The sequence below is a fragment of the Bombina bombina genome, chromosome 4 (genome assembly GCF_027579735.1).
Source record: "Bombina bombina isolate aBomBom1 chromosome 4, aBomBom1.pri, whole genome shotgun sequence".
NCBI lineage: Eukaryota > Metazoa > Chordata > Amphibia > Anura > Bombinatoridae > Bombina > Bombina bombina.
The window spans coordinates 1044517001-1044589089 of NC_069502.1; the positions used below are offsets into that span (position 1 = coordinate 1044517001).

General features: G+C 37.1%; 1 protein-coding gene across 1 annotated transcript; it reads right to left on the reverse strand.

The window, feature by feature from the left end:
• Positions 1 to 34256: 34256 nt before the first annotated feature.
• On the reverse strand, positions 34257 to 56793 carry BMP2 (bone morphogenetic protein 2). The gene is made up of 3 exons (XM_053709335.1): positions 56385 to 56793; positions 55249 to 55613; positions 34257 to 35101 (listed from the first exon to the last, which is right to left on the reverse strand). The coding sequence occupies exons 2-3, from the start codon at positions 55604 to 55606 to the stop codon at positions 34257 to 34259; spliced, it is 1203 nt and encodes a 400-aa protein (XP_053565310.1). The 5' UTR covers positions 55607 to 55613; positions 56385 to 56793.
• Between the last annotated feature and the right edge of the window lie 15296 nt (positions 56794 to 72089).

The following is a 72089-nucleotide window of genomic DNA, read 5'->3' on the forward strand; positions in this document are numbered from 1 at the left end:
TATTGAGAGTTGCAGTGGCGTTAAATTATGCTCTACGCTCCCTTTTTGGAGCCTAACGCACTGAAAACCCAGCCATTCTGTGAACTCTAAATACCAGCGGTATTTAAAAGGTGCGGGAGAAAAAAAGCATGCGTAGCTAACGCACCCCTTTGGCCGCCAAACTCTAAATCTAGCCGTTATAAAATAATCATAATTCACATAAAACCATAAACATGCATATATCAAATGGCCAAAAGCTAAAATAAAAAAAAAATACTATATGTATAAAAATCTAATGTAAAACCACCACAGTGAAAAGGAAAAAGAGAAAATGTTGGTGTCTAACGAGACTGTGTTAATCTTCTAATATATTGAATAAAATCTCTGTGATTATATAAATAAAACACAAAAATCAAAACATATACACAAAAAATTCCCAATAACGAATGAGTGAGAATCCCATGCCAATCTAGGTGGAATCTTCAAATCAAAAATATGTGTACCTAAAAGTAAATTACAAACATAGCACTAATTGTATGTGTTCCTAAAAAAAAATACAACAATGTTTGTATTTTTCTTATAGTTACACGTATTTACGATTTGAAGATTCCACCTATATTGTCATGGGGTTCTCACTCATTCATTTGAAATTTTTGGGATATAAATGTATTTTTGTTTATATAAATCACAAAACTTTATTCAAGGGGGGCAGAGCTAGCCATTGTATTGAGAGGATGCATATTCTGAGAGCTCCTGCTTATAGATGATAATTGGAGCTAAATAGTAGTGTATTTTTTCTTCAAATTATTAACTAAACCTTCTGGGATCCTATTTGATACTGGTCCGATACTAGGATCTGAAAAGGATTGAGTCCTAAACTGAGAATTGGATTTTCTGCACCTCGATTAAAACCAAGTGGAAGGCTTTGCTATAGATGAGGCCTGGAAGCTGCTCTACATTTTTCTAAAAAGAGTATATTGTTGACTTTATAGACTAAGCCATGCATCTTCATCCTACATCAACTATGGAGGGCACCCTTGCAACCATCTCTGCTCTATTCGAAGATTTTGTATTATCACTGCAACAACAGGTAGACTGTGTACTTCAGGAGGCCAGACTTGGGGAGCCCGCTCGGCAACTGCTGACACAGAGCCAGAGTGCTGCCTTGTTACAGTTGAGTTCCCCGGCCCGGTTAGCAGCTTTGTCGATGGACCTCCTTTTGCCTACCGGTGGAGTGACCTGGCTACACTAAAAAGTCTCCTGCAGAAGGATGGGGAAATTAGATATGTGGATGGTGCTCAGCCTACCATGTTCCGGAGCAACTGGCCTACAGAGCAATTATGGGTAGAACTATCGTCTGGCTCTATATGCAGAGACGCACAGCGGCCTACCAGTGTAAGGTTATTGGGCTCAGATTCGGGAGAGTGTCCCATACACCAGCCTGATGATGGGCTATTTCCAGTGAGACAAGACCCTTTGATCGGAGAGTCTTGGAGTGGTTATCCTCAGCGACTCCTAAGGGCTATAGACATACAACCTAGATTTGGCATCGGATAAGGCCTCTTAAAACATTTCCCATCCCTGGGTAGTTGCATGTTGGGACTGTGTGCTACCAGGCATTACATGAGGTTTGGCTGGACTACAAGGAAACTTTGCGTTTAATAGTTATTAGCTGTTTTAGTTTGCGATACTCCCTAAATGAGACATTACCCTATTTGTTTAAGGCTCCTACAATTTGGATATCGTTTCTACAGTTATTTTGGTTAGTATACAGATTGCTCTACCATAAGACTTAGAGATATTATTGCCATCTTGTATATACAGGGAGTGCAAAATTATTAGGCAAGTTGTATTTTTGAGGATTAATTGTATTATTGAACAACAACCATGTTCTCAATGAACCCAAAAAACTCATTAATATCAAAGCTGAATAGTTTTGGAAGTAGTTTTTAGTTTGTTTTTAGTTATAGCTATTTTAGGGGGATATCTGTGTGTGCAGGTGACTATTACTGTGCATAATTATTAGGCAACTTAACAAAAAACAAATATATACCCATTTCAATTATTTATTTTTACCAGTGAAACCAATATAACATCTGAACATTCACAAATATACATTTCTGACATTCAAAAACAAAACAAAAACAAATCAGTGACCAATATAGCCACCTTTCTTTGCAAGGACACTCAAAAGCCTGCCATCCATGGATTCTGTCAGTGTTTTGATCTGTTCACCATCAACATTGCGTGCAGCAGCAACCACAGCCTCCCAGACACTGTTCAGAGAGGTGTACTGTTTTCCCTCCTTGTAAATCTCACATTTGATGATGGACCACAGGTTCTCAATGGGGTTCAGATCAGGTGAACAAGGAGGCCATGTCATTAGATTTTCTTCTTTTATACCCTTTCTTGCCAGCCACGTTGTGGAGTACTTGGACGCGTGTGATAGAGCATTGTCCTGCATGAAAATCAGGTTTTTCTTGAAGGATGCAGACTTCTTCCTGTACCACTGCTTGAAGAAGGTGTCTTCCAGAAACTGGCAGTAGGACTGGGAGTTGAGCTTGACTCCATCCTCAACCCGAAAAGGCCCCACAAGCTCATCTTAGATGATACCAGCCCAAACCAGTACTCCACCTCCACCTTGCTGGCGTCTGAGTCGGACTGGAGCTCTCTGCCCTTTACCAATCCAGCCACAGGCCCATCCATCTGGCCCATCAAGACTCACTCTCATTTCATCAGTCCATAAAACCTTAGAAAAATCAGTCTTGAGATATTTCTTGGCCCAGTCTTGACGTTTCAGCTTGTGTGTCTTGTTCAGTGGTGGTCGTCTTTCAGCCTTTCTTACCTTGGCCATGTCTCTGAGTATTGCACACCTTGTGCTTTTGGGCACTCCAGTGATGTTGCAGCTCTGAAATATGGCCAAACTGGTGGCAAGTGGCATCTTGGCAGCTGCACGCTTGACTTTTCTCAGTTCATGGGCTTTTTTTTTTATGCCTTGGTTTTTCCACACGCTTCTTGCGACCCTGTTGACTATTTTGAATGAAACGCTTGATTGTTCGATGATCACGCTTCAGAAGCTTTGCAATTTTAAGAGTGCTGCATCCCTCTGCAAGATATCTCACTATTTTTGACTTTTCTGAGCCTGTCAAGTCCTTCTTTTGACCCATTTTGCCAAAGGAAAGGAAGTTGCCTAATAATTATGCACACCTGATATAGGGTGTTGATGTCATTAGACCACACCCCTTCTCATTACAGAGATGCACATCACCTAATATGCTTAATTGGTAGTAGGCTTTCGAGCCTATACAGCTTAGAGTAAGACAACATGCATAAAGAGGATGATGTGGTCAAAATACTCATTTGCCTAATAATTCTGCACTCCCTGTATATATTACTTCTTGTTAGATGCGTGATAGGGTGTACCTGATATTTCTGATAGCACTTGCTTTGGGACTTAGTTCTGACATACTATACAAGACATTCCAAGGAAGTGTATAATGTCTATAATGTATATTTATATCTGTATTTCATGACACCTAATTGTTAAATGTGAATTTTGTTACCTAGGACCTTTTATTTACAGTCCTATTGATAGATTACTATTGTTGAGACCGAATTGTAGGTTAGTATACATTGCTATAGTACTTTTTAGTCTTTAGTTATACTGGTATATTTCAAATATATATTTGTCAACCCCTATCCTTTTTATGCTAATCATATTCTTTTTAACTGTATTGCTACTAGTAATCCTCCCAGAGAGAAATGTGAGTATGATGTTCCAGTCCAGCTTTAGCTGCAAGTTATTGACTAGTAGATCTCAATGTTTAACACTACTTATTATGTGAAAGTTGTTACTAGACCTTATAGCTCATATTGTACCAAGCTGTGGTTCACTATTGCATCTAGCTAATAGAATACATTCAGCAGTATTCACTTATAACCCAGCTTGGATCTATATATATTGGTCATTTTCAATATGGCCATTATTAGATTGCCCCCCCCCTGCTAATATAGCTTACTGGTTAAGCCCAGGGGCACAGACCCCATGTGAATCCACTAATTTTGTTCATTTGCGTTCCTTATAAGTATGTTATTAATATACCCCCCTTACCCTTTAAATTGAGGTATTGGTTCTATAAGATTTAAAGATGATTTCATATGGGCAGACGTTATGTTCATTTACTCATACGCAACTTGTGCTTTTATGTTTTGTAACAAACTATTTGTATATTTGACAAACATCACAGTTTTTATATATATTTCTCAATGTCACGGCTTGTTTGTAAGTCCTATTTTCAACCTCAATAAAAAAAAAAAACAATTTTTTTCAATATATTGAATGATTAACACACTTTGTCATGTTGGGCACCATATTTTTTTCTTTCTTACTGTAATGATATACGTTAGACTTTTATATACAGTATATATATATATATATATATATATATTGTATCTTATTTTTATCTTCTGCCCATTTGATACACGCACATATATAATTATGTTTACAGTTTTATGTGAAAATGATTATTGTATATTAAAACTATTATATCTACAATATTCTATTCACGTTTATAGCTACCATATTTTATTCACACTTTAGCCTTTTTTTAGGCGCTCCCACTACAGCTAGCTCCCCTATTATATAGATAACAAAGACTATAATAGTAATAGTCTAGCATATATGGTCAAGGAGGGGAGTGGTGCTTTGCAGCGGTCAAACACAACACTTGGCGGGGGACAGGCCCTCTGGAAAGGTTGCACAAGTAGCACTCTAAGCCTGGACTTGTGAAGGGAGAAAAATAATGACGAACAATAAAATATAACCTTTATTTCAATGTATTAAAATAGGGACCCAGTGTGTGAATTAAAAACAACTGAAGACTGGTTGACACTATTCCTGTAATTGAGCGGATAATGCCTTTGAGATATATTATATATCAGCAGGAATTCCATCAGTGCGGTTGAATATACTGTAATTACTGGCCTCCAAATTAAGTTACTCTATATAGTACAAGATTGTCAATATTGCTAGGGAGTGGACAGGGGAAATACTGATTCTTGTTTTAACTTCTCATATAATCTGGGATAGAGTTATCAAAAAATAATACTCTCTGTGTAGGTTGATATAGTGTGTAGTGCTTATGTCACGCCGCGCCTCTCTAGCCGTTGCTAGGGGCGCGGCGTCTCCTTCCTTGCTCGTTGCTTAGGGCTGTGTCGGGTCTGAATATGATTGGCACTGACGTCATTGCCGCACGCTCCTCTCCCTCTCTAATGCCGGTCTCACGCTGTGGCGCTAATCTTGCGCCTATTTAAATGTCTCTAGTGCGATCTATCACTGCCCAAGTATAGGTGTTACTTTGTGTGCTCCTGGGTGAGATAGATCATACTATATTTGCTGGACTGATTATTGCTGCTGAAACTCTGCCAGTCTGACTACTCTGCCTCTTAATCCCTATAATTGCTGGATTGATTATTGCTGCTGAAACTGCCTGTCTGACTACTCTGCCTCTTAACCCCTATAATTGCTGGATTGATTATTGCTGTTGAACTCTGCCTGCTTGACTACTCTGCCTCTTAACCCCTAATTTATGGATTGATATACTGTTGCTGAACCCTGCCTGTCTGCTCTGCTTATTAACCCCTGTTATTCTGGATTTCCTCTTTGTTGCCGAACCCTGCCTGCCTGACCATTCTGGTGGTGTGCCCTTGGACTGCTTTTCTGTTGCCAAATGCTTCCTGCCTGACCATTCTACTGGTTTGCCCTTGGACCGCTCTGCCGTTGTCGCTGGGGACTGCCCTGCCTGTGGTGAGTGCCACCTTCCTCATCTTACTAACTTTCTCTGCTCTGGGATATTCCCTATCTTTCCGGCTTGACGCCGGGATAACAAGACTACTGACCCAGTTCGGTCTGATAGAGGAATATCCCACGAGCATTACAGCTTAGACGTGTGATGGTAAATTCAATCCCTTACCACATCTACTGAATATTAAAGGATTACTTTCTGTTATAATTTTTAAGCTAAACAACTAACATATTAAAGTTAATAAACATTAATTAAAACCTACTGACCTATATTTTCTCCAAAACGAAGTTTCATAACGTTCTAAAAGTTATATCTTTTATTCGCCGATGATGTCACGTTATCCTGCCCACTATTTTCAGCACTGCGTGTTCAAAATACTTAGACCAATAACTTTGTGTTTAAAGTGCCATTTTGAAACCTAGGTATTGTAAACGGATTGGTATAGAGCAAAGGATACCCACGGAGTGGGTTTGGAAAACAATTAAATTTGCAGACAAGATTTCTGATATACTGTAGAGATATGTTAATGAAATGCTATTGATAAAAAGCGTATTTGGGGTAGTTAGGTAGTAACAGGCATAGAAAATATTTACTTACAGTGGCCGTTAGGTTTGGGGTAGAGATTGTGAGGCCTATTTATCAAAGGTCTGTCAGACCTGGTCCGACAGACATCGCTGAATGCAGAGAGCAATACGCTCTCCGTATTCAGCATTGCACCAGCAGCTCTTGTGAGCTGTTGGTGCAACGCCACCCCCTGCAGACTCACGGCCAATCGGCCACCAGCAGGGGGTGTCACTAAACCCGATCATATTTGATCGGGTTGAATTGTGGTGATCTCTGTATCCGCCTCATCAGAGCAGGCGGACAGGTTTTGGAGCAGCGGTCTTTAGACCGCTGCTCCATAACTTGCGTTTCTGGTGAGTCTGAAGACTCGCCAGAAACACGGGCCCTCAAGCTCCATTCGGAGCTTGATAAATGGGCCTCTTTGTCTGGTTCATTGGTTTGATTGAGCAAATATCACTCTGGTAATAGAATAATGCACACGTGAGTTATTCCCCACACACAGTCTTTATATCCATATTATTCACTCAAACGATTGTATTCCAGGTAAAGGGTTATATCCTACTGAAATTTGGCCACTCAAATACAGTTGTGTATAATAGGCGTACCTAAAATCTTATAGGGTAATAACCCTTGCTTAACAATAGTGACTGTAGTGATCTGTCTGAAGTTTGTTACGGTAATTAATAATTTCTTATCTGAAGCAAAGTGTATGAAAAGATTACTCTGTAACATGTAATAAGTCTCACTATAGGTCTAACTTACCGCTCAGGATATTGATATCTTAATTGCAACTAATATTAGTTGATATGGTCACTTTCTGGTATTGTGCTGAGCCAAAAACTTCTAGTTTGGTTGTAGAGTAGCATCAAGTGTATATACGTTAATGACAGTGTTACAATGTATAATGAATCATGCTGCATAATTGTGACTGAGCTAGAAGTAATATGTTGCGTGAAAATTGGGTTGCTAGTACTAGATGCGCTATTAAACCAATTATCGCAACCGTTATAATAGCTTTCTGTGGCAGCAAAGTGATCTGATTTGGTACCGTATTGTACTCTACAGTTTGTAGTGTATCTCTGGCTAATACTGCCCCTGTTAAGAGTACATATATTGTGTAGATCGTCTGTTACCACATTTATTATTGTATATTTGAGCGCATATAGGAACAAGAATAATGTTAACACGTATTATGCACGATAGTGATTATGATGGGCAGCAAGTGCCGTATTACCACGATTGTTATTATATCATCTATAGTGTATCTAGATTTAAGTACAGTGTTGAACTGCAATACATTGCTTAGAGGCCTGTATTAAGTCTCATTATCTGATTGAACTAGTTTGTTATATTTTAATCTTTGTTCATGCGGAGTAAGTGCACAATGCAACAATTTTGTATTGTGCTAGAACTGCTTATGCAGCCACTTACAATATTGTTTTAAAGTAACACTAAGTATACATAAATTCTAAACAGTGCTGCATTATGAGATATGCCCTACTATGTGGCTACGTCTTAGTTTGGGCTAATGTTCTCTACATAAGATTTAATGTTCGTAGGAATATATACTTATAACGCATTTTACATAGTCGTTTAAAATAATGATCAATAGCAGTGTAGTGCTCAGATTTGTAGTGTTTTACTTTGCAGAATGTAATATCTCTCTAAATGGTCAAGCCTCAGTGAGACACCTTACATAGTAGCATATATTAAATCTAGCTACAGGCCAAAGTTTTGGTTCCGAGTAAAGAAATGTAATCGCAGTTCGATAACTAAAAGTTTGGTGCTGGAACAATTTTCACAGCAAACTATAATGCATTCACTAGAGTGTATGCTTCTTAGTTAATACATTATTTATTAGGTTAAAGTGTAAATCTTTCTCATGTTTGGTAACGCTGGAAGAATTTTCACCGCTGTTGAAAGTATCATTATCCAGAGACTCTATACATGATTACAAAAGAGTGTAACTCTGTCAAAGTACATATAAAGTTTAGAGCCGTATTGCAGCCAGTAACAAACTATTATATAATGTGTCGCTGTAAGTGGCTCTGTTAGGGCTGTTAGTAGTCTATCAGTAATATCGTGAATAAGCAGTGCAGTCCTGATTTGCATTAATTACTCCCCATGGGTATAGCTTATGTAGGTTAAAGGAGCTGAACAGGCAGAGAATTAAGTAAATTACCACTACCATGGTCAACAGGTCTAGAGGTTAATCGTAAAAAAAAAACGGAGCTCCCATAAGCTCCTACACCCTGACGCGTTTTGCCCAAATAGGGCTTATTCAAAGGCGGCAAGCCACCAGATGTGTGGGTTTAAGTGAGGCACCTGCACAAAGTCGCCATTATCATTCTCCATGGTGATTGGATAGGCCTCCTGTCAATCACTTTGTGACTGCTCCAATAGAGGCAGCGTGTTTACCCGTATAGGGTAAATACTGATCTACAATTTTGGATGAATAAGGAACAAATTCCTCTAAGAGTAAATAGTACTAGGTGATTTGATAAAATGCATATATACCAAATCGTCTTATTCTTGGAGAGAATAGATGTATCATCTGATGTGAGCATATAAATAAATCTATGATCCTGATGTTTCTCTAACTGATAATATTACATAAGATAAGAGGAGGATATTCTTATCATTGTATAGAGGGTTTGATCTTGGCAAAAGAGAATATATATATATATATATATATATATATATATATATTGGCCTCTTGGGGTTTTTCTCTGTGTATTGCCCTATATATTTAAATATTCTGATTGTAACTAAGTGAATTACATTGGTATATTTATACCGTCTCTCCACGGATACATGTTGAGTGGTTTGCATATTGTGTTCTAGACACGTTTTATCATGATATATTCCTTGTTTATAGGTTTCCTAATAAATACGGGTCCCAAGTCTGCTCAGTGATATGGTCTATAATAACATCCAACGGGGTTATTGGATTATTATTTACCAGTGTGTCTGAAGTGTACATAAACACCCCACTATGAAGGGAAGGAAAAGTAGGAGAATAAAGAATTGTGTAACAATCCCCAAATTGAAAACGTTTGTTAAGAAGTGATAATGCACGATTCTACATATATGTATTATGAATGTGCAATGTGTGTTTTAATGGTCCATGGTTCCCAAGTGATTGCTAGAAATTACCTTTAATCTACATTGCAATATCTCAGTGTGTTGCAGATGTGAACCACATAGTATTTCTATGGCCAGTGTGAGCCAAATCTAAAATGAGTGCTGAGTGAGTGTGCAATGTGATCAATACAAATGTGAACTACAAACTAAAATGTGCAGAACATAATTGTGAAAATCATATAGTGATGTGTGGTGACACGAAGGCAGACATGGTTTTAAGGTCTTCCCTTACGGTATTATAGAATAATTGTGCTGTGAAGGAGACAAAGGACAACAGAGTAGGGGTATCAACTCTATGAGGGACTTCCTAAGTCAATGTTAGGTTGAATTTTATTGTGATCTTACAGATAAACATAAAAGTTGTTATTCTCATTCAACCCATGGGGTTGTACTGTAATTATTAAATATATCCATTTGCTCTCTGTTTTTAATAGAACTCTTTCTAAATTGCCTCCTCTAATTCCAAGGCTCACTTTCTCTATGCACTGGCATGATAGTTCCTCTGTGTTGGAACTGTGATACCGTAAGAAGTGATAAGCAAAACTGGTTAGAGTTTTCCCACCTTGTTTATCTTTTTGTGCGTTTCTTATGTTACGTAGATGTTCTATTACTCTAACCCTCAATTTGCGTGTCGTCATACCGACATAGATTTTCTCACATTTACATTTTAGAGCATATATGACTCCCTCTCTTTGACAGCTAAAATATTTGCTGATGAAGTGTCTGGTATTAAATCTATCAGTTATGTTGTCTGATTTGATGATACATTTGCATGTACTGCAGTTGCCACATTTGTGCAAACCTAGGGCTACTGAGGTTTTAGTTTTATGCCTTTGAAGGTGGCTACTTGTTACCATGTGCTTGATGTTGCGTTACGTCTGTACGCAATAGGTTTTTCTCCTACTGTGTCTTTAAGAGTTGGATCAGACATCAAAATATGCCAATATTTGTTAACAATCTGACTTACCCTAGTGCTTTGAGCATTGTGGGTAATTATTAGTCTGGGAATATTGCCAGGAGATTGGAATTTTTTTCTGTAGTAGTTCTTGTCTGTTTGTTTGTTTGGAGAGCCCTCCGTTTGGCTTTTTTATTTATCCTTTTGCTGTATCCCCTCTCAGTTAATTTAATTTCTAATTCCTTTGCTCCTAGATGGAAAGAAGCTAAATTGGAGCAATTCCTCCTGACCCTCAAAAATTCTCCTGTCGGTAGACTTTTCATGGTACTTGGAGCATGAGCGCTGGAATTGGGGAGTAGACTGTTGGTGGCGGTAGCTTTCCTAAAAAGATCTGTATTAATATTTCCTTTCTGATCAATTTTGATGGTTAAGTCAAGGAAATTGATCTGATGTTGATCTGCTTTATGGGTAAGTTTGATATTAATATTGTTACTGTTTAGCATTGTTATAAACTGCTGTCGTTCCTGATATGGGACTTCCCATACAAAGAAAATATCATCTATGTAGGGAAGCCACATAGGGATGTTATCAGCATATTTCTGGTTACTATCAGTAAAAACAAACTCTGCCTCCCACCAGCCGAGAAAGAGATTGGATATGTGGGGGCACATGCCATCCCCATAGCTGTTCCTCTAGTTGGGAGGTAATATCTATTAACAAATAGGAAATAATTGTATTGTAAAACAATTTTTAAATAGTTTAATTATAAATTCGTCATGATCCTTGTTTTCTTCAGATTTCTGGTCTAGGAAGTATTGAACCGCCTTAAATTCCATGTATATTATTAATTGAGGTATAAAGAGATTCTACGTCCCTTGTTACTAGTCAAGTATTTTTAGCAGTGTGAACATTATTAAGTCTTTGAAAGACCTCCAGCGCATCTTGTATGTAAGAGGGTAATTCTTGAACAAATCTCCTCAGTCGAAAGTCTAAATAATGACTGGCTTGTTATGTTAGGCATCCTATTCCCAATACGACAGGTCTACCTGGAGGTGTCTCTATTTTTGTGCACTTTAGGGATAAGATAAAATGTCAGAGTCTTTGGGTGGTTAACTTGCAGGAACTTCTTTTCTTTAGTCATAAGGATATTATTGTTGCCTGCTTCTGTTATTATATGGAATATACATTTTTAAATATCCTGCAGTGGGATTGCCCGGTAGTTTTGTATAGCAGTTCTATCTAACAATTGCTTGTTCGCCTCTTTCAGATACATTTCTAGGGGCAAAATAACAATGTTTTCACCCTTAACGGCATTCCTAATTACCATCTCTTCCCATTTGCTCATATCGTTAAGTGCCTGTCTTTCATTAAATGTTAGATTGGAGGATGTAGGTAGTGAGTGTAGAGATTTAATTTCTATACACACCATCTCATTAAACATTTTTATTTGTGGACAATTGATTCTTTTCGGTACATATGTGAACTTATTGTGCACCTTGTCTCTGTTGATCTGAGTCTCCTAGGAGACTATTGAGTTCTTGTATCACATCTAGTTCTTCCTCATTCCATCCCCAGTCTATTAGTGGTTCCATAAATAGTTTTTTGAAATACAATTTTCGTATAAAGAGCTACATATCTTTTACGGTTTCATATTTGTCTATGTTGTCAGAAGGGCAGAAAGATAGGTCTTTGGATAGAACAGCAATCTGCTCTTTGGATAATTCCAATTTGGAAAGATTAATAACTCTTAATGACTGCTCCAAATTAGGTAGAATAGGCTCGGTGCTCGTGGAGGATGTCACCAGTTCCTCCGATTGCTGTTCTGTGTGCGATTGCGCCCTCGTGTTGGTCTTTTGTTTTGACCTCCCTCCTCTCCTGGTGTATCTGTGTTTTCTCCTTGGTCTAAAAAATCCTTGCGTTTGTTTCTGCTTGATGCTCTCGATGCCTGTGTGGTATTCAACATACTTGGTGTTTCGATTTGTACTGGCTCACTGTCTTCCCCATCAGTATCAGAAACATCATTTTGGATTACATTGACCTTGTTATTAGTGCTTGGATTTTTATCAAAAGTTTATTATTCACAAAGTCTGTAATATCCCGGTTGAGTTTGCCTTGTTTGGTCATTTTTAATTCCAGTTCATATTTGTCCAGTTTTTTTTTTGGTATGTTTTATATAATTTTTCAAACTCAGAGTCATTTTTAAATTTCTTTAGATTCTCAGATCTTTAATTTTATTCTCCAGGTGGTCATATTCAAAGCTGTCATGTTTCATAAGAATTTTCATGAGTTTCACTGAGCACTCAATTTGTTGTCTGCCATCCACATTACAGGAGTGGACAACTGGGAAGCGGATTTCCTGAGCAGACAGACATTTCATCCCGTGGAGTGGGCTCTCCATCAAGAGGTGTTCTCCAGGTTAACCACCCTCAAATGGGGGGGGGTGCAGGAGTTTGATCTGATGGCATATCGGCAGAACACCAAGCTTCCAAGGTACGATTCAAGGTCAAGAGATCCTCAGACCACTCTGATAGATGCTCTCGCGGTTTCTTGGGATTTCGGTCTAACAAACCCGTTTCCTCTGTTTGCGTTCCTTCCATGAGTTATTGCTCGTATCAAACAAGAGAGAGCATTGGTAATTCATATAGCTCCTGCATGGCCTCGCAGGATCTAGTATGCAGACCCAGTAAAGATGTCATCTTTATCAGGTAAGCATACATTTTATTTTTACCTCCTCCCATTCTGTTGTAAGATTATAATCTTTAAACTCGAACGCTGGGAAGAGTTGTAATCTTAAGCCCCTAGGTATTAATTGTTTCTCAATATACTTTTCCAAAAAATGCCTGTTCCACCAGACCTTATCCTGTTTATACATAGGATTATGTACCTCTTTTAGAATAGAATCTAGGGATGAGTAATTTACCGAACTAGATGAGGTATTGTTACCATCAAATATATCATTCAAATCTGCTGTTCTTTTTTGTAGTCGGGCTTGTCTGTCCTTGTCCCATTGACTATCCATGGTAAATGGGTCCGTGTGGTCTACTGTACAGAACTTCTGATCCTTCAGAAATAGACTATTCATACACACCAGAGTACAGTGGCACCACTACGGCTATCTCCCCTATTATATAGATAACAAAGACTATAATAGTAATAGTCTAGTATATATGGTCAAGAAGGGGAGGGGTGCTATGCAGCGGTCAAACGCAACACTTGGCTAGGGACAGGCCCTCTGGAAAGGCTGCACAAGTAGCACTCTAAGCCTGGACTTGTGAAGGGAGAAAAATAATGACGAACAATAAAATATAACCTTATTTCAATATATTAAAATAGGGACCCAGTGTGTGAATTAAAAGAAACTGAAGACCAGTTGACACTATTCCTGTAATTGAGCGGATAATGCCTTTGAGATATATTATATATCAGCAAGAATTCCAACAGTACTTTTGAATATAAGTACTGGCCTCCAAATTCAGTTACTCTATATAGTACAAGATTGTCAATATTGCTAGGGAGTGGACAGGGGAAACATTGATTCTTGTTTTTACTTCCCATATAATCTTGGATAGAGTTATCAAAAAATAATACTCTCTGTGTAGGTTGACATAGCGTGTAGTGCTTAGACATGTGATGGTAAATTCAATCCCTTACCACATCTATTGAATAATAAGTATCAATATGGTCTACTATTATCCATGGGATAAACCTAGATTTGAGGTAGAGATTGTGTCTGGTTCATTGGTTTGATTGAGCAAATATCACTTTGGTAATAGAATAATGCGCATGTGAGTTATTCCCCACACATATTCTTTATATCCATATTATTCACTCAAACAATTGTATTCCAGGATTAATTGTTCCGACCTAGCTACTTTCCATCTAAGAGCAAAGGAATTAGAAATTAGATTAACTGAGAGGGGATACAGCAAAAGGATAATTAAAAACGCCAAATGGAGGGCTCTCCAAACAAATAGACAAGAACTACTACAAAAAAAAATTCAAATCTCCTGGCAATATTCCCAGACTAATAATTACCCACAATGCTCAAAGCACTAGGGTAAGTCAGATTGTTAACAAATATTGGCATATTTTGATATCTGATCCAACTCTTAAAGACACAGTAGGAGAAAAACCTATTGCGTACAGACGTACACGCAACATCAAGGACATGGTAACAAGGAGCCACCTTCAAAAGGCATAAAACTAAAACCTCATTAGCCCCAGGATCGCACAAATGTGGCAACTACAGTACATGCAAATAGATCATCAAATCTGACAACATAACTGATAGATTTAATACAAGGCACTTCATCAGCAAATATATTAGCTGTCAAAGAGAGGGAGTCATATATGCTCTAAAATGAAAATGTGAGAAAATCTGTCGGTATGACGACACGCAAATTGAGGGTTAGAGTAATGGAACATCTACGTAACATAAGAAACGCACAAAAAGATAAACAAGGTGGGAAAACTCTAACCAGTGTTGCCTATCACTTCTTACGGTATCACAGTTCCAACACAGAGGAGCTATCATGCCAGGGCATGGAGAAAGTGAGCCTTGGAATTAGAGGAGGCGATTTAGAAAGCGTTCTATTAAAAACAGAGAGCAGATGGATATTTTTATTAAATACAGTACAACCCCATGGGTTGAACGAGAATAACAGCTTTTATGTCCATGTGTAAGATCACAATAAAATTGAACCTAACATTGGCTTAGGAAGTCCCTGATAGAGTTGATACCCCTACTCTGTTGTCCTTTGTCTCCTTCACAGCACAATTATTCTATAATACCGTATGGGAAGACCTTAAAACCATGTCTGCCTTCGTGTCACCACACATCACTATATGATTTTTACAATTATGTTCTGCACATTTTAGTTTGTAGTTCACATTTGTATTGATCACATTGCACAATCACTCAATTTAGATTTGACCCACACTGGCCATAGAAATACTGTGTGTTCACATCTGCAACACACTGAGACATTGCAATGCAGATTAAAAAGGTAATTTCTAGCAATCACTTCTGAACCATGGACCATTAAATCACACATTGCACATTAATAATACATATATGTAGAATCGTGCATTATCACTTCTTAACAAACGTTTTCAATTTGGGGATTGTTACACAATTCTTTATTCTCCTACTTTTCCTTCCCTTCATAGTGGGGTGTTTATGCACACTTCAGACACACTGGTAAATAATAATCCAATAACCCCTTTGGATGTTATTATACACCATATCACTGAGCAGACTTGTGACCCGTATTTATTACGAACCCTATAAACAGGGAATATATCATAATAAAACATGTGTCTAGAACACACTGTGCAAACCACTCAACATGTATCCGTGGAGAGACGGTATAAATATACCAATGTAATTCACTTAGTTACAATCACAATATTTAAATATATAGGGCATTGCAAGGAAAAAAACCTCAAGAGGCCAATATATATATATATATATTTTCTCTTTTGCCAAGATCAAACTCTCTATACAATGATAAGAATATCCTCCTCTTATCTTATGTAATATTATCAGTTAGAGAAACATCAGGATCACAGATTTATTTATATGCTCACATCAGATGATACATCTATTCTCTCCAAGAATAAGACGATTTGTTATACAGGGAGTGCAGAATTATTAGGCAAATGAGTATTTTGACCACATCATCCTCTTTATGCATGTTGTCTTACTCCAAGCTGTATAGGCTCGAAAGCCTACTACCAATTAAGCATATTAGGTGATGTGCATCTCTATAATGAGAAGGGGTGTGGTCTAATGACATCAACACCCTATATCAGGTGTGCATAATTATTAGGCAACTTCCTTTCCTTTGGCAAAATGGGTCAAAAGAAGGACTTGACAGGCTCAGAAAAGTCAAAAATAGTGAGATATCTTGCAGAGGGATGCAGCACTCTTAAAATTGCAAAGCTTCTGAAGCGTGATCATCGAACAATCAAGCGTTTCATTCAAAATAGTCAACAGGGTCGCAAGAAGCGTGTGGAAAAACCAAGGCGCAAAATAACTGCCCATGAACTGAGAAAAGTCAAGCGTGCAGCTGCCAAGATGCCACTTGCCACCAGTTTGGCCATATTTCAGAGCTGCAACATCACTGGAGTGCCCAAAAGCACAAGGTGTGCAATACTCAGAGACATGGCCAAGGTAAGAAAGGCTGAAAGACAACCACCACTGAACAAGACATACAAGCTGAAACGTCAAGACTGGGCCAAGAAATATCTCAAGACTGATTTTTCTAAGGTTTTATGGACTGATGAAATGAGAGTGAGTCTTGATGGGCCAGATGGATGGGCCCGTGGCTGGATTGGTAAAGGGCAGAGAGCTCCAGTCCGACTCAGACGCCAGCAAGGTGGAGGTGGAGTACTGGTTTGGGCTGGTATCATCAAAGATGAGCTTGTGGGGCCTTTTCGGGTTGAGGATGGAGTCAAGCTCAACTCCCAGTCCCTACTGCCAGTTTCTGGAAGACACCTTCTTCAAGCAGTGGTACAGGAAGAAGTCTGCATCCTTCAAGAAAAACATGATTTTCATGCAGGACAATGCTCCATCACACGCGTCCAAGTACTCCACAGCGTGGCTGGCAAGAAAGGGTATAAAAGAAGAAAATCTAATGACATGGCCTCCTTGTTCACCTGATCTGAACCCCATTGAGAACCTGTGGTCCATCATCAAATGTGAGATTTACAAAGAGGGAAAACAGTACACCTCTCTGAACAGTGTCTGGGAGGCTGTGGTTGCTGCTGCACGCAATGTTGATGGTGAACAGATCAAAACACTGACAGAATCCATGGATGGCAGGCTTTTGAGTGTCCTTGCAAAGAAAGGTGGCTATATTGGTCACTGATTTGTTTTTGTTTTGTTTTTGAATGTCAGAAATGTATATTTGTGAATGTTGAGATGTTATATTGGTTTCACTGGTAAAAATAAATAATTGAAATGGGTACATATTTGTTTTTTGTTAAGTTGCCTAATAATTATGCACAGTAATAGTCACCTGCACACACAGATATCCCCCTAGAATAACTATAACTAAAAACAAACTAAAAACTACTTCCAAAACTATTCAGCTTTGATATTAATGAGTTTTTTGGGTTCATTGAGAACATGGTTGTTGTTCAATAATAAAATTAATCCTCAAAAATACAACTTGCCTAATAATTCTGCACTCCCTGTATATACATATTATCAACTCACCTAGTACTATTTACTCTAAGAGGAATTTGTTCTTTATTCGTCCAAAATTGTAGATCAATATTTACCCTTCACGGGTTTACCCTCTGCCTCAATTGGAGCAATCACAAAGTGATTGACAGGAGGCCTATCCAATCACCATGGAGAATACTAATGGTGACTCGGCACATGTGCCTCACTTAAACCCACACATCTGGAGGCTCGCCACTTTTGAAAAAGCCTTATTTGTGCGAAACGCGTCAGGGTGTAGGAGCTTATGGGAGCTCCATTTTTTTTACGATTAATCTCTAGACCTGTTGACCGCGGTAGCTGTAATTTACTTAATTCTCCTCCGGTTCAGATACTCTAACCTACATAAGGTAAACCCATGGGGAATAATTAATGCAAATCAGGACTGCACTGCTTATTCACGATATTACTGATAGAGTACTAATAGCCCTAACCGAGTCATTCACAGCAGCACACTATATACTACTTTGTTACTGGCTGCAATACGGCTCTAAACTTAATCTGTACTTTGACAGAGTTACACTCTTTTGTAATCATGTATAGAGTCTCTGGATAATGATACTTTCAACAGCTGTGAAAATTCTTCCAGCGTTACAGATATTGATAAGCAGCAAACCTGAGAAAGACGTACACTTTAACCTAATAAATAACGTATTAACTTAGAAGCATACAATCTAGTGAATGCATTATAGGTTGCTGTGAAAATTGTTCCAGCACCAAACTTTGATTTATAGTTATCAAACTGTGATTAAATTTCTTTACTCTGAACCAAAACTTTGGCCAGTAGCTAGATCTACTATATGCTACTATGTAAGGTGTCTCACTGAGGCTTGACCATTTAGAGAGATATTACATGCTGTGAAGTAAACACTAAAATAATGATCAATAGTAGTGTAGTGCTCAAATTTGTAAACGACTATGTAAAATGCTTTATCAGTATATATCCCTACGAGCATTAAATCTTATGTAGAGAACATTAGCCCAAACTAAGACGTAGCCACATAGTAGGGCATATTTCATACTGCAGCACCGTTTAGAATTTATGTATACTTAGTGTTACTTTAAAACAATATTGTAAGTGGCTGCATTGTTGCATTGTGCACTTACTCCGCATGTACAAAGAATAAAAATATAACGAACTAAAGTTCAATCAGATAATGAGACTTAATACAGGCCTCTAAGCAATGTATGGCAGTTCAACACTGTATTTAAATTTAGATACACTATAGATGATATAACAATCGTGGTAATACGGCACTTGCTGTCCATCATAACCACTATCGTGCATAATATGCGTTAACATTTTTGTTCCTATATGCGCTCAAATATACAACAATAATAAATGTGGTAGCAGACGATCTACACAATATATGTACTCTTAAGAAGGGTAGTATTAGCTAGAGATACACTACAAACTGTAGAGTACAATACGGTACCAAATCAGATCACTTTGCTGCCACAGAAAGCTATTATAACGGTTGTGATAATTGGTTTAATAGTGCATATACTACTAGCAACACAACTTGCATGCAACATATAAGTTCTAGCTCAGTCATAATTATGCAGCATGATTCATTATACATTGTAACACGGTCATGAACGTATATACACTTGCTGCTACTCTACAACCAAACTAGAAGTTTTTGGCTCAGCACAATACCAGAAAGTGACCATATTAACTAATATTAATATTACTTCACAGAAGCATTAGGTCTTTAGATCAGCAACAACTTGCTAATTCCCTTAAACCACTCCTCTCATCCTTCTCCTCCTTTTCCTGCCCTGAACAATCTATCTGCCACTATAATTCCACCCTTATATCCGTCCTTGACAATCTCACCCCTCTTACCACTGCTCGGAAATCACACACTCATCCCCAGCCCTGGCATACTCCTCTGACACGGTACCTACGCAGATGTTCCCGTACTGCTGAACGGCATTGGAGAAAATCACGGAGTTCAGCTGATTTTCTTCATTACAAATTCATCTTGAACTCCTACTACTCTGCCCTTAATCTCCACAAGCAACACTACTTCTCTACTCTTATCTCTAATCTTTCTTCAAACCCAAAACGTCTGTTCTCCACTTTCAATACTCTCCTCCGCCCTCCCCCACTTCCTAATACAACTTCTCTGTCAGCTCAAGACTTTGCCAGTCATTTCATTAACAAAATTGACTCAATCAGACATGAAATCAGCTCTCAACATAATTCCATTCTCTCCCCCCCTCAAATACTCTCACTCAACCACAACCCTCATAACCTTAAACTTAGTTCATTCTCCCCTGTTACTGAGGAAGAAGTTTCGGGACTTATACTGTGCTCTCACCTCACTACCTGTCCCCTTGACCCTATCCCCTCACAGCTGCTCCCCTCTCTCTCTGCTACCCTTACCCCTATACTAACACATATTTTCAACCTCTCCCTCAGCACTGGTACATTTCCCTCATCGATGAAACATGTACTGGTCACACCTATCCTCAAAACACCTTCCCTTGATCCTACCTCCCCATCCAACTACCGCCCTATTTCCCTCCTCCCTCTTGCTTCAATGCTTCTTGAAAAACTAGTATATGCATGCCTATCCCATTTCCTTACGTTAAACTCCCTTCTTGACCCACTGCAATTTGGATTTCATCCCCATCACTCCACAGAGACAGCTATTGTTAAGGTCACCAACGACCTACTTACAGCTAAATCAAAAGGCCACTTCTCTCTGCTTATCCTCCTTGATCTGTCCACAGCCTTTGACACTGTCGACCACCCTCTTTTGCTCCAAACCCTCCAGTCCTTCGGCATCTGTGACACAGCCCTTTTGTGGCTCTCTTCCTACCAATCAAACCGTACCTTCAGTGTAGCCTTCTCTGGGGCCTCTTCTGCCCAGTCACCACTTTCTGTCGGAGTACCGCAAGGCTCTGTCCTCGGTCCCCTTCTCTTCTCAATCTATACGTCATCTTTAGGTTCCCTAATTAAGTCCCACGGTTTCCAATATCATTTGTATGCCGATGACACCCAAATCTACTTCTCTGCACCAGACCTTGCTAACCCGTGTCACTAACTGTCTTTCTCACATCTCTTCCTGAATGTCCTTTCACTACCTCAAGCTAAATCTCTCGAAAACTGAGCTCCTCATTTTCCCCCTTCCTCCAAAATCTCCACCCCCAATACCCCTCTATAACTGTTGACAACTCCATCATTACAGATATGTGTGCAAGGAGATTTGCAACACACAAAAAGAAAAGACTGCAGGTTACTGGATCGTGTAATAACTGTACCCACTGTAGGTAAGGGTCAGACACATAAAGAATAAGTAAATATAAGAATCAAAATCATCCAATCATACTCATTTGTACTAAATAACTTTATTAGTGAAAAAATATTGAAAGTCCGACTGGACTCATACACATGCACACACACACATACAATTAAAACTAGCTGGAACTCAGATAATATTATTGGTATATCAAATAGCACTCACGCGTTCAAATTATAGTAACTAACAGGGAATCTTAACTATTTATAGTATTACAATATTGAACCCTGTTAGTGTATAATAGATTATAGACAGCAAGAAAAAATAATTGCTGTATTAGTTAGTCCTCCTTAAAGGCAAGTCTACACTAAGTTAGATAGGCAAAAACACTATATAATCTGAGGTGCTGGGTATTAGTGCACAAATTAGCCAACCCAAGCACGGCCTTAAATATCTGCGTGTTTGAGTCCTAAACTGAGTGAGAGTTGCACTATAATTGTTGGATACTATTGCTAATAATAGTTAAAGTGGTCAGTATATAGGCCCCATAGATATAAAGTATAAGCCTTGATTTAAGAGACAAAATATGGTGAGTGCCTCTTATTGAACCACAGTATAGCTGTTTGCTGTGTGTGACCTGATATTCAGGGTGAGTATATTGGAATAAATTAGCATAAACCGATATTGTTTGCTACAAACTAACAAGCCTTGTCGCAATTTAAACACATCCAATAGTAGTGCTTAATCAGCTAGTTTGAATGCTGTGCAGTTAGCCTGCTTAATAACGTAAGTTTATAAATTTATGAAATAAATTAGCATAAGCCGATACTGTTTGCTACAAACTAACAAGCGTTTCCGCAATTTTAACACATCACATAGTAGTGCTTTATCAGCTAGTTTGAGTGCTGTGCAGTTAGTCTGCTTAATACCGTAAGTTTATGAGTTTTAGAAATCTGACCCCTATTATCGTCAGGAGAATTACCACAGAAATACTTAGAAATTTCCCATTACAAACAGCCACCAAGTTAAATCGTCTACAATCAACATAAATGAGGACTAAACTACCAAAAGGTCTCTTCTATAGCGGAGACCTGATTACTTTTAACTGTCTATAGATATTATGGTTGTATCAAGAGTGCTATGACTGAGTCAGCAAATTAAAAATTAGGGGTTCAATAACCCCGTGTTCGTGCCCCTGACGCGCGTTTCACATTACGCTTCCTCAGAGGGGTACGCGCCGGCCGGACAGAGCGGGTTATGTTGGAGTCAAAAACCCGCCTACGTGTTTTGATTGGTTCACCAGAATAACGCTATGTGACTTCTCATTGGTCAATCCTTGCAGTGTGACACATGGAAGTTCAAAACAGCGCATTTGCTTGGAGAGCTGATAAGTTATCATTTACGAGCTGAATTTTTCAGAAAATTATTTAAAAGGGCAAGAGTTAATGTATCTATCAGATACATAGTCACGCATCAAGAACGAGATATAAAATGTTAAGTGCGCTTTATTCATTACATCGATATGTATTACTTGTGAATGATGTCTTTGTGGGTGATCCATTATATTAGTAGAATGCTGCTGGTCGTTACCTAGATATAGTATCTAAGTCATCTATATCAACTTGGTTTTACATTATACCCTAGATAGATCTATGAAACTTTATTTATATCGATACTAGGATAGACAACCAATAAGAATTCTAACAAAATAAGATATTGGGTATCACTCATTAGTAGTCCAATATTTCAAACAACATATCACTGTTCTATGGTCACACTGAGAGTTCACAGTTTGAGAGAATTTTCAATACAGTGCCGTATTTTAAATACTATACATAATAGATGTACTGAGATTGAATGTTCATCAAATATACAGGATAAATAAATCCACAAAAAAATAAATAAGATTAAAAGGGCTAGATAGTGTAAGTGTAATACAGTGTTGTGAGGAGATGTGAACAAAAGACACACATAAATAATAAAAAGATGTGATGCTCACAGAAAGTGTGAGAGAAGAGGGGAGTGTGCGTGGGCGTGTGAATTCCACACAAAGTATATTGAATCATGTGTTCCAATAATATGTAGAAGTGAAAAGTCTTTCTACACTGTGTACGGTAGAAAAAATTAATTAATAATTGTGTATAAAGTTAATGGGTGAGGTAGCTAATTAGCTGAAAAGTGATATTATATGTATAAACAATTTATACCAAAGTGTAGTAACATATATTGAACGCTCATAAGGATTAGTAAAGAGCTAATGTGTACATGGACTGTGTTTTTATTAACTTAATATTAAAGTGGTGTATGAAGGGAAGATTTTTTAGAAATAAAACTTATTATAAATAAACATTGTAATTGTTGAATTCATTTAATCCGTGTGGATGTACAGTATTGAGTAGATGTATCCAACGGCATTCTGCTTTTAATAAAGAGTTTTCTAAATTGCCTCCTCTAATACCAAGGGAGACTTTCTGCAGAACAGAAAATTTTAAATGGCTGCTTGATCCTTGATGTTTAAGTAAAAAATGTTTTGCTACACTTGTAATCTTTTTGCCTTTTTGTAGGTCTTTTTCTGCGTTCTTGATATTGTTTTTATGTTCCAGAATTCTGACCCTTGCCTCTCTGGTCGTCATGCCTACATAAGCTTTCTCACATTCGCAATAGATGATATAAATGACTCCCAGGGATCTGCATGTGAAGTGGTGTTTAAGTTTTTGGCTTTTCCCATATTTGTCCTGAATTTCTTTAATTTTTCTGACATGAGGACAGACAGAACATGTGCCACATGGGTACATGCCAGGGTCAGTGTCACTTTTTTTCGGAGTGTGTATATAATGACTCTGTACAAGTTGGTCTTTTAGGTTTCTTGGTCTCTTATAGCCTATTTGTACTCTCGCTCCTAATGTATCTTTAAGCTCAGGGTCACTGGTGAGGATATGCCAGTTCTCATTGAGTATCTTGATCACGCTCTGCATCTGCGGATTGTATGTAGTGATCAATCTAGGAATGGTGGTGGAATTGTCTTTAATTTTAGGACACAATAAGGTGTCTCTGGATGTTTTCAGAGCTTTGAATTTCGCATGTTTGATGGCCCTATTGCTGTAGCCTCTTTGTAATAGCCTGGTTGTAAGAAGTTTACTCTCATTTTCATATATAGAGACATCAGAGCAATTTCTCCTCAACCGTAAGAATTCCCCATATGGAATTGCTTTTAAAGTGCATCCTGGATGTGCACTTGTCCTGTGCAATAATGAATTTGTAGCAGTTTCTTTCCTAAAGACCTTAGTTGCAATGGTGCCATCAGTATTTTTTGTAATTGTTAGATCTAGGAAATCAATTTTACACAGATCGGCTTGGTATGTCAATTTGATGTTAAATTTGTTTTGATTGAGAACTAAGAAGAACTCATCAAGATGTTCACGTGTGCCTTCCCAAACAAATAGCACATCATCGATGTATCTTATCCATAAAGGTATATGGTCTGTGTATTTCTCCATGCCTTCAGAAAAAACAATTTTTTGTTCCCAGTGCCCTAGGAACAAGTTGGCGTATGTTGGGGCACAAGAAGTGCCCATGGCAGTTCCTTGTGTTTGTAGGTAGAAGCTATCTTTAAATGTAAAGATATTATGAGTCAGGACATACTTCAAAAGGAGTAAAATAAACTCATTATGTTCTTTGTTATCCGATTCATTGGTGGAAAGAAAGTATTTAACTGCCTGTATGCCATCATTATGTCTGATACTGGTATATAATAACTCTACATCTGCGGTGATGAGCCAGGTATCACTGTTCAGATGTAAGTTTTGCATAATTTTTAAGACCTCCATAGTATCGCGGACATATGAGGGCATAGCAGTCAGGTATTCCCTTAATCTCTGATCTATATATCTGCTAGCTGCCTCAGTTAGGTTATTATTGCCCGATACTATGGGTCTTCCTGGTGGTTTGGTAAGGTTTTTGTGAACCTTCGGCAGAAAGTATATAGTCGCTAGAGTAGGGTTCTTTTGTATCAGGAATTTTTTTTCAGTTTTAGTGATGGTTCCATTCTCCCATGTCCTAACTATGAGTTTATTATATTGTTCCATATAGTCAGATTGAGGATTGAGTAGTAGTTTTTTATAACAATCTTTATTAGATAACTGTCTCATGGCTTCATCAACATAGTCATCTTTAGGCCACAACACTATGTTTCCGCCCTTGTCTGACAGCTTAATGACTACATCAGTCCATGTTTGAATATCATTCAATGCCCTTTTTTCAGGGAGAGTGAGGTTATTATTTACATCAAAAATAGGCAAAGTTTCAATTTTTTGACATACAATCTGCGAGAAAACACTGACTTGAGGTGAAATTGATGCAGGTGGTGTATATGTAGATTTCGGTTTTAACCCTTTCTTCCATTGGGTAGCATGGGTTTCAGTATCAGATTCACTTAAGAGATCTTCCAGGTCTTGCAGAGAGTCTAATTCCTCCTTAGATAGAGAGGGATCATTTTTATTTGAGTACATCTTTTTTAGTAACAGCTTTCGTGAAAATAGGTGTATGTCTTTAATTAGCTCAAACTTGTTTAGAGTATTGGTGGGACAGAAAGTTAATCCCTTAGAGAGAACACTCTCATGGTTAATATTCAGAGAGTGTTTGCTCAGATTGATTACTCTCATGAGTTGGTCCTGATTGTGGTGAATGGACACATCTCTTTCTTCCTCTCTGATTGTCTTTGGGGGCCTGTGATTTTCCTTTTGTTTGCCCTTGTTGGTTTGTTTGCTGTTGTCGAATTTAATGTTTGTTGTTGTCGGTGACTTAATGCTAAAAAAGACACTTCTCTATTGGTATTAGATGTACTCGGTAAAGGATTAGCTTGTGTTGCTGGTACTGGGAACTCTCTTGTCATAGGCTCCGTTTCATCTCTATTGCTTTCATTATCAGAGATGTCAGTTTCTGTTTCTGTACCACTGTTGTTTTCTCTTATTTGAGTTCTATTGTACCTATTTCTGTTAGATGTCTGATATCTCCACCTATAAATTCTTTGTTGTTGAAAATCATCTATATCTCTCTGCAGTTTTTGTTTTTTGGTTTGAATTAGTTCATTCTCAAGTTTGTCTAATTCTTTTTGGTATGTCTGATACGTTTCAACAAAATCGAATTTTTCTTCAAATTTTTTAAGAAGTTCTTTATGTTCTTTAATCTCTGCATCTAATTTATTAAGTTCCAAGGTGTCATGTTTTATTAATATTTGAATTAATTTAAGTGAACATTCTGTCAGTGTTCCTTCCCATTCTTTTATTAAACTTTCATTGTTTAGGGTAAAGGCTGGGAACATTTTGATCCTTAAGCCTCTCGGTATGATGCCTCGCTCTGCATACTTCTCAAAGAAGTGCCAATTCCACCATCTTTTGGTTTGTTTGTATAATGTTTGATGTAAGTTACATAGCGTGTTATTCAGTTCATCTTTGGTTATTGAAGTATCATCAATGTTTTTTTTATCGAAAAATTGGTTAAGTTCTTTAAGTCTTTTTTGTTGTCTGAGTGCTAAATCTTGTTGTAAATTCATTTTATTAGTTAGTTCCCTCAAAGAAAAACTAGGATAACCTAGTAAATGTAATCGTTTAACTGAGGATGGCGAGGGAAAGGAAGTGGGTTGTAATTCTTATATCCAAGGACTGAATCACTTTGTATAATACTTATAGTCCCAGAATCCCAGAACCTATTGCAATAATATACATAGAAATGTACAGATATGTGTGCAAGGAGATTTGCAACACACAAAAAGAAAAGACTCGGGGTCACATTTGACTCAGATCTTTCCTTCACTCCTCACATTCAGTCCTTGGCAACAGCCTGCCACTTCCACCTTAAAAACATCTCTAAAATTAGACACTTCCTTACACAAGACACAACTAAGATTTTAATCCACTCTCTCATTCTTTCCCACCTTGATTACTGCAACTCTGTCCTCTCTGGTCTCCCCACCTGTCGCCTAGCTCCTTTACAATCCATAATGAATGCCTCTGCCAGACTCATCTTCCTTACACGTCGCTCTTCATCTGCTGCGCCTCTCTGCCAATCCCTTCACTGGCTTCCTCTTGCCTCTAGGATCAAACACAAAACTCTCACTCTTACATACAAAGCCCTCAACTGCACTGCTCCCCCCTACATCTCAGACCTTGTCTCCAGATACTCTCCCTCCCGTCCCCTTCGCTCTACTCATGACCTCCTACTCTCCTCCTCTCTTGTCACCTCATCACACTCCCGTTTACAGGACTTCTCCAGACTGGCTCCCATCTTGTGGAACTCTCTGCCTCGCTCCACAAGACTCTTTTCTAGTTTTAAAAGCTTCAAGTGCTCCCTAAAGACTCTACTGTTCAGGGACGCATACAACCTACGCTAACCTTTTCTAATACCAGTTCCTCTCCTCCACTGCAATCCCCAGAACCCCCTTAGCATGTAAGCCTAAAAGTCCAGCTGTTTGTAGATCACCTTCTTAAGAGCTGACTACAACAGTGCAACTCTTGGCAGGGCCCTCTACTCTATAATTGTTTTGTTGTACTCACCCTTTGTTTATAGAGCTGTGGAATCTGTTGGCGCTCTACAAATAACCAATAATAATAATATTAGTTGTAATTAAGATCAAAACATCCTGAGCGGAAAGTTAGACCTATAGTGAGACTTATTACAGGTTACAGAGCAATCTAATAATACACTTTGCTTCAGACAAGAAATTAATTGCCGTAACAAACTTCAGACAGATGGCTACAGTCACTATTGTTAAAGGGACAGTCAACCCAAAAATTACTGTAACTTATTTAGATTAGTTAAATAATGATCTTTACAGTAAACTGTAGCAAAATTTTCATGTAAATAAACTTTGGCAGAAAATAAACTTACTAGATCTCATCTGGCAGTTTGGAAATGGCCGCCTGACCCCTCCTTCTCTGACGTCTCCCAAAAGCTTGCACTAACAGGATCCTTTCCTGCCTTCTCGTCCCCGCGCGCTCCTGCAATTTCAGCTCTCTAGCAGCTGTTCATACCCGGCACTCACTGCCTCTCATCCATGCTGTGCGCTGTGTGTTACAGAGAATGAGAGGCAGTGAGTGCCGGGCAGGCGGCGATGTGATGGTCTGTGCCCGAGATTAGAGAGAAATAATATCCAACCAGGAGCTGACTGGGCACTAGTATAAAATAGACCTTACCAAGCAATTGTTATTATATTTTGTATTTTTTATCAGATACCTAAATCCACATTCAACTTTATCTCAATTTATGTGGCTTGTGCCCCTGATTGTACAGCTGTGGTCCGTTACAGAAATACACCCTCCCTGCATTTGAGTGTCTGATGACCCCTAATAACCTGATTGCTCCCCAAAAAAGTAGGCACTTAGGCAGAAATAAATTTGCGCCCTTGCAGGTCTTAGAACATTTATCTAATGCGAGTGTGATTGCACAGTACTGGGACACCGGGCGCAAATTTATTTCTGCCTAAGTGCCTACTTTTTTGGGGAGCAATTAGGTTATAAGGGGTCATCAGACCAGGTGGCACATTGTCTTGTGTTTATCACTATACATGAGCTCAGCACACGCTACCTTGCCCACTGTCCTTTGTACCAGAGCCTGTCACAACACAGACGCAGCACCCTGCACACTGTCCTGTACACCGCTTATAACCCGATTGCTCCCTATCATGACATATGTAGTGGTTACGTAAAAAAAAGTAGGCACTTACCGGGTGCAAATTTATTTCTGCCTAAGTGCCTACTTTTTTTGGGAGCAATCAGGTTATAAGCGGTCATCAGACACTCAAATGCAGGGAGGGTGTATTTCTGTAACGGACCGCAGCTGTAAAATCAGGGGCACAAGCTCGATGCGGCTGTGTAGCAGTGGCTGCAGTGGGACAAGGTAAAGGGGTGATGTGTAGTGAAACACCCTGGTGCACAAGACAGTGTGTAAGGTGGTGTGTGCTGAACTCATGTTATAGACGCATGACAATGTGTACAATGTGTAAGGGTGCCATGCTCTTGTATATCAATAGATACGGTGCACATGACAGTGTGCCAGCCAGTGGGCAAGGTGTAGGGGTGCTGTGCACATGATCAGCAATAGACAATATACACAGACAGTGTGCAATGTACCGGGATGCCATGCTCTTGTTTATCAATAGACACGGTGTACAGGACAGTGTGCAGGGTGCTGCGTCTATGTGTTGTGACAGGCTCTAGTACAAAGGACAGTGGGCAAGGTGTAGGGGTGCTGTGCACATGATCAGCAATAGACACTATACACAGACAGTGTGCAATGTACAAGGATACCATGCTCTTGTTTATCAATAGACACGGTGTACAGGACAGTGTGCTGCGTCTATGTGTTGTGACAGGCTCTGGTACAAAGGACAGTGGGCAAGGTAGCGTGTGCTGAGCTCATGTATAGTGATAAACACGAGACAATGTGCCACCTGGTCTGATGACCCCTTATAACCTGATTGCTCCCCAAAAAAGTAGGCACTTAGGCAGAAATAAATTTGCGCCCGGTGTCCCAGTACTGTGCGATCACACTCGCATTAGATAAATGTTCTAAGACCTGCAAGGGCGCAAATTTATTTCTGCCTAAGTGCCTACTTTTTGGGGAACAATCAGGTTATTAGGGGTCATCAGACACTCAAATGCAGGGAGGGTGTATTTCTGTAACGGACCGCAGCTGTAAAATCAGGGGCACAAGCCACATAAGTTGAATGTGGATTTAGGTATCTGATAAAAAACAGAAAATATAATAACAATTGCTTGGTAAGGTCTATTTTATACTAGTGCCCAGTCAGCTCCTGGTTGGATATTATTTCTCTATAATCTCGGGCACAGACCATCACATCGCCGCCTGCCCGGCACTCACTGCCTCTCATTCTCTGTAACACACAGCGCACAGCATGGATGAGAGGCAGTGAGTGCCGGGTATGAACAGCTGCTAGAGAGCTGAAATTGCAGGAGTGCGCAGGGACGAGAAGGCAGGAAAGGATCCTGTTAGTGCAAGCTTTTGGGAGACATCAGAGAAGGAGGGGTCAGGCGGCCATTTCCAAACTGCCAGATGAGATCTAGTAAGTTTATTTTCTGCCAAAGTTTATTTACATGAAAATTTGTCTGCAGTTTACTGTAAAGATCATTATTTAACTAATCTAAATAAGTTACAGTAATTTTTGGGTTGACTGTCCCTTTAAGCAAGGGTTATTACCCCATAAGATTTTAGGTACGCCTATTAAACACAACAGTATTTGAGTGGCCAAACCTCAGTAGGATATAACCCTTTACCTGGAATACAATCATTTGAGTGAATAATATGGATATAAAGAATGTGTGGGGAATAACTCACGTGTGCATTATTCTATTACCAGAGTGATATTTGCTCAATCAAACCAATGAACCAGACACAATCTCAACTCCAAACCTAGGTTTATCCCATGGATAATAGTAGACCATACTGATACTTAATATTCATTTTATTCAATAGGTGTGGTAAGGGATGGAATTTACCATCAAACATCTAAGCACTACACACTATATCAACCTACACAGAGAGTATTATTTTTTGATAACTCTATCCAAGATAATATGAGAAGTTAAAACAAGAATCAGTGTTTCCCCTGTCCACTCCCTAGCATTGACAATCTTGTACTATATAGAGTAACTGAATTTGGAGGCCAGTACTTATATTTAACCGCACTGTTGGAATTCCTGCTGATATATAATATATCTCAAAGGCATTATCCGCTCAATTACAGGAATAGTGTCAACCGGTCTTCAGTTGTTTTTCATTCACACACTGGGTCCCTATTTTAATATATTGAAATAAAGGTTATATTTTATTGTTCGTCATTTTTCTCCCTTAACAAGTGCAGGCTTAGAGTGCTACCTTTGCAGCCTTTCCAGAGGGCCTGTCCTTCGACAAGTGTTGCTCCCATAAATATATATGCATTGATTGACATGAAGTTGGCCTATATATATATATATATATATATATATATATATATACATACACATATATATATATATATATATATATATATATATATATATATATATATATATATATATATACACATACATACACATATATATATATATATATACACATATATATACATATATACATATATACATACACAAAACGTCATGTTTTTTTTTTTAATGGAATAGTTAAAATAAAAGTTACATTTTATACTCAAATCCAGTGAGTGCTGTCATATTGGGTATTTTGTATGCACCATTTTTTACTTAGCACCCTGGTACTGGCTACTTAAGTTGGATTATAGGAGTAAACATCCCATAGTGGGACTAATTATATACAGGTGGCCCTCGGTTTAAAACAGTTCAATTTACACTGTTTCAGAATAACAACCTTTTTTCCAGTCATGTGACTGCTATTGAAAAGCATTGAGAAGCAGTGCATTTATTAAAATATCCAGTAGGTGGAGCTGTCCGCTTGTGTTGCAGCAAAGCCAAACAAGCTGAAATTAATCAGTTTAACCAGACCTGAGCTATCGAGCAGATTTCAAAGGAACAAGATTTTCCCGTCTATAAATCAGTCCGGATTGGAATGCATAGAAAGAACTGTAAGCAGAAAAATGCAAGTAAAGTCTGTATTGTGTAATTATTTTATTAGGTTTATAATGCTGTTTAGCAAATATTTTTGTTCATTTAACTTAGTTTAATTATATATTCTGTGTTGTATGATTATTTTATTAGGTTTATAATGCTGTTTAGCATTTAAAGTCTTCATTTCAAAGCTTTAAAAATAATGTATTAGCTGTTACTTATGACAAATTTGAAAGAGGCCTGGAACCTAACTCCCTCATTTCCCATTGACTTACATTATAAACTGGGTTTCAATTTACAACAGTTTTGATTTACAACCATTACTTCTGGAACCTAACCCCGGCGTAAACTGAGGGCTATATATATATATATATATATATATATATATATATATATATATATATATATATATATATATATATATATATATATATATATATTAGTCTCACTATGTGATGTTAACTCCTATAATCCAACTTAAAGGGACATGAAACCCAAACATTTTCTTCTTTGATTGAGATAGAGAATACAATTTTAAACAACTTTCTAATTTACCTTTTTTTTTAATCTAATTTGTTTTATTCTCTTGGTATTATTTGTTGAAGTGAGCCAATAACAATCATTATATATCGGCAGCAACCAATCCACAGCTACAACCTAGGTTCTTTGCTGCTCCTGAGCTTACCTAGATAAACCTTTCAGCAAAGGATAACAAGAAAAGGAAGCAAATGAAATAATAGAAGTAAATTGTAAAGTTGTTTAAAATTGTATTCTCTATCTAAATCATGAAAGAAACATTTTGGGTTTCATGTCTCTTTAAAGTAGCCAGTACCAGGGTTTTAAGTAAAAAATGGTGTATACAAAATCCTCAATACGACAGCACTCACCGGATTTGAGAATAAAATATAAATTTTATTTTTAAATAATTCCATTAACCCCTTAATGACCACAATGTACCCTGTATGTCACTGGTCGTTAAGGGCTTTTTCAGAACATAATAGCACAAGTCTAGCAAGAACACGCTATTAATGCCCTCCCTCCAGCAGGCTTTGTGGAATAGAGCAGTCTCAATGCTGGTGGAAAGGCTGTGCTATAAAACAATCAAGTCCCAAAAAAAGGCCAGCGACATACAGGGTACGTCGCTGGTCCTTAAGGGGTTAAAAATCACACACACACACAAATACATAATGTCCTTCTAAGCTGATTTTTTTTCTTTTGTTTACATAAAAGCACACTAGTTTTACATGTAAAAATACAACTGTCAACTGATGCTTGCCTGCGCACAGCTCATCACTGGTGAAAGACTGCTCTCACATATCCATTGGTGGAAGGAAACATGACCCACAAGCACAAGAACAAAAGTTAAGCCTATTTTTTAAATTCCCCAGTGAAGGAAAAAAAAAAAATCACTCTAAAAATAAAAATAGCTATTTTAAAAACAAAACAAAAAAAAACACATCAAACATCTTGTATTTGTGTAAAAATAGTTGTTGGGCTCCCTATGGGGTGTGAAATAAGCACTATGTAATCTGCAAAAAAAATAGGTGGTTAAGGAAACCATTTTTAAAACCTAGATTACACATTTTGTAACTAGATTCTTATAAGATGCCTAGAATACTCATTGAACATCATAAAGAATAATACATATATATAAGAAATTTATATTGGCATTTTTTTATTCTGCTTAGGTAGCTTATTGACTATAAATGTATGTGACCGACACATCAAAAAATTTATCAGAAATAGAAGTCAGAGCTCCACCTTTTATTGATGTTTAAATACAAAACCCTGAACTGCTGCTATCTGTAACAAATAACATGAGGTCTGCATAGATGACAGTGGGAAATCTGGATAGCACAGATATTTTCAATTAGAAAACAAAAATACACAACACCAGCATTTAAAATTAGGGACCTCTGAAATTATATGTTAATTATTGTTCATTTTAAAGGTATAAAATAACTTAAAATAAATATTTAAAACAAATTCCGTTGTGTAAAGGACAATTAAAACATAAAAGCTTACCTTTATCAATGTTATTTTGGACAGTACATTGTCTATTCTCTAAGAGTTTATTTTTTAATTTCCCGATCAATATAAAATATATATATATATATATATATATATATAAATAAATATCATCTCCACAATTAAAATTACTGACTGGCCCAATTGGGTTTGTGGCATCTAGTGGAGAATGGCAGCATTTTCATATATGTTGGCAATTATTATTTATCCACTTACTACAAAAATTCTTACACTGCCCAGTCAGCACTGCATATTGCTCATTATGACAATAACAAGCATCAACTTTCCTATGCATTTATACAAAACACCTTTAACAGTAGCAATGCTAAAATTAAAATACTTTGAATTTTATAACTTATGTATATGGTTTCAAATTAAATATACAAACTGTATCTGCTTCAAACAACTTCTTTACACATTCTATATTTCTCTTTTGATTACATATAAATACAAAACAGCTATTTTAATTCTAAAAAAAGTGGTTATAATGGTAAATAAATACAAAATAAGAATCTGAACTTTATACTTCATGTGCTGGGTATAAAACCCTTAAAAATGTACAACTAAAATGAATTCACCGATTAAAATATTTGCCATCCAATCTTCTTGTACACATAAATATATATTTTTCAAAATAGCCATTTTATTTATATTTTTAAATTGCATAAATAAGTCTTTCTTGGCAAATATTGGTATATATATATATATATATATATATATATATATATATATATATATATATATATATATATATATATATATATATATATATATTTATTTATGATGGTACTAACGGCACCCGCACCCCTCCACAGCCATGTCCTGGTAATTTTTTAGTACAACTTTTTCATTCTCATCAAGGTAGAGCATAGAGATTGCACTTAATTCTGTTGGAACACAGCAAGCTTTAGGGATGTTGGAATTAACGGAATTGACCAAAGTTTGCACAATGGCATGATTTGTAGAGTTTAAATGATCTGCCAATGGAAAAGGACACTCTCCTTGGCAGTAAAAGGCATGATATCCAGGTGGAGCTACAATCCAATTATTCCACCCAACATCATTGAAGTCTACATATAACGGATGTCTCCTGCAACTGGATTTGAGACGTTTCCTCTGTCTGTGCCTTGCTTGTCTTTTTGTTCTTTTATGAAGTGGATGTCCTTTTCCATCATGGCCATATGTTACTAATAATGGCCTTATCTGTGACCAGTTGTCTTTATCAGGTGTTAGAGACCTGCTAATCCTCACATGCCTTTTAGGGACACTGTTGTCATGGTCTAAGTGAGTCACTTCTACTATTAATCCATGATTAGGCTGTTTATGTGCAATCCACCTAATAATAGCTGGTGTAACATCAAAACTTTCCCATCTTGTTTCATTATGGTGAATTAGTCTGGTGTCCAAGAGTCTTGCAGCAGGATTTCTAGAAAGAATAGATTCTGGTTTGACAATGTCATAAATATTAATACGATGAAGTTTGCTATTGTCACTTTCAAAGGACTCTTGGATCTGCTCTCGAAATATCCGAAGTTCAGCTGAAGTAATAAGCTCCTCACTGGGAATAGAAGTCAAATTAAAGTAAAAACGTTGTATTGTTTTCTTATCAGAATCTGGAAGTTCTTGCATTGTTTCTAAGTTAGGAGAAAAAAAAAAAAGTAAAATTAGCAAATTAAATAAATACTATCCTCTTAAAAAGTTTAAATAAAAAAAAAAAAAAAAAAAAAAAAAAACGACAATACATTTACTCATATGATGATGATGTCATAGCAATATATATTTTAACCAAATCCTTATGCTACCCATTGGAGTACACAGCTATAAAACAAACTCTGATTCCTTTATTGAGCAGAAAATGTACTGGTAATTTAAAAGTATGCAAAAAATAGTTGAACTCTCCAGTTATTGGAATACTAAGGTAAAATGTGAACCTATTTAAACCAAAATGAGCTAATTCTTCATATTAAATCCTTGTTGCAGAAATTATCATTAAATTATGCAATTAATTTGTTCTTTGGATAGCTTAAATTACATTAGTGTTACAATTTAACTATCACTAATTTTGGAGAAAACTTGTACTTATTGCCCTATAACTCGCAAAAAAAAGCAAAGAACATGCAAACATGCAATATTTATAAACTCAGGACAACATTTAGAATGGCTGTTTTTTAGTGGTTCTAGATGCATAAGAGATTTTGGGGATCAAAGTTAGAAAAAAAGTGTGTTTTTCAATTTTTTCCATCATATTTTATAAAAAACTTTTTCAGAGTAAATGATGTGATATGATGAAAATAATGGTATCTTTACCATTTACCAAGTCCATTTAACGGTGAGAAAACAGTATATAAATGTGTGGAAAAATTACAGCTAAAAAAAAGTTAGAAAAAAAAAAAAAAAAAAGACTGAAGAACCTGCACACATTCTGTATTTAACTGGATGTATGAGAGTAAGAGTAAGTTTAACATCCTTGATGGCCTTTTAAAGTTATACACCCTCTTGCTAAAGAATAAATGGCAAGTATTAAAATGATCTAATTCTTTCTGGAATAGTCCATAGGAGGCACTGTGACATTTAAACAGTCATTTTATTACAGAGTCTAGTTTTACTGATTCAATGGAAATGTAATTAAATATTGAAATAGAAATTACAAGGACTTCACAAAAAAAGCATGAATACTAATAACATTTATTTAAATAGAAGTTTAAAGTTTTCATTTAAAAACATAAATAATGCTTACCTGATAATTTCATTTCCAGAGGGGAGGAGAGTCCACGGCTTCATTCATTACGGTTGGGAATTAAGAACCTGGCCACCAGGAGGAGGCAAAGACACCCCAGTCAAAGGCTTAAATACCTCCCCCACTTCCCTCATCCCCCAGTCATTCTGCTGAGGCAACTAGGAACAGTAGGAGAAATATCAGGGTATAAATGGTGCCAGAAGAGTTTTAAATTTAGGTCCGCCCACCAGAGATATAGGCGGGAGCCGTGGACTCTCCTCCCCTCGATGGAAATTAAATTATCAGGTAAGCATAATTTATGTTTTCCATCTAAAGGGGAGGAAAGTCCACAGCTTCATTTATTACTGTTGGGAACGTACACCCAAGCTCTAGAGGACACTGAATGAAACTGGGAGGGTAAAAAGGCAGACCCTAATCAGAGGGCACCACAGCCTGCAAAACCTCTCTCCCAAAAACAACTTCCGCAAAAGCAAAAACTTCATATTTGTAAAACTTGGTAAAAAAGTGTGTGTGTGTGTGTGTGTGTGTGTGTAAGGAGGACCAGGTAGCCACCTTACAAATTTGCTCCATAGAGGCCTCATTCTTGAAGGCCCAAGACAAAGCCACAGCTCTAGTTGAATGAGCCGTGATCCTCTGAGGAAGCTTATGTCCCGCTGTCTCATAAGCCAAGTGAATCATACTCATCAACCAAAAAGACAAAGAAGTAGCAGAGGCCGTTTGTCCCTTGCGCTTCCCATAATACACCAAATAAAGAGATGTAGACAGTCTGAAATCCTTGGTAGCCTGAAGATAAAACTTCAAGGCATGAACCACATCCAGGTTATGAAGTAACATCCTCTTTGAAGAAGGGGGGTTAGGACACAAAGAAGGAACAATTATTTCCTGATTGATGTTACGGTTTGACACCACCTTGGGGAGAAACCCCAATCCAGTGCGCAGTACAGCCTTATCCACATGAAACACCAGATAAGGAGGGTCACATTGCAAGGCAGCTAGCTCAGATACTCTGCGTGCCGATGCAATAGCCAATAGGAAGAAAACCTTCCAGGACAGAACCTTAAATGTCTATGGAATGCATAGTTTCAAACGGAACCCTCTGCAAAACCTTAAGGACTAAGTTTAAGCTCCAAGACTGAGCCGACTGCCTAAAGACAGGTCTGATTCTAGACAGAGCCTGAACAAAAGATTGTATGTCAGGGAGCTCAGCGAGTCTCCTATGCAACAAGATTGATAATGTTGAAATCTGTTCCTTTAAAAGGCAAGACTCTTCTCCAAGTCATCCTGGAGACAGGACAGAATCCTGGATACCTTCACATTATTCTAAGGATATCCATGTTTCTCACACCAGGACAAGCAAGTCCTCCACATATTATGGTATATGCGACGAGTGACTGGCTTCCTTGCCTGAATTAGAGTATCAATCACAATTTCAGAAAAGCCTCTTGGCTAAGACTAGGCGTTCAATCTCCACGCAGTCAGCCTCAGAGAATCTAGATTTTGATGTTGAAAGGGGCCCAGTGATAGCAGATCTCTGTGACGGGGTAACCTCCACGGCAGAGAGGATGACATCCCGACCAGATCCACAAACCATGTCCTCCGCAATCAGAATGGCCGAGGCCTACTCCTGTTTGATGCATGCCACTATGCGAGGTAGAAGTAGTAACGGAGGGAAAAAAAAAAAAAATGTAAGCTAGGCTGAATCCCCAAGGAACCACTAAGGCATCTATCAGCTCTGCCTGGGGATCCCAGGACCTCGACCCATAACAAGGTAGTTAGCAATTGAGTCTGGACGCCATGAGATCTAGCTCCGGCGTTCCCCATCTGTGACAAATCTCCGGAAACACTTCGGGGTGAAGAGACCATTCCCCGGATGAAAGGACTGTCTGCTGAGAAAGTCCGCTTGCCAGTTGTCCACACCCGGAATGTGAATCGCTGAGAGCGAGCAGTCGTGGGACTCCGTCCACTCCAGAATCCGAGTCACCTCCCTCATCGAGAGGGAGCTCCTCATATCCCCATGATGGTTGATGTAAGCTACAGAGGTAATGTTGGTCTGGAATCTGATGAAACTGACTGACCCCAGAGAAGGCCAAGCCTTCAGAGCATTGTAGATTGCTCGTAGTTCTAAGAAATTGATCAGAAGGAGAGACTCCTCCCTGGACCACTTTCCTTGTGCCATCCTAGCACCCCAAACAGCTCCCCATCCTGACAGACTGGCGTCCGTGGTCACAATAAGGATGTCCCCATGGACAGTTGCACCAGACGAATCCACCAAGAGAGGTAGTTCCGAGTCCGAGCATCCAGGGATATCAGCTGTGATAGATCTGAATGATCGCCGTTCCACTGTCTCAGCATGCACAATTGAAGAGGAGATCTGAGGTGGAACCTGGCGAATGGGATGACATCTATGCTTGACACCATGAGACCTATCACCTCCATACATTGAGCCACTGATGGGCTTGAGGGGGACTGAAGGGCAAGACAGGTGGACGCAAGCTTCCAGCGCTGCTGATCCGTGAGAAATATCTTCATGGACATAGAGTCTATTATCGTGCCCAGGAACTCCACCCTGTTGCTGGGAACCAGGAAACTCTTTCCTGAGTTGATCTTCCAACTGTGAGATTGGAGCAGAAAAAGAAGAGCCCTCGAATGATCCTCTGCGAGGCTGAGTGCCGGGCCTGAACCAGGATGTTGTCCAGGTAAGTCGCCCCTGGATCTGGTCACTGCAAGCAGAGCCCCCAGAACCTTCATGAAGACTCTTGGGGCCGTCGCCAGACCAAAAGGAGAGGCCACAAACTGGAAGTGTTGGTCCAGAAATGCAAATCTTAGGAACCTGAAATGGTCTCTGTGGATTGGCACATGAAGGGAAGCATCCTTTAAGTCTATAGTCATCATGAACTGTCCCTCTTGAACTAGGGGCAGAATAGATCTGATTGTTTCCATTTTGAATGATGAAACACTCAGAAATTTGCTTAAACATTTTAGGTCCAGAATCGGGCGGAACGTGCCCTCCTTCTTTGGAACCACAAAAATGTTGGAATAGTACCCTAGACCCCTTTCGGCTAGGGGTAATGGTACGATAACCCCAAGAGAGGCGAGATCTCTCACACACTCTAGAAAGGCCCGTCTCTTCTCCAGTCTTGAAGACAGGTTTGACAGGAGGAATCTGCCCTAGGGCGGATGGGATCTGAACCCTATCCTGTAACCCTGGGAGACAACTTCTAGCACCCAAGGGTCCTGAATATCCTGCAACCATGTGTCTGAGAATAGAGATAATCTCCCCCCTACATGATCTGGAGACCAGTCAGGGGCCGCTCCTTCATGCCGATTTCGTCTTGGCGGGCTTCTTGCTCTGCTTGAACTTATTCCAAGATTGAGCCGGCTTCCAAGATCCCTTTGACTGGTCCGCTTTCACCGAGGGTTGCTGGCGCTGGGCCTTGTCCGCACGAAAGGTAGATTCCTTAGGCTTAGCCTTCTTATCCTGCGGTAGGAAAGCTCCCTTGCCTCCCGTAACTGTAGATATAATCGAATCCAACCCTGGACCGAACAGGATCTTTGCTTGAAAAGGCAGGGACAACAGCCTCATTTTAGAGGTCATGTCCGCAGACCAAGATTTTAGCCACAGAGCCCTGCACACTTAAACAAAAAAACCTGACACCTTGGCATTCAGGCGAATAATTTGCATATTGGCATCACAGATGAAAGAATTGGTGACCTTCAGCGCCTTAATCTTCTCCTGTATCTCGTCGGTGAAGGTCTCCCCTTCGACCATTTCACACAGGGATTTACACCAATATGTCGCAGCTCCAACGACCACTGCAGGCTAGAAAACAAACCCTGTGTGATGAAACATCTTTCTTAACATGTTTTCCAGCTTTTTATCCATGGGCTTTTTAAACGACAAACTATCGTTGAGGGGAATAGTCGTCCGCTTCGCGGAAATGTCCCCATCCACCTTAGGGATGGTCCCCCACAGCTCAAGCTGAGAGTCCGGAACGGGGGAACAGCTTTTTAAAAGACAAAGGGGAAAAGGATTACCCTAATAGCTCCCATTCATTCTTAAAAATATTTGCCATCTTAACGGGAACCGGGAAAGACTGAGGCACTACTCTGTCCTCGTATACCTTTTCAAGCTTAGGAATCACAGGTTCCTCCAGTATCTTAGGTTCCAGAACCTCCAGAGTAGCAAGCACCTGCTGTAGCAGAAAGAGCAGATTCTCCATCCTAAACCTATAACCAGGCTCCTCCGCCGCCAGAGGTTTAGATGACACTGACTCTGACCCAAAAGGGGGCTCCTCCAAAGAGTTGGAATGGGCCTCATCATCGTATAGAGCCTCTGGATCAGCCATCGGCATGGACAAACCCTGGGCCAGGCAACTATGATAAACCCTACGCTTGCCAATTCCAGTTGGTCCGCAAAATCCGACGGCCAACGAATCTCTCCCGAAGGAGTAATGGTTGGACCCCGGGGTACTGCATGTGCAATCGGAGATGAATGTAGGGAACGCACCTCCCGAAACAAAGAACCCTTAGAGGTGGACAGCTCAGTAGTACTAGACATCCGTTTACATTTAGATGTTGTAACTTTATCAAGGCATGTGGAACATAGTTGAGCAGGCTTATCTACCAGAACCTCCTCACAATAAACACAGGAATGAGACTTTGTTAAGGAAGGAGAGCCCTTCAACGCGTCAGAGCCCTCCATTGCTTGCGTATTTGGGTCGACTTACTTTATTTATAAAAAAGGCACCTTTATACCACCAATGGCCGGGGCACTCACCACCTCCTAGGACCCAGACTATAGAAAACGCTACGTCTCCTGTGCCACAAATCAACAGAGAGGATAGATAGCCACACCCAGTCACATGGAATCCCTGGCAAGACGGCCCCTGCACTATTGAAAAATGCGCCAAAAAATGGCCGTGCAAAATTTCCGCAAGTAACCTAAAAGTTCCACACATTGCCAGAGCCTCATCTCGCACATAACGCAGCAATGACACAATAAACAATATAATGTATAACCCCCCCCGTTCAATAATCCCCCTTCCAGGAATATTAACCCTTGATTCTGTAAAGATAAAAAGGCGCCACACTGTAAGCCTGTCTTCTATGTTATCATTATTAATAAAAAATGAAACTATCTGACCAGAATCTATGCCGTGGAACAGGAACAAGGCCCTTCAAGTGTGACAGGTTAGTAGTGACATGGACTTGAGTGAAGAAAGCGGATTGCTTATGGAGCTGTTAACATGAGTTGGGATGGTTTCACAGAAAGACTCTCCCTGCATCTCCGGACTCTAACTTTCACCCAGGCTCTCACTGAGAGGCTGACAGGACTACTTAAAGCTTCAGTCCCAATGTGAAGAGTACTACCCTCCATAAGAGACTATCTTCAATCTTCTGACACTTCTCTGCCAACCTCATGAGACAAAAGGCAAAGAATGACTGAGGGATAAGGGAAGTGGGGGAGGTATTTAAGCCTTTGGCTGGGGTGTATTTGCCTCCTCCTGGTGGCCAGGTTCTTAATTCCCAACAGTAATGAATGAAGCCGTTGATTTTCCTCCCCTTTAGATGTAAAAAGGGACATGAAACACTGTGATTACAATATAAAATGTTTAAATTATGTGTAATAAACAAAAATAACACTGATTGCAATATAAAATGTTTAATTATGTGTAACAAACAAAACTGCAAAATATTTTTATTATTTATTTTGTCCCATTTTTCTGTAATTGAACTCGGAAAATGGTATGTTTTCCAAATCCTGTGGGAATTGGAAGTGTGTATTCCCAATTTTAGAAGTCTAACCTTGTTTAAGTCCACGCAGTAATTGCCGTTATACTCTAGGCAAATATATAGAAAAACTAATTTACATCACTTTTAAATTCTTGACTATATAATTGACAGACATTTGTACTGAAGGAACATTAAAAGGGACATTAAACACTTTGAGATGGTAATATAAAATAATAAATTGTATATAATAAAACAACTCTGCAATATACTTTCATTATTTATTTTGTCCACTTTGCCTGTAATTCCATTCTGAAATTGTGAGCTTTTCAGTTCCTGTTAGAAATGGAAGTGCAGAACACTGTTAAATCCAGTACAACCATTGGCTGCACACTCTAGTGACCTATTTATAACTGTCCCTAATTGGCCACAGCAGAGAAGGTAACACAAGTTACAACATGGCAGCTCCCAGTGTTTTATAGACACTAAAACTTTACACTTATTTTGTCACTTTTTAAACAACTAATGAAACTTTAAAAAATACATATATATGTTATTCATGGACTAATCTTTTCTTTGAATGCATCATTCTATCTAGCATGTATTTAGTGTTTAATGTCCCTTTAAGGACAAAACTGCATAAAAGAAAACATCAACACAATAAATTTAGATTATTTATAAAATAGAAATATTTAAAAAAAAGACACAACTTCTGTATGTTTTCAAAATGCTCCAAATAACCTCTTTCAAAGCAAAGATTATACGCCCATAAATGTATTTTTTGGCTCTAGGAATAAAACGATTTAATATTACTTTTAAGTTATGTCTCTGTAAGCTTCTGACTCCAAAGTGGTGTGAGCTGGAATGAATCATACATTGAGACTGTACTATTTTACTAAAGAATTAACTTCCATACCTAAAGTAACAGAAACCACATTTAAAAAAAAAAAAATGGAGTACTTTTTATCAATGATCTCGCCCGTCAACAAGAAGGCCCTTATTCTACAGAACAATTATGGTCTTGGGGAAACATAACTTTGTGACAATTTCTCAGTCAAAGTCACAGTCGGGACCCTAACTCACAAAGCCATATTAAATCACGTAGACATGGGGCCCTCTGTACAAATTCAAGTAGTTTATTTTGAATATATATTTCGGTTGGCCAACTGATTATTGACAATTTTAAAGTTTCCTCTCTGTAACCAAAAAGGAAACAAATGCAAACGTTATATGTACATTTATGTACATCTTTTTTGGTAATATACACTTATTTTTTTTCTTTCTAACAGAACTCATAGCTAACACCATTATAAATAAAAACATTACAAATGTAATACAAGTTTTTAAAAAGCAGAATATAAACAACCTGGGATACATAAAATACTTAGCCAATAACACTGAAACCACTACATAAAAGTTTCCTAAATACCTAACTGTTAAGCATAACAGTAATACAAACAGCCTTAGGAAGTTGAGGACCTGGTGCCTCTGGTAAGACTTTAAAAGACATCCTGTAGACTACTTATAACTAAAAGCAGAAAAGTCTGCAAAATGTTGCAATGCAATTCAGCCCCCTCCTGATAGTTCCCCTAATTATTTGTTTATTTAATTTCTGGAGATAAGTGAGGTCGCAGGGAGTACAGAGGTAGTTCTCTTTTTTATTATCTGAGCCTAAACTAATTTAAATAAACATTTTTACAGCACAAACTGAGAAACAATTCCTATCAGAACCCAAATTAACAGAAATTTTAAAAGCAAGAAAATCTGTAATTCTGCTTGCGATTATTAGTAATTCAAGCTATTATCTCACCCAAAATACACTTATATTATGTGAGTCTCTATGTTCCAAGTTCTGTTTCAGCAAACACACTAACCATATTTTCAATAACTGTTTAACTTGAGTGAACACTGTGCTAAACATTGCATATCTATGTAAACAATGTACTTAAAGCTTCAATAATCCAAATGCAATGAACCATGTAACACTCTCCTAATGGCTAAGTGACATTTGCAAGATGTCAGTCACTATCCAAACTTCCATGTATAAAATGAGATAGTTTTAAAATAAAGACAGAAGCTAAAAGGGAAATTTAATATGAAAGATAACTAAACAGATTATATATTTGTAAGTAAAACTGCCTGCAAATAAATATTTGTTATCCAGTTATGAGCACTGGCTAATTACAGCAAACCAGACAACTCAAACAACCAAGGAGGTTCTGTCAGCATGAAAACAGATTTAGGGGAGAAATCTATAAATATTATCAATAATAATAATAATAATAATAATAATAATAATAATAATAATATATAAAAAATTCCAATGCAAAAATATGCAAACAACAACTTCCAATTTAAAACAGCAGAAAATCTAATAAGTTAAAGGGGTATGAAACCCACATTTTTTCTTTGCTTTCTTGGTATCTTTATTTGAAAAGCAAGAATTTTATTTATTTTGGAAAGCAAGAATGTAAGCTGAGGAGCCGGCCCATTTTTGGGTATTCCCAACTCTCTACATAGGCTTCCTAAGTAAGGGCTGGACTTCAGAGTGTCATATGACACACACACTGATTGAATGTTCATTGGAATTGTGTGCTGGCATAACAATTGTAATAGAAGCATTACTATAGGCATGGATTTAACCCTTTTCACTTACAGATAAAAAAAAAAAAAAAAAAAAAAAAAAAAAAAAAAAAAGGTACACATTTTTTTAAAAGGGAAAGATTACATAGATGTCATTTGATTAAATAAAATTCACCATCACTTTCATAGAAATCATTGCTGTATGTATTATTCATCTATTTAAATGGATTTTACCTTTTATTTTATTTATTTGTTACTACATTTCTTCTTCCTGCCACAGCCCTACATGGAGGAGGCGGCCTTTGCAGGAAGTTTTAGCTTAGCCTTAGGTTTTGAAAATCCTCTGCTCTTAAAACACTGGGGGACTGAGGCTACACTGAGGATTTGCTAAATGTGCTAGAGTTGCTGGGGTGGGGGGGGGGGGGGTTACACTTTTTTTTCTTTTTATATTTACTTTGATTTAACATTTTTTATTAAAGCAGCACTGTTTAATATCCATTTAAAGGAACAGTAGACACTTTGTAATTACAAGAATTGTCTGCAGTCTTCCAATAAACATACTTGGTGAGCATGAAAAATGCATTATCACCTGGTTTGTTACATTTGTTATTTTATAGCCAAACGTCACTCACCACTTGCCTTTTTTGAAGGGACCAATCCATATATGTTACTGGAGTAGACACAGATAGCTGCAGACATTATGTTACAAAAGCTTTTCATGGGCTGTATCACTGGCATCTTACAAAAAGTACAGCTACAAATGCTTGTAAAATGGTTATATTTGTATTTAGGCATTTGACAATGCAGCTCTAATAGCTGAAACATTAAAGGGACGGTCTACACCAGAATTGTTATTGTTTAAAAAAAGATAGATAGTCCCTTTATTACTCATTCCCCAGTTTTGCATAACCAACAGTTATATTAATATACTTTTTTCCTCTGTGATTACCTTGTATCTATGCCTCTGCAGACTGCCCTCTTATTTCAGTTCTTTTCTCAAACAAGCATTTTATCCAATCAGTGCTAACTCCTAGGTAACTGAACAGGCGTGAGCATAATGTTATCTATATGGCACACAAACTAATGCCCTCTAGTTGTGAAAAAAAAAGTCAAAATGCATTCAGATAAGAGGTGGCCTTTAAGGGCTGAGAAATTAGCATATGAGCCTACCTAGATTTAGCTTTCAACTAAGAATACCAAGAGAACAAATCAAAATTGGTGATAAAAGTCAATTGGAAAGTTGTTTAAAATGACATGCCCTGAATCATGAAAGTTTATTTTTGACTAGAGTTGATCCTAGGTATATTTAACAGTGGGCACTTCATGTGCATATCAGTAGTGAAATAACATTCAGGTGTAGGAAAAACACAGGGTACTTACAATGTTGTACATTAGCAAGAGTACAAGATGGCAGCAAATTTGATAGATGTAGAAACTTTTTTTTAAATGGTATTTGAATCATGAATAAAAAAAAATGGGTTTCATGTCCTTTTAAAAGCAAAAGGTTAAATTTTTCATCATTGAGGATATGTTTAGAAACTGAAATTCTTCAAAATTAATTGATAAAAGAAAAGTAACGGGGTCAACATCTAACTCTTCTCTCATAAGTTCATAAAACAAGCATTAGGCTAGTCAATAAAAAAAAAAATTCTACCTCTTTCGAATATAGCTCAGTTTTGGCAGCCTAAAAGTTCACTGACCACGTTTAGGAAAAACTTAAAGGGACAGTATACTATAAAATTGTTTTTCCCTTAATGTGTTTCCAATTACTTTTTTTACCAGCTGCAGAGTATAAAATGTATGAGATTTGCTTTTTTAAGGCTTATTTTTGTATATGAATTAGCTGATTTTGTGTTTTGAAGTCACAACCTAATAAAATGGGTTGAGCTTGTAGGTATAATCAGATCTCATTACTTTATCACATTGTGTACATATACATGCTACTTTATCTTATATCTGCCCATAAACCAATCACCAATACTTGGAGAAAACAATGGAAAATTAACATTATATTACCTTATCTCTTCTATACCCCACTGGGAGTGTAATTTCTTCTACTGGCTGTGTTAACACAGCTTGGCCTAGTGGCCATGGGTGGGGATATCACAGGATAAATATACTATTTCAAATGCCAATATAAGGTTAATAGAAATACCTGTAAACAATTTAATACACTCCAGCAGGTAAAGTGGATCATTAGGAACAAATTAAAGGGGAGAAAATGTGAGTAAACTGTTTCTTTAACTCAACCGATAATGAAATGTTCCCATCCTCAGGCTTTTATCACGCACACGGAACTGATGAAATACTACACTAACCATACACATTCTACCTTGAGTACCGATTGGCTAAAATGCAAATCTGTCAAAAGAACTGAGCTAAGGGGGCAGAGTGCAAAGGCTTAGATACAAGATAATCACAGAGGTAAGTCTATTAATATAACAGTGTTAGTTATGTAATACTGAGGAACGGGTAATAAAGGGATTATCTTTTTAAACAACATTTTTCAAGTAGACTGTCCCTTTACGGTGACATGCATGCAAGTATGTCCTTGGTCCCCTTCTCTTCTCAATCTACACGTCCTCATTAGGTTCCTTAATAAAGTCCCGCGGGTTTCACTATCATTTGAATGCCGATGCTACCCAAATCTACCGTCTCTGCACCAGAACTACCTCATACCTTGCCAACCCGTGTCACTAACTGTCTCTCTCATATCTCATCTTGGATGTCCTCTCACAACCTCAAGCTAAATCTCTCCAAAACTGAGCTCCTTATTTTCCACCCTTCTTCCAAAATCTCCACCCCCCATGTCTCTAGGACTGTTGATAACTCCATCATTACCCCAACCTCACATGCCCAATGTCTTGGGGTCACAGATCTTTCTTTCACTCCTCACATTCAGTCCTTGGCTAAAGCCTGCCGCTTCCACCTTAAAAAAAAAATATCAGACATTTCCTTACACAAGACACATTTAAGATTTTAATCCACTCTCTCATCCTTTCCCGCCTTGACTACTGCAACTCCATCCTCTCTGGTCTCCCTAGCTGCTGCCTAGCTCCTTTACAATCCATAACGAATGCCTCTGCCAGGCTCATCTTCTTTACACATTGCTCTTCAACTGCCGTACCTCTCAACCAATCCCTTCACTGGCTTCCTCTTGCCTCCAGGATTAGACACAAAATTCTCACTCTGACACACAAAGCCCTCAATTGCATTGCTCCCACTACATCTCAGACCCTGTCTCCAGAAACTCTCCCTCCTGACACTTTTGCTCCGCTCATGATCTCCTGCTCTCCTCCTCTCATTCCCATTTACAAGACTTCTCCAGACTGGCTCTCATCTTATGGAACTCTGACTATAATAGTGCAACTCTTGGCAGGACCCTCTACCCATTTGATCCCTGTAATTGTTTTTTTATATACCACTTATGTTCATAGTGCTGCAGAACCTGTTAGCGCTCTACAAATACCTGATAATAAAAGTAAGGATTACAACCAAAATCTTTGCATATATTATAAATACACATAATTTGTAAATAAATCATAGAAATGTTCTAGAAAAATACAAGTAACAGAACGGTTACTGTTTAACTACATATCCAAAATCAACATTGCAGAATACTTAAATATCATTTAAAAAAAATAAAAAATAAAAATAATATAGCTTGTCACTGGGGCTGTACCCACAAAGGTACACCCGATGCACCCTTTAACATGGGTACATATAGGTACCCTTGCAGATTGTACCTATCAAAAGGCAAAGATGTACCTTTGGTAACTAGATTGGACTTTAATGCTATGGTACCATTATGTACCCTTAAAAATTGTGCTATTTTGGCCTTTTAAGGGTACTGCCCCAGTGACATGCCCTTTGTACCTCATGATGGCTAATTTGTATCCAACATAGCATATTACAAATGTTGTCCCATCAAATTTATTATATTACAATGAAAAACGCATTCACCTGCTGTGTTCTTGTTCAGACAGTATTACATTAACCACACTGCAGTTTGAAAAAGTAATCAAATGCCAGGTCCTAAGACTGTTACAGGAATTCCTGAAAGAACCAGGTAAAACAACCAATTCCAAAAAGGAGATACTCAAAATTATTTGATTTCACTCTGTACTAGATCCTAACAACACACTAACTTAGGGCGACGCATGTTACATAAAACAAATATATAGAAAACAACATAATAAAATATATATTTATGAAACATATGAACTAATGCCCTCTAGTGGTAAAAAAAAATGTCAAAATGCATTTAGATTAGAGGCGGCCTTCAAGGTCTACGAAATTAGCATATGAACCTACTAGGTTTAGCTTTCAACTAAGAATACCAAGAGAACAAAGCAAATTTGGTGATAAATGTAAATTTGTTTAAAATTGCATGCCCTATTTGAATCATGAAAGTTTTTTTGCAATTGACTGTCCCTTTAAGTATTTTTTGTTGCTTTGCCCACCTCTTGCCTATAACCAACAACCATTGAACATTAATTATTTTGCTGTACATGTATGTTGAATTCATTTTGGGTGACTGCCAGTTATGAGTTTATTGAATAATTGAGGTGCACAAATTATAGGAACTTGCAGGGTTTGGCAGCCTTGAACCACCCACCCCCTCAAACTTTTGTTCACACAAGTGATTGTACATTTTTGGGCGGGGGGGGATTAAATGGTACAGACATGGACCCTTTGACAGTTGGAAACATATTTGTACCTTATTTACCAATAAATGGTACATATTAGTTCCTTAAAAGGGACAGTCAAGTCAAGAAAAAAAAACAAAAAAACACAACTCATGTTTCAAATAGGGCATGTAACTTTAAACAACTTTCCAATTTACTTTTATCACCAGTTTTTCTTTGTTCTCTTGGTATTCTTAGTTGAAAGCTAAACCTAGGAGGTTCATATGCTAATTTCTTAGACCTTGAAGGCTGCCTCTAATCTAAATGCATTTTGACAGTTTTTTTTAACCACTAGAGGGCATTCGTTCACGCGTTTCATATAGATAACATTGAGCTCATGCACGTGAGTTTACCATGGAGACAGCTCTGATTGGCTAAAATGCAAGTCTGTCAAAAGAACTGAAATAAGGGGGCAGTCTACTGAGGCTTAGATACAAGGTAATTACAGAGGTAAAACATTTATAATTATAACTGTGTTGGTTATGCAAAACTGTGGAATTGGTAATTAAGGGATTATCTATCTTTTAAAACAACAAAAATTCTGGTGTTGACTGTCCTTTTAAGGTGTAATTATGATTCATTGAGGGTACAACAACAGCAGTTGTACCCTAAGGAGTCCACGTCTGGTTTCCCCCCCATTACTCTTAGGGAGACCCAAGAGTAATTTGCATAAATATCAGAAGAGAGAGAGACACACTCTTGAGATAGAACAAAAGCTAGAATAACTTCCATGCCTGTTCATTTCCATTGCAGGGTTTTTTTTTTGTTTTGGTTTTTTTTTTGGGGGGGGCATTTTTTATTTTGATAGGGCTATTAGATTAGGTGTAATTAGTTTAAATATCTTGTAATTTGTTTTTTATTTTGTGTAATTTAGTGTTTGTTTTTTTTTGTAATTTAGGTATTTGTATTTAATTTAGGTAGTTTATTTAATTGTAGTGTAAAGTTAGGTGTTAGTGTAAGACAGGTTATGTTTTATTTTACAGGTAAATGTGTATTTATTTTAGCTAGGTAGTTAGTAAATAGTTAATAACTATTTAGTAACTATTCTACCTAGTTAAAATAAATACAAACTTGCCTGTAAAATAAAAATAAACCCTAAGCTAGATACAATGTAACTATTAGTTATATTGTAGCTAGCTTAGGGTTTATTTTACAGGTAAGCATTTAGTTTTAAATAGGAATAATTTAGTTATTAATAGTAGGTTTTCTTTAGATTTATTTTAATTATATTTAAGTTAGTGGGCGTTAGGGTTAGACTTAGGTTTAGGGGTTAATAACTTTAGTATAGTGGCGGCGACGTTGGGGGCGGCAGATTAGGGGTTAATAACATTAAACTAGTGTCTGCGAGGCAGGAGTAGGCAGTTTAGGGGTTAATATGCTTATTCTAGTGGCGGCAATGTCGGGAGCGGAAGATTAGCGGGTAATAATTTTATTTTAGTGTTTGCGATGCGGGAGGGCCTCGGTTTAGGGGTTAATAGGTAGTTTATGGGTGTTAGTGTACTTTTTAACACTTTAGTTATGAGTTTAATGCTACAGCTTTGTAGTGTAAAACTCATAACTACTGACTTTAGAATGCGTTACGAATCTTGCAGGATAGGCTGTACCGCTCACTTTTTGGCCTCCAAAAAAAAAAGCTTGTAATATCGGCGCTATGGAAGTCCCATTGAAAAAATACTTTACGAAAATTGTGTAAGTTAATTTGCAGTACGGCCAAAAAAGTGTGCGGGACAGCTGTACCTACAAGCCTCGTAATAGCAGCGGTAGTGAAACAGCAGCGTTATGAGCCTTAACATTGCTTTTTTACTCATAACGCAAAATTCGTAATCTAGCCGATAGTGTGCTAAAAGAGTGTGCACCTTGAGTTGCACTAAAAATGAACAGGCATGGAAGTTATTCTAGCCTTTGTTCTGTCTCAGCTGAGTGTGTTTCGCACATCCATCCATCCAAGTTGTATAGTGTGTGCACTCTCACCAGCCAACTTCACCTTGCCAGGGTGCTGTAGCCAGGTATATAAGGAATTAATGAAAAAGCACTTACTGGACTTTGGACATCAGTGATAAAACGTTTATTGTGACGTTTCGGGACTACAAAAACGTCCTTTCCTCTGACAGAGGAAGGGACGTTTATGGTCCCGAAACATCACATTTTATCACTGATGTCCAAAGTTAAGAGATATAGATAGATAGATAGATAGATACACTATACGTTACTAGTCAAGGTAGAAATTTTAGTAATCCAGAGAGAAGAGTTACCAAACCACTCAGGGTTACAAATAAGGGGGGGGGGGTGAAATGTACATACAAATGTACTCATTCACTGCAATTTCTTGCTCATCCAAAACTAGTACAAATCTCTATATAGTATGTATAGCCTAATCAGGTTGTTTTAAGTACAACTATTACGCAAGAGATATAACTATTATGAAGGATTATTTGGATGTTGAAAATTAGCTGATACAGCAAATAAAAATAATTTATTGCAATGTTAGAAAATATGTAAACAGTTATGAAACTGCAAAAATGATGTTTATACACAGAAAATCATACACTAGTTCATTCTAGTCTGTCCAAGATTAAGGGTAGGATTTACACCTAATAAAAGCTGCATGTATGAAACGGTTCCTGACCATCTTTATATAATAATCATTTCATCTGTTTTCAAAAATGCACATGAGCCAAGTGGACAGCTGTTGAAAGTTTATTATCAGCCCGTTTCTAGAGATTTGTCTTATATCCACAGTGAGACAATCCAAGATTTAATAGAAGACAAGAAAGCTATTGTAAATACAATACAATTACTAGTTCTGCTGATATCTCACGGGGATTAGATAAGGATTAAAAAATTTTTTTTTACAAACAACCTCAGATCAACTTAAATTAGGGGATTTCCATGGTGTTTAGCATTAAAAAAATTAAATCTATCTGTGGGAATTGTTCTTTTGGACTCAGTTTGGCAATCTCACAAGGGCAGAGAGAGTGAAGACATAATTCAGAATAATAAATATAAATGGAAAGGTGAAGAATCCTTAATTAGCCTTGAAAAGCTTCACTGCTCAGTAAGATGCAAGTGACTATCACTCACTCTCACCAGTAGCACATGAAATTCAACCCCACTACAGCAGCACTAAAAAATTAACATAAACAAATTCACCTCAGAGACAATAATGACATTACAATGCAGCTCTAAAGGTGTATAATTTACACAGAATACACTGCATTGTGTGCAACTCTCTATAGTAACCTATCTACTGCTTCATGCACTATTTCAGTGTACATTTAACTGAACCAACAGCTTAGGACCACTAATGAATATTCACAAATAATATGATGACAATTTCTTAATAAAGAGCATCCAAAATACATGTTTAAAAGGGACAGTCAAGTCTCAAAAAAAAAAAACCCTTTCATGTTTCAGATAGAGCATGTAATTTTAAACAACTTTCCAATTGACTTTTATCACCAATTTTGCTTTGTTCTCTAGGTATTCTTAGTTGAAAGCTAAACCTAGGAGGTTCATATGCTAATTTCTTAGACCTTGAAGACCGGCTCTAATCTAAATGCATTTTGATAGTTTTGCACCACTAGAGGGCATTAGTTCACGTGTTTCCTATAGATAACATTGACCTCACGCACGTGAATTTACCATGGAGTCAGCTCTGATTGGTAAAAAATGCAAGTCTGTCAAAAGAACTGTAGTAAGTGGGCAGTCTGCTGAGGCTTAGATTTAAGGTAATTACAGAGGTAAAAACGTGTATAATTATAACTGCGTTATGCAAAACTGGGGAATTGGTAATTAAGGGATTATCTATTTTTTAAAACAACAAAAATTCTTGTGTTGATTGTCCCTTTAAAGTCAAATAGCTAAGATCCCAAAAATAAAATAAACTAAATTATTTGGGATAAATAGCTGTAAAATTTAAAAAAGGGACAATCCAAAATTGTTATTGTTTAAAAAGATAGATAACGCTTTTATACTACCCGTTCCCCAGCTTTGCACAACCAACATTGTAATATTAATATACTTTATAACATTTAAACCTCTAAAATTTCAGCCTGTTTTTAAGCCACTATAGACATCCTCTTATCACATGCTTTTTATTTGCTTTTTCACAATGGGAGACAGTTTATGTAGACCACATTTATAACACTGTGCTCACGCCCGTTGAGTTATTTAAGAGTCAGAACAACATAGCACTACTTGGCTAAAATGCAAGTCAATAGATAATAAATAAAAAGTCATGTGATCAGGGGGCTGTCAGAAGAAGCTTAGATATAAAATAAATCAGAGGTAAAAAGTATATTAATATAACTGATGGTTATGCAAAAGTGGGTAATAAAGGGATTATCTATCTTTTAAAACAATAAAAATCCTGGTGCAGACTGTCCCTTGAAGCTTACTGACATCCAACATAAAATGTCTCTTGTGCATTTGTTGCCAAACAGAAAATTAGCACGTTAGATAGCATTGAGCAACCAAATGTATGCAGCATCTTTGGCAGCCAAGGTGTTAATGCTGTAACACATAAGTGTTGCCTATTAGAGTACTCTTACAATGTAATACAAAATAACTTCTGAACAGAGATATTTGTATCATTTATTGTTACTTATTACAGTGTGCTCCTATGTTGTAATCACAGGATCATTTGGATTATAAATTCTTGCAAAGCAAGTGATTATCTGTTTAGCTGTAATATGGTCTGTACTGATAAGAGAGCTTAAATGGTGTAATACAAAGGGTCTCTTTCCTTTCATATACTGATGATGTAATTTAGGGGGTCTGCTTCTTCAATGATAAGCTAATAATGTAATACCAGTGGCATATTTCACTGACCAAGATTGGTGCTTTGTATAGGGTATCCTGATGATGTAATACAGAGAGTTGCTATATGTATGCATGTTTCTTATCATACAATACCCTAGTGATGTAATACAGGGGAAATACTTAATTGATGAATTGTTGCTTATTATATGGTACCCAGATGATCTATTACACTTAGCTGCTATATTGATGCAGTGGATGTTTATTAAAGGGTACCCTAATGATGTAATACAGAGATCTACACTGTATCGTATTATAAAGTACCCAGATGATGTAATATGGGGCCTCTGTTTAATTGATACACTGTTGTTCATTATCAAGCATCTTGATCATGTAATACAGGGGGTCTCTGCTTTAAGTGATGGTCAACTTTACATCTTTTAAAGTCAGGTCTGGAATCTAAGCGAGATTTTAGAGGGACTTTAATTGATCACTTCTAATAAAGATGCGCTGTAACTTACTATTTAATCTAGCTGTGAAAAACATATTTCTTTTAAGGTAACGGTTTGAAATGTTCTCCAATCAGCGCTCTAGCTACAAAGAAAAAAAAAAGTACCATGCGCCTAGCGCGCTGATTGGAGAACATTTAAAACCGTTAGCTAACAATAAAATATAAATTTTGAAGTGGGCAGCCAAAATGCTGTGTATTAAAATGGCACGGCTAGACTAAAAAGTAAGTTACAGCTCATCTTTATTAGAAGTGATTCATTAAATTAAAATCCATCTAAAATATTGCTTAGATTCTGGACCTGATTTTAAAACATGTAAAGTTTACCATCACTTTAACTGGTTAACTGCTGCTTAGTAGCCTGGTGATGCAATAGAGGGGGCTGCAATGGGTACCCTGTTCATATAATAGAGAGGGCAACTTCACTGCTGCTTGTTATAAGGTGCTCTGCAGATGAAATAGTATGGGCTGCACTGCTGCTTATTATAGGGTAACCTGGTAATCTAATACAGGGTGCAGCACTGGTGCTTATTATTTGGTGCCCAGCTGATTGTATAATATGGGGGCTGCTTAATTGTTGGTTATTACAGGGTGCGATGAAATATAGGGACTCTGTTTAATACATTTCTAGTATGCTTCTGTGGTTTATACAGAGAGCACGGTTCTCATTACACAGCGCACACTGATGTAATACAGAGGGGCTGCTGCTTGCCTGGTGCACTATTACTTATTTTTCCCTAAGGCCGGAGTGCTGCAGACATAAGAACCCACACTCACCTTCATGATGGAAGCTCCTGACCGTGTTAGCCCGGCTGGCTGAGCGCTCACTCCGGTAGTCCATGAGGGGCTGATCCTGGTCCTCATCCAGCTGGCTGGAGTGTAGGCGGTACAGTTCCACCATGTATTGGGGGATCACCGCGTTTTTGCCGGGAGTCGGTCGCCTCTTTAAGCCAAACATATTGAGCAAGCGAAGCTCGAACTCGTTGAGTATACCGTGGGCTTGCTGCGGAGACGCCCGGCCGGACTCTGAGAACTTCCTCCGCCCCACCTCCGGGATCAGCCCGGCGCAGCCACTCAATAGGACCTGGTACAGCAGCAGCAAGAGGAGCAAGCAGCGGATCCAGGCTACTACCATTGTCAACCTAGGCAAGGAGGGTAGCGACATAAATAAACTTACAACAAAGTACTTCAGAGTAGGTTTAATAAATCATTTGTATATAAAGCACCACAGTGCTGACACTAAACTACTATTTATTACAATGGTACCTGTGTCTGGCATGGTATCCTGCATGTTAATCGCCTGTGACAGAGGTTATAAAATACCTGGGGGATCAGACACACAGGGGGCAGGGCAGGAAGAACAAGGTGATGAGGGAATTAGCTGCACATCTCTACCAAAGGCTGATCACCTTCAAAGGTGTTGTGTCTGACGTTCAGATCACAAGGTGAGACAGGAACACTGTACAGGTGTTACAGTCTTTTTACTGCAGCCTGACTATTAAATCAAAGGAAATGCCTCTGATTCATCCCTATGATCTGTTTCCCTCTAGTAATGCGTATGTCAAGTGGATGACAAGTGACGGTCAAGAGTGATAATCAGCAGTATATAAATAATCCACTATAATAGAGCAGGACAGTATATCAAGTCATGCACACTTCTGAGTATACTTTTATGTGACGTTTATACCAAGCATTACATGTATATATAGTGATTAATAATAATAAAAAAGTTTAACGTCTTGATTGCCAAAACATCACTTTGTCTTGACAGTCAAGGGGTTAATGGATTTTTTTTGTCTTGTGTGTTATGCACAGGTTAAAATCAACACTGTCTATATCAGGTACATTTTCTTTAATCTAATTTATATATTCCTTAAAATAGCTCCAATAAAAATGAAAAGAAAAAAACATACCTGTATGCCGAGTTTGCGTCTGGATGAGGGTTTTTTGCTCTCGGTGTGTGTTTTCCACATCACTTGGTGTTACCCCAAACGATTCCTTTCTAGGACTCCTAAGCAGAACTTTGCTTTCACCCTGATTGCAGTCCGCCTTTTTTTAAACATGCTTTAAGCAGCTGATTGATATAAGAGCAATCACAGAAAATCCTTTTCTCCTCTTGGGAAACAAAAACAATGTTTTGCTTTTAGAATTTAAAAGTGCTTTAGAATATTGATTCCAAATTTTTACACAGTAACAGATTGTGCATTTCAATAAATCTCCAAATATCCAGGAGCTTTGAAAAGGTGCCTTGGAATTATGCAGAATTCTATTCCATACACAGCAATCATCTGCATGTGGGCATGTCCCCTTTACTCGTGTCCCTCTCTGGTGAGCTTGTTCCTCTCTTACATTTGCTTTTTGTTTCTCATTTGATATCATTGGAGCCTTCAGCCAATCAGAAGCCAGGGCAACCACACCGTGGCAAAAGCTTGAGATTGGCAAGCTTTGAGGTGCAGCTGACTCCTAGATTTAACATACCCCTCCTTCCTTTTCCGTTTTAGTAGCATTTCCAAGCCTGTGTATAGATTGTACACGCCACCTAGTGGATGTTTTAGTAACTTCACCAGCTATTGTAAAATAATTAGGTCTAACAGTTCAACGTCACTAAAAAACAAAACTTGACTCTGACAGATTTAAAGGGAAATTATTATTTTACATAAGCTTAGTATGTTTCAGAAATGTATAGATTGTAAGTATTTAAAACTTTCACTTCGTTACAAAGATTTGGTCACTTCTGTGCTGTGGCTAGTGTGATAGCACAAGTATCTGAGATCCTGCACTGCTCTGTTGTTGCTGTGTATAGACACGCTGTGTGATTTCCAGTCCCTATTGGGGATGAAAATATAATAGAGGTTTATTACAGAAAATAAACAGCCTTAAATGCAAATGTGAATTGTGTTTGTTTTGTTTTTTTCCGATCTTAACCAAAAATTTTATGGGTGACTTATTTTTAATATCCGTTCAGAAAAACAAATCTTGTTTTAGCTTTCAATATAATACAAGAATGTCTTAATACAGTGCTGTAAATAATATTTTCTGTGGGAGGGGTGAGGCAGACCCTACTGTAATTATACCTCTAAATATGCTGATGTTTTGAGAGAGAGGTAGGCAGTGGTGTAACCATTTTTACGTTGTACTGCTAGAGTCTAGACAGTGAGAAATCTGCTGCCTCACAAATTCATGCCCTATCATTTTTAACTTATACAACTGGATGCCAGGGACACACCGAGGGCACTTGCACCCCACTAAACAATCAAGGATCATCGATTTCAAATAGAATGAATAAATAAAACATATGGTCAGTTTAAGCTTGGCAAAGCTGAAATACCCTCCGATGGTCAGATGGATTTTCATTTAAAAACAAATTCTAAATGAAAAAATCAGATGAAATAAAAGTTTTGTTTTTTTACAATGAATTATTTATCCAAAGCTATTTTTTTGTCTGTGCACGTCTAGTAATTATTAGTGAACGCTCTACTTTTTACTGTACAACTCTGCTAGAAATAATATTTGAATACTTACATCCTTAAAGGGACATGAAACCCAATATTTCTCATGACTCAGATAAAGCATGCAATTTTAAACAACTTTCTAATTTACCTCTATTATCACATTGTATTTGTTCTCTTGATATTGTGTTTAAAAAGCAGGAATGTGAGCCCAGGACTGTGGATGTGTCTGGAGCACTATATAGCAGTAGATTAGGAAGAATATTATTGATTTGCAACAGCACTAAGTGGCTGCACTACTTCTTGCCATGCAGTGCTTAAGATACCTACCTAGGTATCTTTTCAACAAAGAATACCATGGAAAGGAAGCAAATTTGATAACAGAAGAACATTGTAAAGTTTTTTTTTGTTTCATATTCCTTTAAAGGGATACTGAGTCCAATTTTTTTCTTTCGTGATTCAGATAGAGCATGCAATTTTAAGCAACTTTCTAATTTACTCCTATTATCAATTTTTCTTTGTTCTCTTGTTATCTTTATTTGAAAAAAAAGTCTAGAACCCTGGACAGCACTTGTTTATTGGTGGATGAATTTATTCACCAATCAGCAAGAACAACCCAGGTTGTTCACCAAAAATGGGCCAGCATCTAAACTTACATTCTTGCTTTTCAAATAAAGATACCAAGAGAATGAAGAACATTTGCTAATAGGAGTAAATTAGAACGTTGCTTCAATTTGCATGCTCTATCTGAATCACAAAAGAAAAAAATTGGGTTCAGTGTCCCTTTAAGCATCATTAGGAGAACAATATATTTGGATTTATAGGTCAAGTAACACTATTTTTGTATTGTGCTTCTTAGTTTACTTTTTGCATATTTGATCACTTTTATGCTAGCAGTTCTGATACATAGCAGTTGACCTGCATATAGCTATGTATCATCATTGGTTGAAATCTGCCAGCAGGAGTAGCCTATGTTCCTGCATTTTCAAAAGCAATAAAGATGACAAGACATACATTTCAATATATAGCACACATCTGCTTAAGAATATATTGCGGCTCCTCACCACTGCTTCAGAATTTTAACATTTACTTTATTCTACTAAGCCCTTATGATGCATGAACAAGTCATTATAAATGTAAAAAAAAAATGTTTTTACCAGATTTTGATTGCAGATGATATTATTGTTTTTTGATTGGTTCCCTGTGTCTTGAGGCAGTTTGAATACTAGGGATATCATTTGAATACTTGGGATACTTTGTTGCCCCAATGTAGTTATTTGTGAGATTCAGCTTGCCTGTCACTCCTGTAGAACATAAGTATGACTAAAATGTAAGGGATGACAAACAGATCATAAGATTATTGTGTGATTTTTAATGTTTTTAAGATAATATAGCTTTGATTTACAGAAATGTTTTCACAATAATTTTTTATGTTTTACTACAATTACTCCAATTTTAAAAACAGGTGTATTAAAGAAGTACTTTTTAATTCAGTACAAGGACATTAAATTATTATTGCACAATATTGTATAATTCAGGTTATGCAAAAATTCTTTAAAAATAGATCTCAATAAAATATGGAAACCAAAGGTCTATGGTAATGCATGCATTAGTTATAGAATATGCGTCTGTCCACCCTAAAACAATATCTAATCAGATTTATCTAGTAAATGAACATATAGGAATCCAGCCCTGGTTTATAAGCAACTGGATAAAATGGGAAAACAAAGTTATAAAGGGACACTAAACATATCTGTCTTAGAAAAATAGTTAAAATTGGCTATTTCATTTAATTTTCAGATAGAGCTTACAATAAAAAAAAAGAAAACTTTCCAAATTACTTTACTGTAATAAAATGTACCTATTGATATCCACAAGGATACTGAGGTTGTCTCAGGACTTTGAACATGTTTTAAAAGGGACATGATACCCAAATGTTAACGCACTTGAACGTAAAGCAGCATAGCTGTACAAAGCTGACTACAAAATATTACCTGAAGATCTCTATTTTACCTCAAAATTTATTCAGTAGCCACATATCATTGTAAAGGGACTTTAAAAAGCCAATCAGGGTGCTAGTCCCAGGACTTGCAAGGGCGCATGCATCTGGCATGTGCAGCACGGTCATGTTATTGCCCTACTCTAAACAACTTTCCAAAGTACTTCTATTATCAAATGTTCTTTGTTTTTTTGTTATCCTTTGTTGAAAAAGCAGTTTTGCAACAATGTTATACATAAGCAAGAGCACTAGATGGCAGTACTATTTCCTGCCATGTAGTGCTCCAGACATGTGCACACTGCCAGCTAGAGTGGGAGCGCGCTACATTCAGTTCAATAGCGCGATCGGGCGTGCTGTGAATAGACAGTGCGCCTGCGAACTGCTTTCTAAAAAGAAGACATGATCAGAAGAGCATGGAGAGGAGACCAGGTAAGTGCAACTTTGAGGTCTAAAATCTATCAAATATTTTGATTTTTAAAGCTGTCGCTAATATAATGTTACATAATTCTGCACTATGTGCAGAATTATGTAACATTATTTTTTACATTTACTGTCCCATTCAATTCTAAATTATTTTGTTTGTTGTCTTGTTTTTTTCTTTGAGAAAGGGAACTTGTCAAATATAAATAGATAAGTTAGCCTTTTTTTAGGGACAATGTATGACAGCAAATGCTATCTCCTTGTTAACACATTGTCAAACATTGGACTACTCTGTACCTCTTTTGGCTAATGCATTTTCTCTGTATTATATTTGTAATAATATAAGGGGGGAAAACAAACAACCTCAGTATTCTTTTATGGCAAGGGACTCAATTTCAACAAGGATATTAAGAGATAAAAGCAAATGTGACACAGTAATTACATTGAAACATTTTAAGAAATTGTATGCAATATCTGAATCAGGAAACCTTCATTTTGATTCCCATATCCATTAAAGGCCAACATGATTTTCATAGTCCCTTGGTAATAATCTACTGTTCATGAGGTAATAATCTACTGTGTGTAAACTGCTGATTACATTACCAAAGTTAAGTATCTCTTAATTGTATGTTAAGTAGATAATCAAATATTCAGATAAGTATCTTCCAAACAGTTAATCTGTCTTTTTGTTTTTTTTTTCAATTGTCTTAATATTTTATCTTTTGACTAAGCGAATATCTAAGTGAGCGTGTGATTTTAGTCACTTATCCTATCTTGCCCATACTCCAAAAAATTCACAGTTTTGCAGATTGTCTCTTCCTGGTTATAAAGCACAGAGAGAAATCAGTCACTGGTGGTTCAGTTTATTAGTTGTTTTCATCATTACCCCTGTTACATTAGTATGCAGTAGGTAATCGCCAAATGAAGTGTATGAGAAGGCTAGCTATATAACTGTTAGTCAGTATTCATTTGTAAAAGGTTGCTCTTTCACATACTTGTTTAGTAGGCATTGTGTGCTAACCAAAAACACCAACACTACCTAGTAAAGATATTTATCAGTTTGTAGAATGAAAACTTTAATGACAGCTGGTGACGTTAATTTTTTGTGAAACTTTACCATGGCAGTGTAAAACTAATAGTAAAGATTCTACAGGAGTGCTTGCAGAGCAAAGGACAGATTATTATTATTATTATTATTATATTATTTTGTGCTGCATTATGACTATACTTAAAAAAGACAGCAACAGACACTACTGGGTACCTTAAAGGGACACTAAACACTAAATACATTGAATGCACCCCCCTTCTAATTATAGGTGCTGATATTATGTACCTTATATTACACTGCAGGTAGCTGATGGAGAGTTGCTGCACATGTGCTCACAGGTCATTACTGGAGTTTGGTAAAAGCTAGATTTCAACATGGCTGCACCATGACTAGAGGGAGGCTGGGAATAACCTCAATACTATGGTTATAAAAAATGTAGTTATTGGTTAATGTCCCTTTAAGAAATTTATCACCCTGTAGAATGAAAATTTTCATTACAGTTGGTGAGGTTCATTTTTGTTGAACTTTACAATGGCAGTGTACAATTAACAGTAAACATTATTCAGCATTTCTTGCGTAACCGAGAACAGATTAATATTATATCATTATTTACTTTATTTTATTTATGTACCGTCAGATTCTGCAGTTCTATACAAAGGGTACAGTACATGAAGATAACGCAGGTAAAGGGCAGGCTTGGATAGATGGATTAGTTGGTACTGTTTCTAAGAGCTTACAATCTAAGTGCAAGTGTAACACTTTTTTTCTAACCAGCTACAAGAAACTACCACCTCAATAGCTTTCTCTTGCCTCATTCAGTATGAATTGCTGCAAATATATGTCCCCTATAGTATTCGTAATTAGTCAAGAATACCACAACAAAAAAATACACATATCCAAGCACAAAAAAGTGGGATACTACATTTTGAACCTCATTTGCATATTTTACCCAAATTGCTTAGCTGATTTAAAAACACTGTATTTAGTTATTTTATGAATACAATTTCCCTAATTTACTACACACACATAACAAAATTAGCCTATTCCTAATCACAAATATATATATATACTGTGTATATATATATATATATATATATATATATATATATATATATATTGTGATTAAGAATAGGCTAATTTTGTCATTATGTGTTTAACATTTACATGTAAAGTGTTTTGCTTTGCACTGGAAAAAATACTATTTAATACCTGTACACTGCTCAGCACTGGAAAAAATAATATTATTTCACGTTTTTTATAGCTATTAAAATTCATATTATTTTTCCATATGGTCACAAAATTGGGATAGTAAGCTATTGATTGATGTGATGTGACAAGTCTACAATTCGCAATTGGCTCATAAGTCGGAAAAGACTTGTTCCTTTCCAGCTATTATGAAAATAGCAATTTCCTTGATATCATTATTCATTTTTAATTAAAAATTCACATTGATAGTTTTTACCAAACAAATATGTTGAATCTGGAAAAGTTGTGTAACTTCTACTTTTTCAAACATATCACACTTTTGTGTCTATATTTATACACAAATTAGTAATTATGTTATGTTGCTCTTCTTAACCTATTATTTACTAGTAATAATAGTTGTGCAGTGATGAAATGGCTTTCAATGCAAGCTCATAATATATTTATTTAATAAACATATATTCATTATTTTTTTAGTCAGCAACATTATATATTTTTGATTTTTTTTCTACAATTTAACAATTTATTAAACTCCAAACAATAAAACAGTAATACAGAAAATAAATAAAAAATATTTAATTAATTTAAATAACTGTAGTTTTGTATAATAAGCTTATTGCTTAAAGGACTACTCAATGCAGTAGAATTTCATAATAGAAAAAGTGCATGATAAAAATATAATGTTTTCACACCACCCTGAATTTCAAATAAGCAGTAATTTTTTCCTGACAAATTTATTTTTTCTCCCATTTTCCTGCACCTTTTAATATGTGACAGACATTATCCAATCACAGACAAGTATACATATACCCTGTGAGCTTGTGCACACAAATCACATTTAATTAAATATTTTTCTGTTTAAATGTATTTATTGTTCAGTGGGGTTTTTTTGCACTAATAAATATTTTAATATTTGATTTGTCACAATTTACCATTTGGGTATTTAGCAAATGACTTTGAAACAGAGTTAGGGCACCAACTTCTATTTATCCAGTCTTTGGATAAAATACTATTTTTTATGGAGTTTGTTAATGCTCTCTCTTTTTTTTTTCTTTTTTGTCTCTATCTTTTTCTTCTCTCTCTCTCTCTCTCTCTCTCTCTCTCTCTCTCTCTCTCTCTCTCTCTCTCTCCCCCTCCCCATCCCCCCTCTCTTCACCTCTTTCTCTCTGTCTGTCTCTATCTCTCTCTCTCTCTCTCTCTCTCCCATTCTCTCTCTGTATCTTGTCACACATATCTAGGTCACTAAAAATCTTAAATTCTAAGTATATACATTTACCTGGTCATGTATTTAGAAAAATATTTCAGTATACAATTCTGGTATTATTCACTTGGATGAGTGGATAGCATTTGGAGACAATAACATTCTCATATATCTTGGCCTGTGCAGACTAATCAAATAAAACTGACTGACATTTTTATATCCCAATAGACTAACACCAATTGATAGTGTAAAAAAATCTTAACATGGAAAAAGACACTACAACATATCATTTTACCATATAATTAAAATTAATCATTGGTTAAAAAATATTCAAAAAATATAATCGGTAGTTAAAATAAATAGATAGATAGATAGATAGATAGATAGATACACCCAGAATCAAAGAAATCAAATAAAGATCAAAGAGGGGCTTCGTGTTTATTTTAACTGCACTCTGTTAATTTCAGACTATTTACTAATTAATAATTTTATTTGTTGTTGTAACATTAGTTGTAACATTTGGGACATATTGTGGGAAGGATGGGGAAGGGATTTATAGTACATTTAGTGTAAAAAAGTGGCTTATCTACCCTAATATAGGGCAATACAGGACACAGTTCCTAAATAGAGGCTCTTATATTTACCTAATTTTCCCCCTCCTCCTCATATGTGATAAACAACCTAAAATCAGCAACATTGAAGTACTTTATACAAGTCACAGTTACAGAGTTGTGTTTTTAACTTTTTTTCTGGCACGCTAGATACAATTTCTATTTATGCAATTTCTAACTATAACTAGTAAAAGATCAATTTTAAGTGGAAAATATATACTTTATATGTAAAAAGAGCATACTTTTCAATATTCTCTTAATAGGGTTCTTTCTTTGATTTAAATGTTCTAATATGCTCTAAGCACACTCCCAGCTAGTTACCTACGTCTATAATATAGACAACAAGGTCAGCTGGGAGCAAATAGAATTTTTGCCTTTCCAGCAAATCTGGGATCACCTCCCTTTGTTTTGTTATATACACCCAAAATTGCACTCACTCCTGCAATAACAACCACAAGGGTACCTGCAATAAGAATGTACAGAGACAAAAGGCAGGCACTCACTAGACTTTTCAGCTTCACACCCTTTTGTTTGTGCAATGTGACGTTTCGGGGATATCACCTCTTCCTCAGACAAAAAAGCCTTTATATAAACAAACAAAGGGTTTAGTAGTGATGTTTTGGGGGACTCAACTTTCTTCCTCAGACCAATGTTATGTTCACTTAAAATTCAGAGTAAGTGCTATTGAATTTTTTTTTTAATGAACTTGCTGATTATGGGCTAGATAACAAGTGGTGAACTAATGTTAGCACGCGCATAATATAAAAAACATTGCATTGCATCGCATTAACTTTCCCTCGTATTACAAGTTGAAAGTAAACACAACTGCACAAGCTCAAACAAAATCTGCGCTCGTTGAGTTAGCACGACTTAAGACCTTGCATAAAGGATTAGGGTTTAAATTAAAGTTGTATTAAACACTAAAGGCTAGATTACAAGTTGAGCGCAAAACATCGCTTCTGCAAAAGCGATATTTGCACTCCACTTAGTAATAACAGCACACACAAATGCTCTGCTGGTATTAAAAGTGAGGTAGAATGCAAACGCGACCTCATGTTCGCATTGCACTGAAGCATTGCACTCACGAGAGCTCGCTTCCATGGGCTCCAAAGGGAGACACGGCTTGAGAACTTGCGCAGCAAAGTGGGTAAGTCGTACAGCGACGGGCAGCAAATATATATATATATATATATATATATATGTAAGTAAATAAAAGACTTTTTTGAAGCACAGTGCTTGTAGGGACAGGCGACTGTGCTGGAGGCGCACAATTGTGTAGGTAGTGGAGAGAAGCTGCTGGAATGAACAGTGTAAAAGTGTTCAGAGTTTGCCCTTTAAATTCTGGACACTGGATAAGTATTAGATAAGAAAGATAGTGTAAATTCTACAGCGCTAATCTCTGTGGGTATATACACAATTTAGTAGACCAGTTTGTATAAGCCCAATAATGCCTACAGAAGTACAATATTACAAATACAGCCTATGCACACAAATTAAGATACACAGACTTATATACGGTTTCGTGGGAGGTGTATAATGTCCATACAATCTCTGCGTTATACCGCAATTATTATATAGCAGTATTTTAGGAACCAATGATTGACAACAGCAAAGACACTTCTAATGGCGAGTCCTTAAGCGGTCTCTCAGTTCACTTACTTCTGTGTCCTCAATCGTATGAGGTAAGTGATGAGTGGTATAGACAGGTCATCCAAGATGGCATCCCTCGAATTCCGATTGGCTGATAGGATTCTATCAGCCAATCGGAACTAAGGTAGGAAAAATCTGATTGGCTGATTCAATCAGCCAATCAGATTCAAGTTCAATCCGATTGGCTGATCCAATCAGATTGAGCTTGCATTCTATTGGCTGTTCCAAAAGTATTTAGTTTTAAATAGGAATACTTTAGTTAATTAGAGTTAATTTATTTTGTTAGATTAAAATTATATTTATTTTAGGGGGGTGTTAGGGTTAGGGTTAGACTTAGCTTTAGGGGTTAATACATTTATTATAGTAGTGGTGAGGTCCGGTCGGCAGATTAGGGGTTAATACTTGAAGTTAGGTGGCGGCGACGTTGAGGGGGGGCAGATTAGGGGTTAATAAATATTATGTAGGTGTCAGCGATGTTGGGGGCAGCAGATTAGGGGTTCATAGTGATAATGTAGGTGGCGGCGGTGTCCGGAGCGGCAGATTAGGGGTTAATTGTGTATTGCAGGTGTCAGCGATAGCTGGGGGCAGCAGATTAAGGGTTAATAAGGGTAAGGATAGGGGTGTTTAGACTCGGGGTTCATGTTAGGGTGTTAGGTGTAGACTTAGAGAGTGTTTCCCCATAGGAAACAATGGGGCTGCGTTGGGAACTGAACGCTGCTTTTTTGCAGGTGGTAGGTTTTTTATCTGCCCAAACTGCCCCATTGTTTCCTATGGGGGAATCGTGCACGAGCACGTTTTGCCAGCTTACCGCTACCATAAGCAACGCTGGTATTGAGGGTTGAAGTGGCAGTAAATTTGGCTCAACGCTCCCTTTTTGGAGCCTAACGCAGCCCCTCAGACAACTCTAAATACCAGCGTTGTTTGGAAGCAGCGGTAGGAAAAAAAGCTGCGTTAGCTACGTGGGTCTTCACCAACAAAACTCTAAATCTAGCCGTTGGTGCTTTGTATTGGTATTAAACCTGATTGTATTATATACAGTGTTAATGCTTGCACTGGTGTGTTTATCCTATCAGGAATCTAACAGCACTTAATAGTTTTCATGCAAAATTGCTTGTGTTTAAGAAGATCGAGATTCAAGCTGATTATAAACTTTTTGTTGATTCGAACTAACAGAGCTGTTCTATAAACTGTTACAAAGTGTTGCTAGATTATTTACAAGCATTTTTTAAGAGAACCTTTCAAGTTTACCTCAAACTATTGTTTATAAGCACATAATATTCAGATTGCCTGTATGGGGTAATGTTGAAAGATACATGATTCACATTTCTCGAGTGTATAAATAAGTGTATAAATAAGTGCAAGCACTGTCGAATCTCGATCTTCTTAAACACAAGCAATTTCGCATGAAAACTATTAAGTGCTGTTAGATTCCTGATACGATAAACACACTAGTGCAAGCATTAACACTGTAGATAATACAATCAGGTTTAATACCAATACAAAGCACCAAGTCAGGAGACCTTAAGAAATACGGAAGCATGTTATTTTAAGATCAAGAACCATACACATAATGCACAATGCTGCTTGAGAAATAAGATAACCCCTTATAAGTCTTGAGAAAAATTGCTGAAATTTCCAACCTACGGTTTCAACATTATGAAATCAGTAAACTCATGTGATGTGACTAGTATTTAAATATACACATTCTTACCACTACTTTTGAAATACAGATAACCCTATTTATATATAAGGATAGCAAGATCTGTGACTAACTTTGATTCTTCAAGTGTGTACTTTTACACTAACAACACACTGCAACACTTACCAAAATAAAGGGATAGCAAGCCCTGTAACAAATTTGTAATCCCTAAAGGAATGTAATTTCATTAATAGCACATTACAACTTCAGAACTTATGCCAAATAATTATTTACCAATTTCTAACTGACAAAGTGTATCCGAACTCATTCATAAAACGGTAAATCTGTAAATTATAAAAGAAATGAATGGAATTGACCTTTAGATGATAATTTGGCTAAAGCCAATCATAGACAATATACAGTAGGTCAATTCTAAAAATACAGTGAGGCCCCGGTTTACGCACGACTCGGTATACGAAATTTCGGTTTACAAAATCGAAATTTGAAGAAAATTTGACTCGGTTTACGAATTTTTTTCGCAATACGAAACAAAATGCCGGTTTGCCCCCCTCGGTTTACGAATATTTTTCGCAATACGAAACCAGTGGCCCCTGTGCCCCCTGCATACTCAAGTATGATTGAATTAATGAAGTTTGGGTACCAGTGTGGAGGTGTTGGAGAGGTTTTGGAGCCATTTTGCAGCAAGTTGTTGAGCCTTTTGGAGCCATTTGCAGCAAGTTGTTAAGCCTTTTGGAGCCATTTGCAGCAAGTTGTGGAGCCTTTTGGAGACATTGGAGCCATTTGCAGCAAGTTGTTAAGCCTTTTGGAGCATTTTTTGGACACTTTATTTGAATTTTTTCGGACCTCCGGAACGCATTAATTGATTTTCAATGCATTCCTATGGGAAACCGTGTTTCGGTTTACGAATTTTTCGCAATACGAAACGACCCGGAGAACGAATTAAATTTGTAAACCGAGGCCTCACTGTACTTATCTAGTAAATTGTATTGACAAAATTATACACCTTCAAGATTGAACAATCATGGAGAATAATAAACTATGATTCCCATAAAACTGTTGTGTATTATTTACATATGTCCTCAATCTATTTGTGTTTTTAATTTCACTTTTCTGAGTTTTAACATTCTTTAATAAAAGTTAAATTTTAAAAATCATTACCCAACCATCACCCCTTGAAAATATGATGCCTTACATTTTATCAGGAGAGAGAGATGCATTCTGTTTTTGGTCAATTTTTCTTTTTGACTTCAACTGTTCTAAAGTTATTTATGCATGAGCACTCCAACCGAAAAAGGTTCACTATTTAAAACAACCAGACAAGGTATCCCCTTACTATCTGTGTAGTGCTGTTGCTATCTTATTTTATGTGCAAATTTCAGTTTTTTATCTCCCCCCCCCCCATAATTTTAATGAATTTTGGTTTAACCATGAAAATAGCTTTTCCAATGCAGCAATCAGAAATCTATCTCCTACTGATGAGTTCTAAAAAGAACGAAACAGGCTTGTATAGTGAGTGATTTCTGGTTTGCTGTCATATTCCTGTTTAAAAGGATCACTGTGTTAAAACAGTATTTTGAAGCAAAAAAACTGAGAATTTGCATACCTAATTTGCATATCTTACCCACAATTCTCTTGTGCATTGGAAACATTGCATATTAAGAATTTCTGGGGGCAAGCGGGGATACTTGCTTAGATGTACTAATTACCTATGCAAATATTTACATTGATTTAATTTTGAGACATGGAGGATTTTAATTTCAGTTTTTTATCTCCCCCCCCCATAATTTTAATGAATTTTGGTTTAACCATGAAAATAGCTTTTCCAATGCAGCAATCAGAAATCTATCTCCTACTGATGAGTTCTAAAAAGAACGAAACAGGCTTGTATAGTGAGTGATTTCTGGTTTGCTGTCATATTCCTGTTTAAAAGGATCACTGTGTTAAAACAGTATTTTGAAGCAAAAAAACTGAGAATTTGCATACCTAATTTGCATATCTTACCCACAATTCTCTTGTGCATTGGAAACATTGCATATTAAGAATTTCTGGGGGCAAGCGGGGATACTTGCTTAGATGTACTAATTACCTATGCAAATATTTACATTGATTTATATATATATATATATATATATATATATATATACATACATACATATATTTTCACTGGGAACACACAATCCACGTAGATCGAAATGTAAAAGCACTTTTTAGTGCCATATTTTGGAGAGTTATGGGGACCAATATACTAAAGAAAAGTAGCAAAAAAAAGAAATAAAAATAATAGTATTTATAAATATATATATATATATATATATATGTATTGGGTACTGGCGGCAGGGTTAGAGATAGAGAGCTCAAAAAAACAATTTTAAACAATGGCACTATTAAGGCGATCCCCACCTATGGTATTGCTCCTAAGTGTATTTCTAAATCTTCTACACTTTTTTTGAGGAAGTAATGCGGGTGAGTTGGTGCTGTGCACAAATCGAATCTAGGTCAAAAAGTGGAAGTATAGACACTTGCCACAAGAAAAAATGCACGTCTAGCACTCTACGCCCAGACTCGTTAGTAGTACTAGTTGTGAAAGAAATTAAAATATAACTTTTATTAGAATATCAATAAAAATAGGGAACAAATGAACAAACAACACAAAGATTAAAAAGACTCAAAGTGAAGCAGTCTATATCCAAGTTAGTAGTAGTGGACACAAATACTATGTAAATGCCTTCATATAAGTATCATAGTGTGTCACTTCTATTGTGATAGTAAAAAAAGAGTATAGAGAACTCCTATGACAGATGCTACTAGAGAGTTCCTCAGGTAAATTAGAGGCAGGTTAAGTGTTTAACTTATGATAATAGAATTCTTTTATGTAGCGAAGTGGATAAAAGTCTATTTATGTGTATCACTCATAACTTAACCTGAGAATCAATTAGATGATTCTAATGTAGTATCTAGTTGGGTATGACAAATTATGTCAACCAAAAGTAATTTTACGGGGTCATGTATTAACAGGTGGTGTGTTAGTACTTGAGTGCAATATGTCTTATTATATCTAGGTGGGAAGCACAACTACTAGTTGATAAACAATAATGGGTTAATACTGACTAGAAGCCCCTGATAATTCTATGTATAAGTGTTCACTTATATAATGGCTTCAGGTCTATTAATATAGTGCTGGTGATGTAATTTGGATACTACTATCCCTTGTAGAACCAATATTATCATCAAATAGAAACAGTGCAGTTCTTTAATGTCAATGTAGGTCTCTCAAATGATAGATTATATATACATTGATCGTAAGAGAATAATTTATTGTCCTGGTAGAATTTTCAACTGATACTGTGTGTTAATATTAAAGGCGTGATACATATATACAATTATGATTCACTGCCAGAATGTTATCTATAAACAAGAAGAGAGACAGATGCGCCACATGGCCCAATATTGTTTGATCCACACAAATGCATGTTCAGATAGTACTATATTAAACTCACAATCTTGAGCGCACTCCAATTAGTGCATAGGGAGCAGTCTGGGATCTATGACAGTCACCCAGCAGACCGGCCTCTTAGGAGTGAACTGGAGTTTCTGTGAGAAAGATATAAAAGGACACAGAGGTGCCTATATGGCCTAGTACAGTCTTGAACCCAGGAGCAATGATGTATATAGTAAGAGATATACTCACATTTGGTAGTGCATCCCTATTGATGCTAGTCAAACAGGAAGGGATCAATACAGTCACCCAACAGACTATGACAAGGCTTCCACAGGAGGCAATCAGCAAATATCCAATGGACCAGAAATAGAACCAAAAAATCCACAATAGCAAGTGTTTTGGTAAAAAAAGTTATAAACTTTACTATCAAAGATTAAAATCAAGCAACACGTTTCTCAGCATGCAAGCTGTTTCATCAGGCTTATAAAAATTGACTTAAACACTTGCTATATATACCCACATTTGTATCAAAATAATTAACAACACCTGTGAGAGGAGTGGCTGGAGGCAACTCCCTCATTTCTGAGCCTATCAGCATTCAATATAATAAAATGACAGTCAAAATTCCAAACAGATTAAAGTATAAATACAAACTTGCAGTGTGAATTAATATTCTTCAAAATTGTTACCTTTATAGATATTCATTATAAACATTGTATAAGAACACATCAAACAATGTTTCATGGCACCATTTAATATGATAGCTGTTTTTTGTTGTGTATAAAAATTGCTTAGACTAGATCTCCCTATAGGAAAGGAATAAGGACTATAGATCTTTTTAGGCTGAACTTACTTGATTAGAGATCGTATAATGATGTCTGAGCAGTCTGAGTCATGGCGTGTTTGTATACAAACTGGCGTTCCCTAATACTCATTGC

What these genes read in the sequence shown, in the direction of transcription:
- BMP2 (XM_053709335.1), bottom strand. Translation starts at nt 55,606, where the DNA reads ATGGTAGTAGCCTGGATCCGCTGCTTGCTCCTCTTGCTGCTGCTGTAC. An exon ending in CAGGAGCTTCCATCATGAAG is followed by an intron (nt 35,102 to 55,248) that starts GTGAGTGTGGGT and finishes CTCCTAACTTAG; the next exon opens with AAACAATGCAAGAACTTCCA.